Below are 58,426 nucleotides of genomic sequence, written 5' to 3' on the forward strand. Positions count from 1 at the left end.
ACTTATATCAATTGTCTTAGTTCCCTACCTATACACATGATTAGACCAGGCCCAACGTCCTCTTAATAACAATTTATGGATTATTTATCATATTATATTTACTAATGACATGATTAAGCTATAATATTTGTTGTTATATTCATTAATGGTGTTTCCAAACTGAAGGTCTCAAATACTCATATACTACAAAAACAAACAGGCATTTAGGCAATTAATCATGGTTAAAAGATCAATGAACTAAAACAATATCTTTTTTTATATATAAAAGCTTCCATAACAATAACAATCATATATCATTAAAAAAATATTATTAAAAAAATTAAAAAATAAAAATACAAATAAATATGGAAATTAAATCAAAATCTATATATTAATAAAAACGATAATTCGACAATATATATCTATAAATAAATAATTTTAAGAAAAAACTATATAAAAACATATTATACCAGTAAAATTATTTTCTATCAATATATCATAATTTAATAAACTTATCGGCACATATTTAATCTTTTCACGATAATTAACACAACTGTTTCACCAATTAAAAATATCTAAAATATTAATCTTAATAGTAAATGAGCACAAACTGATATTTCTTGTAGTAACAAGAATTTGCTAACATAGAGAATTTGGGGTTTAGATTTAATCAATTATAGGTGTCTACAAATTTCTTCGATATTAGCTTCTGTTAAGCCCCTATACGTAATTGTAGGACTTTATGAAAACCACATATTGACCCAAACTTCTTTCTTTCTGCTTTTGGTGTGAATCAAAGGCCTTATTTTCTGTGGATTTAGAGAAAAGTAGAGGAGGAAATTATCGAGAAAGAACCTGAAAAAGCAGCAATGGAGCCCAGATATCAAATAATTTTGTGATGTGAGTCACGCACGGTTTGCACTTTATATGGCAAAATAAAATAATGCCACCTTCTTTATTTTATTGTTAATTAATTTTGTGCCGTCCAAATTATTCACCATCACATCTCTAACACTGTTGTTATCACTGCAACACTAACAAAAATCCCTTTCTAAAGGACTGAAAATATTAATTATTATATGTTTATAACTTTTCTCTTTCGAGACATGAATGTGTACGTGTGAGTATTAAGATGGACACGTATTTGCATGAATCTGATACATCCCTGTAACAAAAATACACAGTTTTTTTCGTATTATTAAGAAAGTTCTCCAAATCTAATAAAAGTTATTTACTAAATAAAGTTATCAGCAGAAAAGGGAGAAAAAAGACAAGGGTCAAGAAGTCAAAAGCACAACAGTAGTAGAAGAAATTCATGCATGAACCTGTTGAATTGATTTAGATACATCATGTGAACAAAGTTTATATCTTAACAACTCAAAATGGTAACTTCTAAAATAGTTCCTCAAATCACATTATATGTTTCTTTGAAGTATTATTTTATTTTAAATTATTTATTAATTAAACTTTTTTAGCAATGTCTTTATTAAATTTATAACTACATTCTGGTTTTTTTAATAAAAAAAGGGTGTATGGTAAAAAAAATGAGTTATTTGAAAAACAAATAATATGAAATGCAGAGAACAATATTTAGTCAATGAAAGAATGATTCAAATGATATTTTTAAACTGTGTTCATTCTTGATATAAGTAATGATATATTGATCAATTATTTAATTTAAAATATATATGACTTGATGAAAAACACTTGTATTTATTTACTTGTTTTTAAAATAAATTCACTTGTATACATAAGAAAACAGCATATCTAAATCATACACACTTTTCCAAAGTGTATCTATCTGTTCTGACAAGAATTTTAGGTTGTTTTATATAGTTCAGTGTAACTTTGTCTTTTTTTAAAAAGGTATTTTGATGGATTAAAAAAATAGTTATAGATCTCAACTTTTATTATGCCAAAATACATAGCATAAAAAATTTAAGAGATCTCAAATAATTAACAAAGAAAATATGAAGCCAAAAAAAAGGAGCATACGAAAATTTCAATATTTTGAGGATGGATCGTAATTGGTAGTAAGTAGAAAGAAAACGAGTTTGAGATTGGTCGTAGAAAACGCAGCCACGCCATTATTATCATTATTATTATATTTATTTTGTCCTTTTAAAGCTCCAAAAAAGTGCTGTTCCTTCTCCTTCACTTCCTCCATAATAACACACCACAACTGTGTCTGCCTTCAAAAAAGTCAAAATACAGGGTTCAGTGCTTTTGATACTTCTTCTGCTGTCCTTCCAGATCTTGCTCACAGTTCGATTCTCCTGCTTCTTCTTCACTCAGATTTTTGTGGGGTGTTCCTGATATCTGGGAAGGAAGAAGAAAAGGTAAATTTTTTACCTGTTCCATTTTCTTGTTTTATATAATTATCCTGTTGTTATTCTTCCTGGTTCATCTGGGGGTTGGAATATCTATATTTTGGTGACTTTGTTCGGTATCTATGATAACAATTAATTTTGTTTTGGGGGTTTGTGCAGGCATAAGGAGTGAATTTGGTTGGTGAGAACTTGTTGAAGGGGGTGTATTGAAGGATTGTGGAGAAGGAAGTGTTGAGCTTGATTTTGGAGTTGAAGAAGGTTGGAAGTGGTTTTGGTGGTCGTTGTTTGTTGTTTGGGGAAGTGTTTCAATGGCTGTAGAGGAGTCTGAGCCTGTGATTGGGGAGCTAGAAAGAGAGGAGAACTTGATTGCTGCTGTGAGGCACATTGTGAAGGCACTAGGGCCAAATAAGACTCTTACCAATGATGCCAAGAAAATTCTGGCAGATCTTGGGACTAGATTGTCCTCCATGTCCATACCTGGTGAGAAGGAGGAGGGGAAAAGGGGCCAAGGACGGGAGGGCGGTGATGATCATGATGGTGGTGGTGCTGATGATGATGATCATGATGATGATGATGAGGGTCTTAGTGCTATTGAAGAAAGGTTTTCTGTGATTCATGAGAAAATTATGAGATGGGAGGAGGATCAGTCCATGATTTGGGATTTGGGAACTGAAGAAGCATCTGAGTATCTGAATGCCGCTAATGAAGCTCGCAGGTTGATTGAGAAGTTGGAAAGTTTGCATTTGAAGAAAGAGGATCAAGAGTACGAGTTTATGCAGAGGGCCTATAGTGTTCTTCAAACTGCTATGGCACGCCTTGAAGAAGAATTCAGTAACTTGCTTGTCCAGAACAGGCAACCTTTTGAGCCTGAATATGTCTCTTTTCGGTCCTGTGAGGAAGATGCTGTTGATGAGAACTCCATAATCTCCATAGGTGATGAATCAATTGAGGAATCGCTTCAAAGAGACAGTGTGAGCAGAGCGGCTGAGGAACATATCATTGATTTGGTTCATCCAGCCGTGATCCCGGATCTCAGGTGTATTGCAAACTTACTTTTTGCTTCAAATTATTGTCAGGAATGTTCCAATGCTTATATCATTGTCCGGAGGGATGCCCTTGATGAGTGCCTCTTCATTCTTGAAATGGAAAGGCTCAGCATCGAGGACGTCTTGAAAATGGAGTGGGGTATTTTGAATTCCAAAATCAAAAGATGGATTTGGGCTGTGAAAATCTTTGTTAGGGTGTATCTTGCAAGTGAGAAGTGGCTCAGTGACCAGATTTTTGGGGAGGGTGAGCCTGTTAGTCTGGCTTGTTTTGTTGATGCATCTAAGGCTTCGATATTGCAGCTTCTGAATTTCGGTGAAGCCATGTCCATTGGCCCTCACCAACCTGAGAAATTGTTCCGTGTTCTTGACATGTATGAGGTTCTGCAAGACCTTATGCCAGACATTGATGCTTTGTATTCAGATGAGGTTGGTTCCTCGGTTAAAATTGAATGTCATGAAGTTCTGAAGAGATTAGGCGATTGTGTGAGGGCAACATTTTTTGAATTTGAAAATGCCATTGCAACAAATGTCTCATCAACCCCTTTTGTAGGTGGTGGGATACATCCTTTAACCAAATATGTTATGAATTATCTCAGAACCCTTACAGACTACAGTGACATACTCAATCTACTTCTGAAGGACCAGGAAAAAGGGGAATCCATTTCTCTGTCACCTGACATGAGCCCAGAAGATAGCAGAAGCCAGGGATCTCCATGTAGAGTTTCCTCAATGGCCATTCACTTCCAATCAATCGCATCGATCTTGGAAAGCAACCTTGAGGAGAAGTCTAAGTTATACAAAGAAGTCTCCTTGCAGCACTTGTTCTTGATGAACAACCTACATTATATGGCTGAAAAGGTCAAGGGGTCTGAACTCAGGCTCATATTTGAAGATGAATGGATTCGAAAGCGCAATTGGAAGTTTCAGCAGCATGCAATGAAATATGAGAGGGCTAGTTGGAGTTCCATTCTTTTCTTACTCAAGGATGAAGGAATTGTTGTTCCGGGTACAAATTCAGTCTCAAAAAGCCTTCTTAAAGAGAGGCTACGAAGCTTCTACCTTGGCTTTGAGGATGTTTACAGGATCCAAACAGCTTGGCTTATCCCAGATTTTCAGCTTCGCGAAGATTTACGGATATCTATATCTCTCAAAGTAATCCAAGCTTATAGAACTTTTGTTGGAAGGCATAACAGTTACATAAGTGACAAAATCATTAAGTACTCTGCTGATGATTTAGAAAACTACCTTTTGGATTTCTTTGAAGGATCTCAAAAGTGGTTGCAAAATCCTCATAGAAGGTAGTCATAGCTGATAGGCAACAATAATCTGTTCTCTTTACAGGCTTGTATGTGTTCATAAACAGGTTAGGGGGTCCATGTCAAAACCTTATTGTCCCACTTAGTGTGTATTATATTTAATGATTGTAAGAGTTTCAGAGTTATGCTGCCATATTGCAATGTATTATTCTTTTGATCTACTTAAATTTGATTTGATTCCAAAATAGAGTAATACCATATTATGTTTTCTTTATCTTGAAGTTTATGTATGTGTTTAACAGATGCAATAAATCTAAAGGATGGAGTAATAACTGTGCAAATGAACAACATGGTTCTGTAATATTCAAATTCTCTTACAATTCAATTCCCACCACACCTTAGCACGGTTATAACTTGCATAGAATTTTAAGTTATATTTATTGAAGCATACAAGACCATAAACCAAGTCCAATAACTGGTAAGCATTTTGACTCCAGTGAATGGTCATCAAAGAACTCTATTGTGGTCAAAATGTAGAAATAGTATTTGAAATGGCTCTTGAAAGGAAAAAGATATATTATAAATTTGACCTGAAGCTGATGTAATTGCATGTAATTAAGACATTTGAAGTCAACTTGCGATTTTCATGCCAGATGCATTCACCAAACGGCCTGCAAAAATAATAGTTACTAATTGCAGTGCCTTCATTTTCAAGTGTAAGATATTGTGGCTTTCTTCTCGAGGAGATGAAACAGACACAGTTCTATAAAGCAATATTTTTAATGTATTCGAAAGTGAGAAATTTTGCATAAAACTAATTAGATGGACTTTTACTTTTAAGAAGAAAAGTTCAGAGAGTCAAACACTGCTATTTAAGAAATTGGTGAAGAGCATTTGGTCTTTTCCCCTGGAAGTGTAACTCTATTAACTGAAAGAGATACTTACTTGAACAACTTGAAATCTTCAGAGAGTTCTGAATGCAAATGGGCAATAGTCACATCATTGGTCAATATCTTAAATGGAAAATTGAATTTGGACCTAACTCCATTTTTATCATGCCATGTGAATCATGAAGATAATAAGTCCATTGCCCAAAACTTAAAGGGAGTAAATTAATGCAAAGAGAAGAAGCACCCACCAAAGGGTTGCCTCAAGCAACAACTAATCTTTCTTCTCTTGTGGAAAATGTTCAAAGAAAAAGGGGTTTTTTGAATGAGAATGAACAAATGAAAAATGTTGAAGGGTCTCATTTGATGGCCTTATTTTATTGTTTGAAGATTAGATGTAGCTGTTCTTTTGAGTGACGAAATATCCTCGCCCTTTGACCAAAAACTATGCCCTGGAATCCCTTTTTTGAAAAAGTAGACATTGAATATTATTTTTTAAAGCTTCAAGAAATTCTTAATAGTTGCTACAATTCCAACCATGATCCTTCACCCCAAATGAATTATATGTGGCTGAATCTTGATCATTCACAGTCGGCAAATTTATGGCCACCAATTAAGAAAAAAATAACTGTTCTTGTAATTTCTGAGTGCAAAATTCCATTCTTTACAGTTAAATGTTTTTGTAGAGATACACAATTCATCATCTCAACAGACCAAAGATTTTACAGAATTCATCATCTCAACAGAAAATTTAAAAAGAAAAGTACGAAAGCAATGAGCTGAATTGGGACCATAATAAGGATGTGATGAATACAAACAAACAAAATAAAACTTTATAGAGAAAGACCAAAAGAAAAAAGTCTGAGAAATGAAGCACATGGAGCAATTAAGTCATATGGTTGTTCAGAGTAGAGATACACTTGCATTGAATTTTCAACAATTGGTAATGCTTGAAAAAGTAAGCTCACGTGGTATCCTTTTGGATCACTTCATCAAACAGTGCCGTGGGTTGTTGAATTGAAAACCAAACTTCAAATTGAATTAGTTAATTCTATATCAGTAACTACCAACAATGAATACCCTTTCTTCATAGGTCACAAGTTGTCCTAACTCTAGGGATTAGTCTGAATCAACCTCATTGTTATCGACTATTAGTGCCCATGAAACAACCTTGGTAACGATGTTGTTGGCATGGAATGAGTCAAAACAAACTTCAACATCTACAATTTAACACTCTCTACCCTCGTGCAGTGAATTTCACTTAAAAATGATACATCACTGACTTCTAGGAGTTTCTATGTTGGATCAAGTCAAGTTTAAAATAAACTTGATAGACAAGTAAAGTGTATTAACATTTAGTTTTCCCATTTGCTTAAATTTGATCTAATTTGAAATTCAATCTAATAAAATATAATTGAATTGTATTAGTTATTTTTATCGAATCTCAAACTCCAACCAATATAACTTTATTTTAATTGAATTTTATCCTGGTCAAAATCAGACTATTCTATAATTTTTGATATTGGAGGTCGATTAACAAGTTAGTATGAATATATTAAAATAATAAGATATACATGATAAATCAAATGCATTCGCGATTAAAATTCAAAGTTTAAATCTTAGAAATAATAAACCAATTGTATAATACAACTAAAACTTTAAATTTTGGAATCGGATTTGTTTATGTAAATATTATATATCAATTTACATATGGTTGTAGTAAATTAAAAGTATTAAGTAACATATATTTTTATACTGTACATTAATTGTGTTAGTCTAATGTTAACAAGAAATTTCTATAATTTAATAGTTTATTTAAGTTTTTTGTTAACTAATTGAGTTATTGAGTGAAAGATATGTAATATGTCACATATAGTTAGTTTGAATATATATATATATAATTTATTTTTATTTTTTTAGAAAATACATGTATTGTTGGTTGAACAAGCAAATATATTTATTTTGAGATAGTAAAATTTCAAATTGTAATCTTTGAAAATTTCTTTGTAGTTTTTCAAGGGAGATAAACTTGTTTATCGTGAATTTTGTTGTAAATTTATATTAGATTTGGTTAATATTATAATTAAATACATTAAATTACTGTGTGTTATGTTATTTTCTTTGCAGTGTTTTTTAATTGAATTAATTAAGTGAACTTGCATTAAATCCACAAACACCATATGTTTTTCACTTGTATTTTCAAGTACAAAAATAAATAAAAAAAGTGATATGTCTTCATACGACAAATCTAATTTTGTTTGAATTATAACCATACCCATTAATTGTGGCATTTACGTGAAAAGTATTTGTGATATATTAATTTATTATATGTTCTCATATAATAGGTATTGTTTTGTTTCAGAATAGTTACAACGTTTGAATTTTATTTACATTTGTTAACTCGTCATTAAATATTTAGATAGCCATTGTCATCTGCAGATGATTAGTGACACCTTAATTATTTATGTGTATAATCAGTAAAGGAAATATTTTGAATTATTTTTAACTACAATTATTTATTATATTCAATTAATTTTTTATTTACGTGGTATTTCTTAACAGGAGGAACATGGAAGGTGGAAATATGATTTTGTTTTGTCCTATGTGGTCGAGAGGGAAAATAATAATAAAACACTTGTTACTACACTGTGATATTTTGCTTAAAGGGTATGTGAAACCTGTTATTTGCGTATATAAAATTTAATTTAAATACATTAATATATTATATTATATTTAATAGCACCTTCTAAGTCGTTATTAATACACTCTCTGGAAGGAGAAGTTGGGGGAAAGGGTTTTAGAGTCGCCACGTGTCAAGTTGCAGAGCCAAAGCCCTATTTAGGTCTGCGTCGGGATTCCAGGGTTTTAGGTTTTAACAGCATCACACACCTCAGAAGGAGAGAACAACAAAGAACAGAACCACCCCATTGTTTTACAAGGCTGGTAAGATCTAAAGTTCACAACTTTTTTTCGACCCATTTCTCATATGTCTATCAATATTTTACTCTCGTCTTCGATAACTTGTTGGTTTCTTTTTCCCCCCGCATCCCCTTGTTGTTGGATTCGTAGCAGTTTCTTATTTTTCTCCTAAGTTATGCCTTACACTTAGCAAGATTTAATTTTTTACGATCCGCATGTCTTCTTTTTGTTTAGAACACAAGTGGGTATTCTCACTTTTTTTGTTTATTTGTACTCTGGCGCGTGGGCCTTTTTACTCAGAAGTTTGTGATATACCTATTGCACATATGTACTTGTATTCAGCATACATAAGAGTTCTTGCTGATGCAGTTTCTTTCTACTGTGGCAGTTTTTTGGGTGCGAAAGGCTATTATGTGTTTGTAATTTTAACTCAGAATGAATTGCTTCTAAAAATGATACTGAAAACTTTCATTCACGAATCCATAACTACTATGAGATCATCGTTTAGTGGGGATACGCAGTTTTCCCACGTAGGATCCGATCTCAAGTCTGTCTGCTGAGTGGATTGAACAAGGCACGCCACGGACTTGATGCTGTGGAGTGTGGAGTTCAACCACATGTCCACAACCTTTGGTGGTAATTTGTAATTTTTGAGCTGTGGCTAATGAGAAAATACATTGCAATTGCATTGAACATTATTTTTAATATGAAAGAATGTGACCTGGGGTTTGGAACTTTTGTGTGCCGATGAGCATAAGTTACATTGATCAATTAACATACTGTATAAGCATTATTGGCTTGTGATGATTTTGTAGGTTTGAGCAATGGCGTTCTTAAATAAAATTGGAAATCTACTCAAGAGTTCTGCTGTCAAGCACATGAATCAAGATTTTTCTGTATCTAGCCCCTCACTTTTCCAAGCAATTAGATCCATGTCATCTGCAAAGATTTTTGTCGGAGGTACACTTTAGCTTAGCATGATGTATATTTTCAGAATGGAACATAGCTACAGTGTTTCAATTTTCATTGCAGGTATTTCTTACAGCACTGATGATATGAGCCTGCGGGAGGCTTTTGCTCGCTATGGAGAAGTACTTGATGGTATTTTTCTGAAATACACAGTTTACTAGTTTGTCATTATTTCGGGCAGAGGTAATAAATATCATACTCATGAAAAACGAAAAAGTCAGTTGTAAACACTTTTTTCATTGTTCCGAAGAATCCAGTGGCAGACATTATGAGTATACTTTGATATATTGGTTACCTTTTTTGTTTTGATAAAAATTAAGGCTACTCATTGATAGTTGTGGACATACTTTAGTCTGTTCCTCTGTTTTCTTAGAATGAATTTCACAATTGTAGTTGTTAGTGATGGTAGAGTGGTTTGACAGCCACCATCTGTGTTGTGTGGCAAACTGGCGAGTAACAATCAAATGTTTATATGACAAGCATTAAAAAAGTCTTTGTCAAACAAACATGTTTCATAATATGATGCTTATTGATATTAGCCCTGAAACTGTTTGTTTTGGATATTCTTCCAGCCAAGGTTATTATGGATCGTGAAACTGGCAGGTCCAGAGGTTTTGCCTTCATAACCTATGCAACAAGTGAGGATGCAACTGCTGCCGTTCAGGCCTTGGATGGACAGGTATTATCTGTGTTCTGTGCTAACTTATAAAAATCACATTCATGACATTTCACATTGGAAGCGTGTTGTTATATACTTATGTAATTATGTCTGTATATATGAAGAAATTATAAAGTTGTCTTGATATTATTTATGAAGTAGTGAAAAACCTAGTATGCATACCTGGATTAAGCAATTGATTTTGTTGCATATGCAAGTGACGGATTGAGAGTTCAGATTCTCATAGCTTCTCTAGATCATGAAAATGGCTTGATTTTACCTACATGATGGTAGTATTGCTATCAAGAATGCTTTAAACTAAATAATTTCTATTACATGTTTTAAGTATTCCTAGAGTCAGTTTAAAAAGTAAGAATGTTTGAGAAACCAAGCAAATTCTTATAATAATAATATGATGTTAGATTTCAAAACCACGATTGAGAATTTGAAAGATGCATGTTTTAGTAAATTATTTTACCAATTAATCTTGTGTATTATAAAGAAAGAAGGAACAAGGAGAGTTGGATGTAGCATGGAGTAATTGTTACTGTTAGTTTCAGTAGATTAATCATGCTGATGTCTGCCAACATTATAAGATTGGCAATGTTTCTTTGGTATCTCTAATAGTTGTGTTACAGGATCTTCATGGTCGGAGAATTCGGGTGAATTATGCTACAGAAAGGTCGCGCCCAGGGTTTGGTGGTGGTGGTGGCTTTGGTGGTGGTGGTGGCTATGGTGGTGGTGGCTATGGGAGCAGCGGTGGTGATTATGGTAGAGGTGATAGTTATGGAAGTAATAACAGGGGTGGAAGCTATGGAAGTGGTGGTTATGGTGTTACAGGAAGCTATGGCGGTGGCAGTGCTGAAACTAGTAATTACCAATTCGGTGGAAATTCTGGTGGAGATCTTGGTTCAGCTGGTGTTGAATTCGGAAGCAACCAAAATGAAGGAACAGGCGCAGCAGACAATGAGCCATTTGAAGACAATGTGAGGGGGAACAGCGATGAAACTGATGGCTATGCTCAGACCCGCGGGTGAGAATTTTCACCTAACCCGTGCTTGTAGATGAACAAATGTGGTGCCTCCAATTTCTTGTTTCACTGCGTGATTTTCAGCAGTTCATTGTTTGTTTTGAACAAGGTAGTTTATCAGCTCAAGGACTGATGTAAAATAAGATTTTTGTAGGAGTTGGACTTCATTTATAGAATAATTTTATTTTGTCATCTGCATTCAGTATCTGGAATGATAAACGAATATACACAATTATTTAGTTCATAATATCAAATCATATGCTTTAAGCATGGAAACACAGGGATGCAAAATAGTCCTATTTACGTTGTTTCTTTACTTTTCCAAATTGTTCATCCAAACATTCTTAAATTTATTGTTCAATGGGAAATGGTTTCTTAGGTTCATCTGTTGGCATTAATGGAAATTTATTTCAATTCTTATCGCTACCAATTTTTGTACTCCAACTTCTAGTTTCATGGCCTTTAGCTGCCCAGTTACACAGATCTTAAATTAATACAACCAACAAGGAATGACAGCAGGAACTAGGAATTGTGTGCGTTTGATTTTTAAAAGTTGAATTAGATTTCATATACATCTTCATTTAATTAGGCAAAACTAGTTTAGATTTTTTTTGGAAGTGATTTGAAGTTGGTTTCAAAGCAATAATTTTTTTATCAAATCCATTTTTGGTTTTAATTGTAAACCAATCTTAAAATTTGTATCAAACCATAAACGGTTTTAATATTTGAACAAGTTTAAGATATTCTAGTTAAGATTAAAGTGAAGATGTCCTAACTGAAATGGATCAAAAGATTATCCAATTAAATTTTGACTTCAAAGATGTCTCGAGTGAAACGAGCTAAGACAAAAAAATGTCCTAACTAAGATTGAGATAAAGAATTTCCAAACTAAGATATAAGCAAAGCAAAAAATATCCCAACTAAAATTCAGGCAATGTCTCACATTTTCATCATTTTAGACAAAGATACACACTCACTTTGATAAGATATGGTGCAAGAATAACTTGCCTGAGTATTATCCGAATCAACCTGCGTTACACAGGATAACTTTATAGAAAATGAATTTAGACGTGAATTCAATCCATTAAAAATAACTTTATTAGTTTGCATTGGTTTGAAAATGAATAAGTTTTGATTACTTGGATATACACAGGATTTTGTTCAATTTATATATATAGCCAATACAAGTTTGGTTTAAAAATCACTGACCCAAAATAAATAAATAAAACGTTGCATTACAGTAATTACAGTATAAATATAACACATCATAAAGAACAGGACACTGATTTGTATGAAAATGGTAACCCATGGAATAAAGGCCTTTTCAATTGCTTGTTCAATCATGCCTGGTAAGCACAGTTTCATTATCAATCAGGATGAATAATTAAAGGGTTCTAACTAGAAAATTTGGAGTGAGTAAAAACTGTCCCTTATCACTGCATCGTTACTTAAGTGCCCGACCAAACAAGTAAAGACACTACCAGTGTACATGCATACCCGAACAGGGGCAAAAATTACAACATACGATTTGCTCTCACGATGTATGAGAATGAGAGATTACAACCTTTTAAATTCTACTCAACAGCCAACTGTTCCGCTCCAAAAATCACGCTAAGGGCTTCCTTTCCACCCGGAAGAAAACCAGCAAGAACTAGTCCCAATCCAGACAATTCATATTTACACATGTAACACATCTTATGTCCAACATGCACTTTGTAGCTCATAAAGCCCAAAAAGGCTTTTGAACCCCAATTGCTCGGCTGCCATGAGGATATGATTCCTCTCTAGAATCATCTAGATCATCGTCATCCTCCTCTCCGTATTCCATTAGCTTGACCAAAGTATCTGAAATACGTAAATGTTAAATAAAAACAGTCTAGAGATGGCTAACAAAACGATGACATTGTAAAGTAAAATTTCAGGGTCAGACAACAAAAACTTTGTTCCAAAGAGAGAAAAGAATGAAGATTCAATGCAGTAATGACCCAAATATAGTAAAAAGCACGTTTGATTCTAACCAGGAACTGCATCAGATTTTGCCTTAAGCAAATTCTTGGTCCTGTTTTGTACTTTAACTTCAGATGGATCAGAAAATTTAGGTGGAGGTGGTGGGGGCATAGTTCTCGGTAGAGGTACTGGCATTCCGTTGGATGATGGCTGGACCAACTTCTTAGGGGCAGGCATAGTTGATATATTCCTCACAAGGCCATCACATTGTTCATTAGGTTTTAGAGGTTGCAAACCCTGCAATCAAGATAGAGAGTGGAAGAAAACAAAAAACCAAACACAACCTTTGAATCAGGTACTTTACTAATTGTTCCAACACGCCAAACTTCATAGTCAAAAAGTTTAAGACACTGAACTGCAAACGAGAAAAACAAACACAAAAAAGCAAGGTAAAAACACTACATGGTAGGGATAAACAGGTAATGACTTGTTACTCGGGGTGCCGTACCATCCTAAATTGATCTAGTGTGACAAACAGTAACAGGAAGCCAGAAATTACAAAAGCTAGCCAAATTATCTAAATGGTTAAATAATATTAAGACAGGTATATGGTAATTTATTGCCATTCTCCGAATAAAAAATGTTATAACTGTAAATGTGCAGCCCAAATTTTCCCGATAAAAGGGTTTGAGTTCCAATACCAAATGTAGCATTGATGTCAAATATTAAGATGATTGCACAATGAACAGCTTATTTTAGTGAAAACGGCGGCATAAGATGTAAACTGTGACGATAACTAAGGGAAAGAGCTTTTATTTTAATTTACTTTGCCCATAATTTTAATCTACTCTAATATATTCATTTTCTTATTATACCAAGCTATGGTATCTCATTCTCTAGTTTTATATTTTTTCATATCTCAACTTGTCTTCTTCCCTTTAGAAGATTGCATCAATTTGGCGCAGGTATGGTAAACCCTTCCCTTCAGGAAATTGACAGTCCATGTATGCAGTACTAGATGAGGGCATGGCCAAAAAGCCCGCCATATCTTTAGCAGCAGTTTTACCAATGAAGGAAAAAGTCACAATAACATCTTGGATTACAAAAGGACGTATGCTGTGAAGACACAAACACGCTCCTACTCCTCCAAAATAGAAAACCCTGTCAAACATACAAACCAATGGCCCAACAGACAGGTCCAGTGTCAGGCTTTTAGCTTCATAGAAGGTCAGAGAAAATACCTGGAATATTAAGCATTACAGTCAGCACAAAATAACATGTTTAAATCAGAACAGATCTAGAGATGAACAGTATTTGAGAGAAAAGTTCTGCACTAATATTTTTCTGATTTCTTTGCTAATGTAAGAAACAAATAAATAAGTTCTGAAGGGTATGATATCAACAGAAAGCTATGGATGTAGTTCAAAGGGGGAAAAAATACCATAACATAGCTCTTTGTTCCTGATATGCATCCACAAGTAATTTAAATTAGGTTTAATTACTTGTTTGGTCCCTACATTTGCAAAAAATGTCTTTTATGCAGAGTTTGGATGAGAATAAAGATGAGGATTGGGGGACTAAGGAAAGAAAAAGAAAGCATGGTGGTTTGATTGAGTGAGAGGAATGCTCTAAAATCCAAATTGAGTAAAACGGAAACTTTCTGCACAGGAATGAGAAAAGTGCAAAAAAAGTTAAGAGATGCAACATAATCGATTGTTAACAATTATAAAAGGATTGTGTTTAAAAATAAAGACACATAATCAATTATATTATGTTGGAAACATAATAGATTGTGTGCTAATATTTTTTAACACAATCCTTATAATTTTGGCCACAATTAATTGACCAGGTTGTCGAGAATAGAAGGATCATGTTTGAAAATATAGGGACACGCAAGCAAAGATGTTGTAAAAAGTAGAGGGACTGGGCTAAAAAGTAAAAGCACGTGATCAATTATGATGCTTATTTGTTTTTCAATAAAAAAAATCATTTTAATTCTCTTTCTCACCTATTTCTCCAACCAAAAATCACCCTATTTCCACTCACTTCTCACCTCTTTCTCTTCCATTTTTTCCCTTCCACTACCTCTATTTCTTTCCTCTCTACCAAACAGAACATTAAACATCTCATTTTAGAAATACACAAATTCTTTTAATCTCTTTTAGTTCCTGCCTGACATCATTTTTAATCCTTTTAGTGACTAAAAGGGATTAAAAATATTGAGTAGAGGCAAAAGTGGAATTTATTTAAGTACAGGAACTAAAAGATAAAAGTTTCGTAAATTATAACTACAAAGACCGAATAAGTAATTAAATCTTTATTTTATTTCATTTTTTCTTTGTCAAATGGAATAAGTTCATCTAAAAGCACAAGATACAAAACTGTGAACATGCAAAATGTATGCATCATGTACGTGTAAGAATCATTCCCTGTGTAACAACAGTGAAAGGCAAAATCTAGAAAATATTACTTCTATCCGGCAGCATGGGGGATTTATTATCATATCAGTCAATTTGAAGGCATTAACCTTACCACAAACCTGTCTACATATAACTGACCTACCTTTCCAAACCATTTGAAATTCAATATCATTTCAGTTATTGAATTAGAATCTTATAAGTTGGCTTCCACTCATTACGTAAACAAAATTCCATAAGGAATTCTAAAAAATTCAATGAATTTTGTAAAGATTTTCAATAGCATGTAGATACAGAATTTTTAATCAAAGAACCAGCATTTTTGTATGAAATTATGTGAATCCCTTGAGAAAAATGTTAGGAGTTGGTGTAAACTAAACTAAGGGGTTTTGAAAGAAAATGGAGTTCTGCGCTGGTGTTGTCTTGTTTACAAAATATGTTAAATTAAGTGAATTGAGATTCTTAAAATTATTCTACCCATTGAGAATACAAAAGGGTTTTTTTCTTTGCTTCATGGTACTCTTTGTTTACAACTCTGATGGCAGGTAACTCTAGCTCTGATGCTTAAGGTAGAAATAAATCTAAATTTCCATAATTTGCAGGCTTACTAGAAACTATAATTAAATGAAGGCATTTGAATAATTCCCTCAATGCATGCAATGATGTATTTAAAGATTTTATCAATGACAAACCAATAACCTTATTGAGTTTTGCTGTGCCTTTCAAACCGACTGGTAACTCTTGAAACTTTCGTTTCTGGGGTGGCCGCTTCTCCTTTTCAATATCAAAGCATGAGCTTGACTTGGACTCTCCATTTGATGCTAATGTGGTGGGATCAACTGTTGAAGCAACAGGAGGTGAGTGTCTCAAAGCAAGGGCAACTTGTTGCAAAGGGGTAGCTTGAGGATATATTCCACCATATCCAATATAGCTAGTGCCACCTGATACTAAAGGGGGAGGAGTATAACCAATCACGTCTGCTTGATGCCCAGAGCTTAAATGTCCTGTAGGTTGTGGTGTAGTCCCCAAATTGAGGGGAGCTGTGACACCAGTCACTCCAACCAAGGATGCTGGAGGGATTGGTTTCAAGACCACTGCTGTTGACATAATACTACTGGTTAAGCTGGTACCTGCCTCTAGCTCAACTGCAGAGCTCTGAACTCCCGTCAAATTCTGTGGGGGTGGCACAGCACTATAAGCTTGTGGGGGTGAAATGATTGTAGGAATCTGCTTTGACAGTGAAAGGCTATCATAAACCTGCTGAGGTGGTGGAACAGCACTATATACCTGCTGGGGAGGTGGAACAGCAGTGTATACCTGCTGTGGAGGTGGAACAGCACTATAAACCTTACATGATGAAACCCTATGACAGTTAAATCATAAGTTATTCCCAAAAACTTAAATAAAACCAACATAAAGTACTATATCACAGCACTAACAATAAATATAATCAAGTAACATAAGTTCAAAGCATTGAAATAGTAGAAGGCAGAGGAATTTTCTCAACTACCACAATCAGATTTACCAGATCTAGACTTCTCACCCAAACACTTCCCTCTTAAACTCAATCTCAGTTCCACAGAAATTAAAACTATATTTAACTTTGATGCAAACCAAACTAAATTTCATATTTGAACCACCCAGCCATTCGTGAGTCAAAATTGGCAAATTAAAGTCCACAGCCCTTAATAAAGAACTGCACCAGAAACCCAAAAGTACACAATTGTAAATAAAATAATAAACTGTGACAACCGGATAATGATGAAGTTAGTGAACTTGATAGCACCATGAGGGGAAGATACATTCATGAAATAATCTGTCCCAATGACCTTCTGTTATGGAAGTGAATGGAGGGCATAAGCACTTGGTCGTCAACATGAAACATAATTCTTCTAGGGTAACTCTGTTAGTAAGGACTAACACAAAACCTAGAGTATTCATTTCCACTTGTCTCATCCTACTGAATATCTTTTCTTTTTCAAACTACTGAGAGCACCTAGCAGAATATGGATTTCTTGTTGTTTTACTGATAGCGCCTTAAAGCAGGGCCTTTACAGAGGTGAGAACATCTCATCCGGCACCAGGTGCACAGTCAGGCCTCTGATTGATATCCATACGGTACAGCTTTAATGAGAACAGGTCCCTTAAATTAAAAAGTGGATCCATGTTTTTCCAGGATTGATGGATGGAGAGAAATTTACTATTTAGTACATATTCTTTTCCCCAATGGTACTAAAGTGATATACCAAAAGTTCACAGAAAATAATCCATGGTGAAAAAAAGTGTTGTAAACTTGTTATGCTGAAAATCCATAAATTTGAATTATCAAAAGGTATGTGTCATGTATCATGAACTATCACATGTCAGAAATTGGGAATTTCTCAAAAAATTGTGTTTCTTCATACCAAGAACTAAAATATAAAGCAGACACAATTTCAGAAATTTCCACTTGGGAGCAGAAACATCTTGCCCACAGATCCCATACCCTATTACAGTATAAACTAAATACCTTGAAGCACCACACTCAGTACAGATGGTATCCAAAAGATTTTCAGCCAAAAGCTTAGCATCTTCAAGGCTTTTTGCATTGTTGCTGGACAACAACAGATGCAGGGGCTGCTGTCCATCTGCAACCAGAAAAGTAATTAAATGAAAAATATATACAATGAATAAATGAGCTATGATGAAATAGCATGCCCTTCAGAAGTCGAGATCAGAGAAATGAGAAGGCACCTTCTGCATTCAAGCATTCATTGTTTCCTGAACCATGTCCTCTCAGTATAACTGTTGCTCCTGTTTCATTCATAATGTGATTTATATACTGGTCCTGCAAGTTCAATGCAAACCACCACCAACACCAAAACAATTTCTCCCAATCGTATGGAGATGTCAGAGAAAGCTTGAAACATTAGATTATCTCGACTTCATTGTACACAATGTAAAATTCAGAAAATATTGAAGAATTATATCTAGCAAATGGAAATAAAAATACAGTGATGGCATTGGATAAAAAATATTACCCTACGTACACAAGCTAATTATTTCTATAGGTCAAGATTACTTATTAGCATAGGTCCAGATTTGTTTTTGGTAAATATAATTTTACATATTGAAAGTGTGAATACAAAATGTCCAGCTTCTATATTTTATCCTGACAATTTTGTTTCTTACTAGATATTTGGCAAGCACCCGTTGTTGTGAGTGTGTACACAAACTTACATACCAGACAGACTCTTGGACTGAAGTTAAATATTCATTTGAAAAAGGTTCTTCTATAGTGATCAGACCAACCATTTTCATCTTTCTGAACATCACTTTCAGCAACAAACAAGTATTACAGTGACATATGTAACCATAGAATGCAACAACAGTCCATCCACCCTTTTCTTGCCCAATCAACTAATGGAAAATCAGTACTCCTAGTAGTACCTCAGTATTTTTCACACCATCAAATCAGAAGTTGAAAACAAAGACACAGGTACTCCTAGCGAGTGAAAGGCTAGAATATTATGAAAACAAAAACATCAGATGAGTAAGTGGTCACATCACATATCAAATGAGACCAAATAAACTTCTAGGCTTTAGCAAGCATCTAATAAAAATTTTGTAAGGATTATCCAGGTAAGGTCATGCATGAACCTCGACCTCCAAGAGTGACTAGACTAGACAAATCAATTGAGTAGGGAAGGGCTTACATTTGGTCCACGTATCCGAGCAACAATGTTCAATGAAGGATCAGCATCAAAGCCCAAAAACACACACGTAGTCAGCACCTGATTCAGTAAGAAATGTCAGTGTCACACATCATATCAGAACCATGCACACAAGCTAGTAATAAATGAATGTACCTTCAGTCCATTAACCAAAGCTGAAGGTGAGGCAGAAGAAATTGACTGTGAATTTTGCCCTAGCTTGAGCATTTCTTCAATCATTGCAGCAGCACGATCAACAGCTAAAATCCTTTCTGCTGTCTCTTTTATCTGCAATAAAATTTGATGTCACCAAAAGCAAACTAACTTGTGTAATTCACTCCCCTGTAACACTACCATTAGTGAAATAAAAACAAACAAAGTGCAGATACAAGCAAGGCATGCGGTTTCACTTTTTCAAGAATAAGAAAACATTTAAAGTTACAAATACATCAATCCCTTTCATATGACACTTCATTCATTCATTCATTGCTCTGATTAGACATTATTTTTCTTTTGACTTCTCAAATCTTTCCAAATCTAATTCATAAAGTTATAAATGTTGGCTTTCATATCAAAACAAAGAAATACAAAAAAAAAATAATGAAGTAGCAGCTTTTACATGAGCTCCTGCAGAGATGTGAAGATACAGTGGCTTCTCTCCATCAAGTGGTGCATTAGGAGGCCGATACTTTCCCCTGTGGGAAAATTCTAGATATACGTTAGATAAAGCAGCACATAATATAAAACACAAAGGATTTTAGAATGGCTTAAATGACCTACAAACCTAGTTATAACTATGGCACCGGTACACCTCTGGATCTGCAAGAAGAAGAAGATCAATCATTAAAGATTAATTAATAGGAGTTTGGAACTAAAAAATGTAAAATTGATTATATATGTCACCTCCTCTTGTGTCTGGCGTTTTGTCAATTTGTAGCGAACAGAAGACTCTGCATCATTTATGACAATTTCCCGAGCAATTATTAATTCATCTTGGATCTTTTGCTACAGAAACATTCATCTCACAGTTAAGAAAGATAAGAAGCTTGAATATTATTTGAAATATACAAAAAAAAAATCCATAATTAATAAATAAATGAAAAAGTCAGGGGAAAAAAGGCTTCAGAAGCATGCTGCAAAATATCTTATAGATACAAAATTATTAATTAGACAGGTTATACAGCATTTATCTACACTTAAGCAATTATTCTTATTCTGAGGAAACCAGAAGGAAAACAATATATACACAGAACACTAACATCTCAAAACACGGACCATCAGATTACATGAAATGAAATGGTAAAAGTTAATATAAACACAGACACGGTCTATTGATTATATCAAAGACAAAGTATAGTAACTATTTCACTCCATCCCAACCAAAACACATTCTGAAAACCCATTAGCATTGAGTGAGTCAAATTTCATTATAATGTTGAAAGGCTACAAAAATTCCTATGATGTGAAAATATACTTCATCTTAAAACGGTATACAGAGATCAAGAAACAAAATTTATCAAATCATGTTATTGACAAACTGCAAAATCAAATTTCCAGAATTTCTAAAGTTTCGATATCAAGATGTTGTGATGGAGCAAGTTCCCAAAGAGACTAAATCTAGAGAAGATCACTCCAAGTGTAACCACGTAGAAGGTGACCAGAAAATTCAACAAGGGACACATGTTTGTTTCTGCACACTTGAACTTTTCATTATATACTTGAGTGCAGCAATATTACTTCTTATTGAGCCAAGGATTTGGTCCTTCAAATTGAAGAACAGGTGGAGCACAATTCATCCCCTTATCATGTTTATTGCAGCTTCAAAGATCTCCCGATCACTCCCATATTACAAATCATAGGATGAAAATTCATTTAACAACTATAAACTCCCTTCTCCAAAAGCAAAACAGAGAAATGTTGATGCAGCAATTTCATCAAGAAAGGGCACCAGCAAAATGATAAACATCATAAGAGATAGAAATCTACACTCACTTGATTCATTTTTTGGGCGGCAACAGCAGCTGCAGCAGTGTGTTGCTGAACCTGAGCAGAAGCTGCCAGAGGATTTGCCAAAAGGGCACCGGAGATCACCGGAACCATACCAGGAAATGCAATCCCTCCAAGTGAAATAGCATTGCTCAAAGGAAGTGCTCCAGGGACTGCCATACCAACTGGCATCAACGAATCCGCTGGTTGATCCCACTTTCTTTTCTTTCTAAACAAAAAACACAACACTCAAAAATGAAATCCCAAAAGACATACAATAAAATAAAATTTGTTTAGCATTTTCCATCACGTGTCGATGCATCAACAGACTCTTATCCCACTATTGGCTACCTGAGATCACACCACATTCAGCTCGGATGTCGATGAGATCCTAACTCTAAAATTCCAAACACTACGCCACACAATTAATCACAATTGCAATAGCCAAATCAAAACAAAACAGTACGACTAACAAAACGATAGAATCAACACCGCACGAGATCCAAACGAATTTCACATAATTCGAAAAACACGGAAAATAAGGCATTAGCGTTAAGGAGGGTTTACCTCCGCCGCGTTTGCGAAGCATCGTTCGACACGGAGGTTTCGTTGGAAGAAGAAACCCTAGCGCTGCTATCCTCTGTCATTGTTCAAGCAATTCAAGATTGCGAAAAAAGAAGAAGAAGTGCAATTTTGTTGCGTTTGTTTCCCTTTTCGTTTCTTCTTCGTTTCCGATACCAGAAAACGAAAAAGATTCACGCGAGCGTCGGTATTGGGTTGGAACGAAAGCAATTGGTCGGCGAAACGGGGTTTTGTGCCTCTCGCCCAGCGTCGTACAGTTACACCGAGATGGGATTAAACGACACGAAGCAGAAAGTAAACGACACCACCGCAGAGATTAAACGATGACGGGGTTTCACAAGACCAAAGATCGTCGTCTGTTTCGTACGTACTACTACTAGAGTCGTGCGATAAAAATATTTATTTATTTATTTTGGAATTATTTTTTTCTGTAATATTTGTTTCTCATTTTTTTTTCCAATATAATTATTTTTTATGTTTTGAAGGATCAAGAAATAAGGAAGTGGAAACATGATGATAATGATTTTTTTTCACTTTTTTTCTAAAAAAAAAATATTACAATTTGTAATTTTACTTCTATCTTAGTTTCTATTTTTTATTCCATTACATAGTTTGCATGGTCCCTTTCTTTTTATTCTTATCCTTCTTGTACAATCGATAAATATAAAATAGGAATAGCAAATCAATCTCATGTAAATACTCTATACGTGAATATTGTTTGATTAAGTGTAAATAGTCCGTTGAATGGTTATAGGCGTAATTAATATTTTATATTTTAATTTGAATATGAAAAGGTGGAATAAGTGTCCTCTCATGATATTCTTCATAATACATATTTTTGTCTTTATATTTGTCTTGTTTAAAATACTAAAACACAATTAATTAGTAACATAAAAAATAAAAAATGTATATTAACTTTTCTTTAATTCTTCCTTTCGTAACTTATTTTTACATTATATATTTGATTGTTTTTATTATCAGTTGATATTTATTTAATTGTTACTTCATGTTTTTATTTTATATTTATATAATTATAGTTTCTTTTCTGATATTTAACATTAGAAAAAAATGCATTATTTTGATATTTAATACTTAATAATATATATCATATTTTCTTACAAAGTTTGTTTTGTTGATTGAAAAATGAAATTTATTCAAGTGACTTACTATTTAAATTCATTGTGATATGTCCTAAGTCAAGTCTTGGTTTTTACTTGACAAATTATAATCTTACTTGTGATATGCTTGCTTTTTGTCTCTATGCTCAGTGTAAGTTATGGTGTTGAAGTTTCAACTTCTTAAGCTCAAGCCAAATTTTCATTGCTAGTGAATTTTGTTCAACTATCTCTTGTTTTTTTTTATATATAAAACGTAAAATTTAATTCAATATTTTGAAAAATTATCATGTTCTGGATTGTAAATAATTTCAACTTTCTAACATCAGTATTTAATTAAATCCATGCAAGTTGATTAATTAAAACATGTAAATATAACACTTGTCAAAATGTAAAACAAATATTCGTTATGTATTCAATTGATTTGTGAAATTTTAAATGTTATGGGATTAATTTGTATATTTTGTAATTGTTTTGAAAATATATTTTGTTTTAGTGACTGAATGTTATATTGATATCTTGTATAAATTATGTGAAAATATGATTGAGACATAGTACTCTCGTAAAAATAAGTATCGTATTAAGATTATTAAGACACACATTGGTTGAAAATTCACTATGGTCATAGCAAATCGTATGAATTATCCATGTCATACGGGTTTAATGAATGCATATGTTTATATGATTATGTGAAGAGATTCTCAACGAAAGTAGTATGACATGTGCAATTTTTTTATTCTAAATCATTACACGATTCTTTAAAGAGTATAATATATATATATATGTGTGTGCGCGTGTGAATGTTAGTGGATCACGAGTGATGTTGACATGAGATATTTGTAGTATAATTGGTTGTACTGGTGCAACAACAAAAATAACCAATTACTGGAAGTGGTTGAATCAAATCAAGAAAGTTTGTGAGTCCTATTGAAAACAACTTAGCATATTCGACCTTATCAAAATCAACAAAATTTGATGCATCCTCTTTTGACATGTCCATGTTTTTAATTTGTGCATATCTCAAATTGAGACCTCTATGTTCTTGAATTACCTTGTGGATCTCTTACCCACACTTTCATGAATGAAAATATTACCATTAAGTTATAAAAACTTTTAAATTGGAATTACTTGTTGATATTAAGACCAAATGCATACTTATTTTGTATAATAAGTATTTAGTAAACTTTAGTTTTTTACTTAGGGTCAATTCAATTTTTTTATTTATTTTTTTGTTTTTCTATTTCACAATGATACTCCCACTTATGTTTTGTGTCTTGTTAGAGTAGTCAGTGCTCATGTTTACTTAACTCTGCATGAGGATCCATATGTGCTTTTATTTTGTCAGGATCCATATGTGCTTTTATTTTCCATATGTGCTTTTATTTTGTCAGGATCCATATGTGCTTTTATTTTGTCAAAGTTTGACAACAACTTATGTGCATGATATATCCAACTTTTGTTGTGTTTTCTTTAATATTTGAGAAAAATATATTAAAGGTATAAAAGTTAAGTATATATTTGTGACCGATATCAAAGTTAAGTGACACTTTAATTGTAATGATATGTTTGATACACTCTTAAATAGAAAAAGTTACATATTGATTATTAGTTATAACTTTTGACACAATGATCAACTCTCAATCCAATGTCAATCCAACTAGTATTAAAGGTCACAAGTTTAATTTTAACGGAATAATCACTAAAAAAAAGGAGATTGTTGTAGATTTAAGTAAAAACCATATAATCGATACTCTTAAATCAACCTTTATCCATAAAATTTGAAATTCGATATTGCACCATTTTAGAAATTCGAAAATCGATTATGCACCATTTGGAAAAATAAAAAATCGAGCACCATTTACAAAATTACGAAAATGGATCATGCACTTGGAAAATTCGAAAATAAGTAAACAAAACTCTCACAAACCTAATTTTATTTATACACTAACAAAGTTCACGTTTACGGATCTACAATTTTTTTGTCAAAATTATCTTCTACAACTTTTTGGTCAAGATTCTTATACAACTTTTTGGTCAAGATTTTTCTGCACCATTGTTAGCACTATAAAGAAGAAACCCCATTAAAAAAATACATGCAAAACTGTCCATAGTGTTTAATATATTTAACATCGATGGGATGATACAAAAGTAAAATTGCATTTGTGTCTCTTCTGTCAAGTGTAATCAACACAAATCTTCTCACTTTTTTGAGAAGTAAAAAAAGTCATATTCCGCACCAACACCCTTAAACACAGTGAATCAAACAAACACTTCTCTTGCTCTGTCCTCCCTTATCATACTTGGAAATAAAACACAAATGAAACAAAAATTCTTGATTTTTTTTTTCATGATTTTTTTTCTCAAGAATTTGTGATAGTAGATGAACTTGAAATTCTACTTATCAAAAACTTTGTTGGTATCTTCTTCTTTTAAGCTATCGATTAAGATCTTCATAGTAATTATTCATAGTAATTATTTTGATTGATTTTGTGACACACCTACGAACCAATTCGAATGTTTAGAAGAATTTAAATAAAGGATACACAAAATTTGTTCTTTATCAACTATAAATTTTGAGAAAAAACTGGGTTAAGTAAAATCATACATTATTAATGGTTTTTTAAGTTTTGAAAATTTATAAGTTCAAATTCTATAACTGTCTTTATTTTTTATAACTCTTTAATTAGTGTATGTAATTAGTAAAACTGTCATAAATGTATGCTTATTAGTATATTAGTATTATATTAGTATTAGTATTTTCAGATCATGTATCAACGGTTCCTGCAGTACAGTTTCCAAATAAAAGGCTACACTAAACAAAATTTTCTAAATATTTTTAAAATAAATTATAATTAATAACTTACAAATACTAATCAAGAAATTAAAATTTATTTATTAAAACACGTAAAAATGTAATTTATTTCATATTTTTTAATACATTCCATATAATTTCTAACATAAAGAACACCGCGAACTTTGCCTCTCAATATTAAGATATGAGAAAAAAAAACCCATTGGCTACTTTCTATGCCACGGATCGCGATCCTTGTGCCCCTACTTTAAAGCACTCGCAACCGTTGATTTTACTTTCCATCAACGGCTACGCGTTTCCCTTCTCATGTTTCAGAAAAAGCTTTTACAATTCCCGCGCATTCTTTTTCCTCGCCCTTGTGTATATATTCCCCAAATCACGTTTTCTCACTCGCCCACTTCAATTTCCCCTCACTTTCCCGAGAAATTAAAATTCCCAATTTTCCCACGCTTTCTCGTTCGATTTTCTCTTCGACATGGCTCGTACCAAGCAGACCGCTCGCAAGTCCACCGGTGGTAAGGCGCCACGTAAGCAGCTGGCGACGAAGGCTGCCCGGAAGTCCGCTCCGGCGACCGGTGGTGTGAAGAAGCCTCACAGGTTCCGTCCAGGGACTGTGGCATTGAGGGAAATCAGGAAGTACCAGAAAAGCACCGAGCTTCTCATCCGAAAGCTTCCGTTTCAGAGACTCGTGAGGGAAATTGCGCAGGACTTCAAGACTGATTTGAGGTTTCAGAGTAGCGCCGTTTCCGCGCTTCAAGAAGCTGCAGAAGCCTACCTCGTTGGATTGTTCGAGGACACCAACCTCTGCGCGATTCACGCGAAGAGGGTTACCATTATGCCCAAGGATATTCAACTCGCTCGTAGAATTAGAGGCGAGAGGGCTTAGAGAGACTGTTGTAATGTTTAGCGGGTAGGGTTAGGGTTCTCCGTTCCAATGCTGTGGTTGGGGTTTGCCTTTAGCTTGGTTGTAAGAGTGGTGTAATTGTTTCCGTGGAATTTGAATTGTGAATCTATTTTCTTTTAAATGATGAATCTTTATCTTTTTTTCTGGTTAACTAATCTGGTTCTTTATTTTATTGTTTTTAAAATCAAGAACTGTTGTTTTTTGAAGTGGAATCTGCTACTTCCGAGATGTGAAACTTGTGGGACTGTTGAAATCTTGAAATTGTACCTGTGTGTTGATGTTGAACTGTGAAATGTCCCAAGATAGTGAAATATTGTTCAGAACGAGTTCGGAGTTGAATGTTGTATGCTTCTGGATTTGTTGTATGCATTGTTCTCTTAATCTCAATCTGAAGTTTAACAATAATGGTAGTGGGTTGTGTGTAAAAATGAGATTTTTTTTCTGTGTCTCTCTCTCTGGTGTTGATGAAGATAAGGGCTAATCGAAAGTAAAATTCAGATAGATGAATGATTTAATTGTGTATATTTTGAATCTTTACTATTCTTTGAGAATCGAAACACTTGAACCCTATCTCTTGGTTTTCTGATTTGTCTGTCAAAATTTTGGTTTTCTGATTTGTCTGTCGAAATTTTGGTTTTAGTCAAAATTCTGTCGAAGAAAATTGTCTAATGAAGGCAGATTGGAAACTGAATGCAAAACCTTTCGATCTTGGAATTGGGATTGACAACGCGAAGTGTGTTTGTGGAGATGATATTAAGGCAAATGTAACTTGCAGGCACAATTCTTCAAACTTTTGAAGTGGAGAATGCATATATTGCTTCAAATGGGACCTGTTCAAGAATAATGCTGTTTGGGTTTGTGTTCATAATAACACTCGACACAACACCCTTCTAAAGTCACGAGGGTATATATTAAAAGATTGCTTCTTTTACCTAAAAAAATTACTTTTCTTATTTTTAAAATAGGTATTTATTTTCCTGAAAACAGTGGAATCCATGTATACACTGAATGCTTGAATGTTCTGATTGTCTTGTCTCAGAAAACTAGTTTGAATTTGTAGTTAACTTTTGAAGCCTCGTCTTAACTGTTACGCATGCTTATCGTTCAATATTGGCTTTTGAATTTCTCTGTAAAAGCAGTTATAGTCTAATAAAGTTTCTGTCTTTATGGGTAAGCCCTTGTCGTAATCCGTGAGTAGATCTATGAACAGATGCTTCTTGAGTTTGCATAAATATCTTTTTGCATTGGTTGTAATTAAAACTTGGTTTCAGATAAAATATAACTGTTTTAACGTATTTTGGAGGAAAAAAATTACAAATTACCAAGTAACTTAGATATCTCCATATAAAAAATAAGTGAGTAATTTTGTAACTGAAATTCTTTCGTTGAAAAAACCATACTATTAATTTTTCAAGCATTAAAAATAGGATAACTAGTCCCTTAAATATATAAAAATGTTTTAAGTTAGTTTCTGAATATGAATAAAATATAAACTTAGGAATATTAATAGCTATTTGATTTTAGGAACTACTCATATTTTTATAATTTTAAATATTATATAGGAAAAACCATAATACCTAATTAAAGTATTAATTGATGATTTATTTGATAACAAGGGTAGATAACACCAACAACATTGAGTTTCTCTGACAGTGTTTGTCATGAAAATTTTGTTTGAAGAAGTAAAATGATCTGAAGTGATATATCGGTTTAGAAAAAGGAAAGTAGATAATGACAACTTCTACAAATAAGGGCTTTTTTTAAGGCTTTTACTTCTTTCTAAACTTTACAATTAAAGGTTGACTCTGTGAGGTTGTGAGACAACGTGATTCTGAACTTCATTCACTTTCGATATTAAACTTTGTGGCCGTGAAAAGCTCTCGTTGTCCACGCCATTTCTACACTACCCAGGTCCCATCTCTTCCATCTAGTCACATTCCCAACTCGGCATTCATCTCCTCCTACAAATAAATAATTCACTCTTTTCAAGTCACACTAAAAAATTGAAAAAAAAACCAAATTTAGCATTTTTAATATCACTCTTTCCTAACTTCCTGCTCGATTCAGCTGTAATCTTTACTCTCACCGACTAATATCACGTGGGTTATTTTTCTTTTTCCTTTTTGTGTTTTTTGTTTTCAGATAGTTGTTGGTGATGGCTCTAGATGTGAGGTTAAGGAGATAAGAAGAAAAGGAATAGTGGTATGTTGTGTTGTGCTGTTATAGTTAATTTACTGATATGGGTACTTCTGCTGTTCAACTTCAATGATGATAGAAAGTTCAGTGTTAGAATTGATTGTATAACTATTATGCAGAAATAAAATGGGAGCTGCTATGTTGCCTGATGCAGCATTTGGATTATTTCCACGCTGTTCACTTGTTCCCAGGCACCCTTTGATCTGTAGAATAACTTCTGCTAGATTAATTAGAAAGAGGTGGGCTTATATAACTAAATTGTGTTTGCGATGTTTTTCAGTTACTTTCCACTTTATGTTACTGTTAATTTCTTTTTGCAGAAATTATTTCTTTGCTGACCAGAGGATCTCCAAATCAGCACACATTGTTTTTTCACACTCGGTAAGAAGTTGTGCACATAGCTTAGGATGGGTGTACCTGCTTCTATGAAAAAGTTTAGTTTGTGTTTATCAAGGAAGAAGATTAACTAACAAGGTTACAGTACTGTATAAAGATAGGAACTTTAGTAAAGTTTTAGCCTTTTTTTGAGTTGGCTAAATAAAGCCACTGACATTTTTCGCAAAGGTTGGGTTTTGCTTTTCAGCTGTTTACTTGCAAGTTTTAGCAAACCCTTTGAACTTTGAAGTATTAGTTGGTTGAAATAACAGAATTAAATATTTACCATGAAGTAGTGTTACCTTACCTAAGCCAATGCTGATATGTTATAAACATAGCCAATATTTTGAATAGGAATTCACCTTATCATCTTTCCTTGTTGCTTATGAACTTATCATTTGGCCTTTTCTTTTCTCTTCAACATACCTTTTTGCAACTTTTCTTTTGACACTTCAAACCATTTTTCTTGAATCTACAACTTGAACAGCTTTACCCAGTTGATATATTGTCTGGTAAATTACATATAATATAACGTACAAGTTATTCGGCTCAATGGGATGAGGTTTGCACCCACTTATATACTATGAAAGACTCTAATCTCTAGTCGATGTGGGATCTCCAACATCTATACCACTTACTCATGGTTAAAGTATTATTTTTATTGCATGTGATTTTTCTGTTACACTTACGCATTTGAATTATTATACCTAGCGTCAAATAGGAAGAGTTGGTGGTGGAGTGGAGATGGGTAACAGAATAAGGTATTTTAAACTGTTTTGATAGTGGTGGAGTGACTTATATTTATTTATTTCTACCACAGAATGATTCAGATGACACATTAACAGACGTAGTTGTCGATGAAGACGATCTTTCAGGAAGAAGTGATGTTATAGGAATAGAAGATGAAATAGTGATAGCCAAAAAAGCTCTTTCAGAGGCGCAACACAGAGAAGAGGTTTTTGAGAAAGAGAGAGATCAATTACTTGAAGAACTTGCTCGTTCTGAGGCTAAAAATCAGGAATACATCAATACCATTTTACATGACAAGGAAGTAGCTATAGCAGAACTTGAGGCTGCGAAATCTCTTTTCCAGAAAAAGCTGGAGGACTCAGTGGAAGAGAAGTTCAGCTTGGAATCTAAGCTGGTCCTTGCAAAGCAAGATGCTGTTGATCTTGCTGTGCAGGTTGAAAAATTAGCAGAGGTTGCTTTCCAGCAGGCAACTTCTCATATACTAGAAGATGCTCAACTCAGAATTTCGTCTGCTGAAACCACAGCTGCTGAAGCAGCTCATCTGATTGAAAAGCAAATTAAGGATGCAACTGAGGGAACAATATCATCCATTGTGGAAAAATCAAGTCATGCTATAGAGAGGGCTTTGGTTGTGGCAGAGGAAGCAGGTGAACTTGCAAAGAGGTCCGTGGAGACATTTATAGATGGTACATCTGCATTTACTGAAGTTGCTGATGTCCAGGCAGAAAATATCAAGTTACAGGGAATAATTAGTGATATAGAATCTCAGTTGATGGTTGCAAGAAATGAGGCTGATAAACTGAATTTAGAGTTAGAGAACACCAGAGAGCAGTTACTGGCATTCGAACAAAGAGCTAATGATGCAGAGAAAGCTTTGCTTGACTTTCAGGAGTCAAGCAGTAAAAACAGACTCAAGCAGGAGGAGGAGATGAAGTCAATGTTGGACAAAGTGAAGAAAGATGTGGCAGAAAGAGCGAAGGCTATTTCCAAGGCTTTTAAGGCTGACTTGAAGAACATCAAGGCTACTGTTGAAGCTGCCAAAGAAGTGGTTCATAGTAAAGATTATGCCTACCTAAGAAGATGTGAAGCACTGCAGAGATCGTTAAAGGCATCAGAAGATACTTTGAAGACATGGAGACAGAGAGCTGAAATGGCTGAATCATTGCTATTGAAGGGAAGGCTACAAGATGAAGGGGATGAAGATTCTATCTATGTTGTTAATGGGGGACGGATAGATCTTTTGACGGATGTTGATTCTCAAAAATGGAAACTACTGAGTGATGGTCCTCGTAGAGAGATACCTCAGTGGATGGCAAGAAGGATTAACGCTGTCTCTCCCAAATTTCCACCAAAAAAAGTGGATGTTGCTGAAGCATTCACATCAAAATTCAGGTCCTTGGAGTTGCCTACAGCAGATGAAGTATGGTCCATTGCTCGAGAAAAGCCAAAGGACGGGGATGCTCTAGTTGAACATGTTTATGAAAGAGAAACAATTGAGAAGAAGCGGAAGGCATTGGAGCGTGCTCTTCAACGGAAGACTGTACAATGGCAAAGAGCTCCTGAACAAACAACATTAGGTGGTTTTAGTACATTTCTTGAAATTAAATATATAAATTGCTTCCGAAAAGATTTATTTTGTTTATGTGGTCCACTTATAGCATTTAAATTTTAACATAATTTCAATGCAGAGCCAGGAACAGGAACAGGACGTGAGATTGTGGTTAGTGAATTTGCTTACTTAATAATTTCACAGTTTTTTTGCTTAAAGGTGTATTAACCACAAATGCATTTTGATCCAATAACATGTGGTGATTATAATTATAAAATGTGTTTTACCCCCTTGTAGTATATAAAGAGTTTGCTGAGTTGTGTGTTTAGGTACGCATATAATGCATTGTTTATATTCTATTTTTTTTTTCAGCTCATTGTTTATATTCTAATAATGATATAATTAAAGATACAATGAGTGAAATTCTAGCTGTACAATCATTTCATATTTCCCTATTTACATAGAACCAATCATATCTTTAACAGCATGTAATTCTTGTGGTTATTCCATTTTAAGTGGTCTTTCATCTAACTTACTTTTACATGGTACTTTATCTTGTGTAAATTGAAGAAGTGTAGTATTATGCAGTACTACATGTTGAAACACTAAAGCATTTAGTGATTGTGTACTACGTGCTGATGCTCATTGATTTGACCAAATTGCCTTTCATTTTGTTTCATCGCATGCATTGTTTTATTTGTATGTTTCTATCTGCTATTTTTCATCAGCTATTGTTATTTTATGTATTCTTTATGTGCATTTTCTGTTGTATGTATTTACCTATTAAAAGGGGAAGAAGTAAAAGAATTATTTTTGATGAATTTTCTTTTAACAAGTTTCAAGGTTTTAACTGGGAGAGCTGGAGAAGGCGCTGGTATCTGGAATTAGCAGCTAAAACAGCTGATTTATCTCATTGTGGCGTGACAGCAGTGTGGCTGCCACCACCAACACAATCTGTTGCTCCTCAAGGTGTTGCTTGCTTTCTTATGTATTATTTCACCAATATTGATATTTAGAATAGGAAAATTCATATTTCAGTTTATCTTTAAGATTAGTCTATCTTCTTTAATAAAGAAACTAAAAAATAAATGATGATATGATAGTCTCTGCTAAATCTATTATTGGGCCACTTGCATTTTCATGCTCCAGGTCCAGGTCCATAGTCCAGGTAGTGAGATGGTGTGTTGGAACTTAGAAGCCAACTTATTTGTGGTTACCTCTAGGCTTCATTGTCTTGAAAAATGTACATACGAAGGGATTGACCAGAAAAGACTAAGTGCAGCATCATAGTTGGAGCCACCAAAGTGTTGGCTCTTAGCAGATTGACATCTCAAATCAAGTACAAAATAAGACTTAAGTAGTGCTCGGCTTCGAACATAGGCTATGGGTAATCTCATTTTGCAAGTTGGTTTTGTTGGGATCAGTTTGACCCTATGTCCAAATTCCAAGACTCTAAGACTTGAAGGGGCATCCTGTGATCATAGTAGAAGACCATATTTCATTTTTTTCCCTTTTTTATTGGGTTGTATATCTATTTATAGAAGACCAAACAATCTGCATAATATGATTGCATGATCATAAGCATTCAGATTGTGTATTTATTTTATGTCCTGATTCCGATTAATTCATGCTAAGGCTGATGGTGTTCCAGTCATCTGCTGTTACTTTACCTTTAAGTTTGTTTACTTATATCGAGAATAAGACTAGATTTTCTTCCACATTGAATGGTTGTTTTCAACTGAACCAAGTACAACATTTTAACTTAATTGGTATAAAAAATGTTACAACCTTTTCACAAACAAACAAGTAAGGTCTTTCCCGAAAAAATCCGTATTATTTATTTTTAGTGTTATTCTTATCCATATAATGCAATAATATGATAAATCTGTGACAGATGATGCACTCATAAACTGTAGAAACTATATGCAGGTTATATGCCTTCTGATCTTTACAACTTGAATTCTTCCTATGGTTCGGTGGAAGAGCTTAAATACTGTATAGAGGAAATGCATTCTCAAGATTTGCTGGTAAGTTGTGGTGCTAATTTTGAACCATTTTGAATACCTAACATGTATCTAGGCAACTAATCTCTTCAGATATTTATGGGGTTTAGGTGTCCAAAAGTGACTACTTCAAGTCCCCCCTTTAAATTTGAATTAAAATTTACATTTCTTTTGGGGGTTAAATTATTCTGTTTAAATCACAAAAAAGGAAACTAATTGGTTATTGGAATTAATTAATTTTTTTAATTATTAAGTGCATGCTTGGATTAAAGTTGACAAACTTAATTTTGTAGTATTCATATTGCAAAATAAACTTGGTCTTGCTTTTATAAAACTGAGTTTTCATGTAAAATACAAGTGGTTGGACATACTTTTGAGGGTAACCAAGCATGTCAAAAAATTGATTTTGTTCTCCAAACTGAGTTCTCATGTAAAATTAAGTGTTTGGACATACTTTTGAGGGTATCCAAACATGTAAAAAAATTGATTTTGTTCTCCAAACTGACTATAGAGCCATTCTTAACATGAATCCAAACATGCCCTAACTGGTAGTGAGAATGTTAAGTCATTTTATTTAAGATCACAGTTAAATTTTTGGGATAAACTGTATGGGCGTGATAGTAAATCATGGTTGTTTTAAATGGCATACCCTTTTTTTAGGACACTTAAAGGAAACAATTAAGTACCTTTTTATGACAACAAGAGAAATGCAAACATCAATCAGTTATTGCTGAATGCTGTAAGGAAATATTTTGATGATTTTTTTGAGTTTCATTTCAACTTGTGAGGGTTTCACTGTTGCTCAAATGAATTTATATAGTTAAAGTTTTTCTATTGTAGTAATACTTATATTTCATATTTATAATTTTTTAAAGATTTTTCCTTTGTAAATAGGCCTTGGGAGACGTTGTACTTAACCATCGATGTGCACAGCAACAGGTAAATTATTGTTTAGCCTGAGTTGTTTTTATATTTGCTGAGAAAGGTTATCAAGCATTATTTGGGCCACTGATTAAAAGTTTGAAATTAGATATTGGGGTTGTTTAAACTGTTTTAAGAGCACAGTGTCAAGTCTTAAGCATACCTTTATTTTGTTAATTTTGTAATAAAGGTCCTGGTATACTAAAGTAATATTTAGTTATGGTATGAGATAGCTGTGAGATAGCTTTGTCTTCATTCCAAACTGCATGATGAGTGAGATTGAGCCATGAAAGGGTTTCATAATTCCTTTCTTTTATAGCATGGGATTTCAGGTCAGTACTTATTTTGTCATTTTTTGTGATACCATAAGCCCCAGAATATACTGTGATCAACTGATCTGCCCTTGCTTCCTCCATTTTTCGTGGAGAAATTATTTCAGCACAAGTGGGTGTCCATGCTAAGTTCAAGTCACTCCTATGTGAGGCGTGTTAGAAATGTAAAACTATTCTAGTATTCTACCTAATAGCTCAAGCTTTTAGAAAAGTTGGCTTTTGACTATGTGGAATAAGATGCTACTCGATAGTCATCCTATCCATCTAACCCAACTCTATGCATTGACTAAAAATTTCATTCACAATTTCAGTGCTCCAATGTTAACACCTAAGGCAAGAAAATTCTCTGAAAGCACTAGTCTTTGAATTCACTTTGTTCTAAAATGTGCCGAAATTTGTTAATTGTGGATTGTCTTAGTCTGGAGATGCTAGGTTGCCTATGATTGTTTTGATCTTGGACTCGGTATTATTTAAATTTTATATCCAGCACTAGCATATGAAACATGGGGTAATCTTTTCAAAGGCACAGTTCATAATTCAGGCATCAGGTGGCTGTTATATAAATCAACAATTTTTATTTGTTTCAGAGTCCAAATGGTGTTTGGAACATTTTTGGTGGCAAGCTTGCATGGGGACCTGAAGCAATTGTATGTGATGATCCAAATTTTGAGGGGCGTGGAAATCCTTCAAGCGGTATATCTATACATCCTATGCAGATGATGCATTAGTTCAATTTTGTCTTTTGGATATGTAATTTTCAAGAGACTTTTGGAGTTGTTTCTTGTCATTCTAAATAAAACAAAGGTTGACCAAATTTGTGCGAGGAAAAATAGAAGAATCTCATGAAACCATTATTTTGTAATTAATCTGAGTATGTCCCACTTTCAAATCAAGGTTCCTAAAATGAGTACACTGTACTTGTGTCTTATTGAGATGAAAGTCTAAAATATGGCACATTTTCCTCACTAAGACTGCACAACACTTTACCAAACACTTCCACAATATAAGTCAACACAATGCTTTACCAGTTAGTACATTGATGATTAGGAGGTTTTATTTATCTAGACATTTTTAATGCTATTTGTAGGTGATATCTTCCATGCTGCACCCAATATTGATCATTCTCAGGATTTTGTAAGGAAAGATATCAAGGGGTGGTTGAACTGGCTTCGCAATGATATAGGTTTTGATGGATGGCGTCTTGACTTTGTTAGGTATCTTTTTGTCTGCTGAAGCATACTGAGGGTTTATGACAATTTCTTTACTAATTAAGTCTGTATGTTTTACTGAAAAAAATTGTGTTATCCACATTATTGATCTTTATTTATAATCAAGGACAAGGATTAAACAATGTACGTAAGGATACATGGAAATTAAATTAAAAGGGATCCCTAATTTCTAGCTTTACAAGTTTCTATATTTACAGTAATGTAATCATACATTAACAAAGTCCTACTAAATTGCTCTTTTATCAATTGACCAAAAAAATTGGAATAAATTCCTAAGTAAATGCAATCAATCAGTCACTTGGCATAACCTTCACCACTCTTGTGATGTATGACAAGTCCATTTTAGTGTATGTTGCTTGATAAAGTCAGTTTGATTTGTTATATTGCAGTTGATAAGAATCAATTCCTTTGTAGTCACTACAGCAATGTATTGCGAGAGCAAAGAAATAAACCGAGTGGCCTAGAATTCAATCCTTGCCTCTCTTACTAAATTTTCTGTAAATAAAATAAAGTAGCCTCTGGTTTCAGTATATAGGGTCAATCACATTTCAAGCCCAATGGATGATCTATCATGTAAAGTTGGTTTTGATCCTTGCTTAATAGCTTAAGCTTTGAGGTGAAGTGTTTCTTTGACAAAAACTGGCCATTGGAAAATGCTAAAATAGAGCTTGTAATAGTTGTTAAACAGCATTCTTTTCATAGTATAAAAGAATCAGAAGTATTTAAGAACATTGTTATAATTTTAGTTTGCTTACTGAAAATAGTGTAGTCAAAGAATAAAAATTGTCAATAGGAAATTCTTACCTTCATATCTCATATCAATGGTCTTACAAGCGATAAGAAGATACTTATTGAAGTATGCTCAAAGGAGCCTAACATCTGAAATGTTTTAGTAGTCTATCTTTACTATATACTTATACATTTTTAGCTTTTATCACATGGAACTTGAGAAGATAATCTGGTTCTTTTTTGTTTCTTAACTGACTTATTCTCATGTAAAATTTGATAACCCCTCATTTGCTGTCTGCAGAGGCTTCTCTGGCACATACGTAAAAGAATATATTGAAGCATCAAATCCTGTATTTGCCATTGGAGAATACTGGGACAGCTTGGGCTATGAACACGGAAGTTTGTGTTACAACCAAGGTTATAGTGCAATGGTTGCAGACTCATGTTATATTAGATCTAATTAAAGGGACAAAACAGGTTTAAATAAAAAAAGAACCTTTGTTTTTAGCTTAGCTGGAAAATATATGACATCCTTTACTAATTCATTTTTCAAACATTATGTTGGAGATGTGTAATGATTTTGGAAATGTTTGCAATGATTTTAATTTTACATGGAGAAAATGAATAGAAAATGTAGTGGTGCAGGTATCAGGGGAGTCTTAAATATTATTAGCAGTCCTGTAGGTCATCAGAGCATGATCTTTGTTCCAAGAACATGGCAGGTTGTAAACGGAAGTTATGCGAATTGAAACCAATAAATTTTAGTTTTACTACTGGCAACCTTATTTGGCCTTCTATGAGTAAATATATGTTATATCATAGGATGTGACACAATTTGAGCACTCATTTGCAAGAAGAATCAACTTGTAGTCTTTGTACCTTTTAGGAAACTACACTACATATGACAGTTTGTGGAAGCGATAACATGGATTTACAACTATTTATTTGTTATCAACTTACTTCCCAGCTATGAAGACACAATATTTTTTATGTTACTAATATTGCTCGTTGAATATGGTGTTTAACTTGAAGATATTCTGTAGTACCACCATTTGTGTTCATACCAAATATGTGATATTCTATGCTTGTTTATTATCTGTTGGTTGCAATATATGAAACATTTCCAATATAATCAATTTTTATACTATTGTCTTACAAGCTATTCATGGTGCTTATAATGATTAGATCCTCATCGGCAACGGATAATCAATTGGATCAATGCAACTGGTGGTACTTCATCTGCATTTGATATAACGACAAAGGTACCCTATCCACAACAGTTAATGAGGTTTCTTGGTGACCTCATGTCCTTTTAAGTTTTGTTGTCTAAATGAGCAAGACTTCTTTTTCACAAGGAGTTTTCAAACTTTGATATTACAATTATTAGCAGCATGACTGTGATTTGACTGCTGTAGTATTTTTTCGTTTAGAAATTGTCTTAGCCAAGTTTTGATTGTTTTTGTCACCGGAGGAGGCAGGTGAATAATAAAAGCAAAAAATTTTAGGCTATAACTTTGTATTATCTTGCTGCAAAATTGTTATTCTTTCTGTATGTAACCCTTTCTCAGGGGATACTTCATTCTGCTCTGCATAATGAATATTGGAGACTGATTGATCCTCAAGGGAAACCAACAGGAGTGATGGGATGGTGGCCTTCTCGTGCTGTTACATTCTTAGAGAACCATGATACTGGCTCCACACAGGTTTCAACTCTCTCTTTCCTTCTGATGAAACATTTTTTTTTATCAGCAATAAGGATTGAATAACACGAATCACTTAAGAGGTGGTTCAACCCTTATACATACCTATATAATAGGACCCAATTTTTCTGGTCTTCCAAACCATCAAAAAGAGAGAGTAAAAAATAATCTACCACTATAAATCCCGTACAATCTCAAAACAAACCCATTACAATCTCATTGCAACCATAACAAGGGGCAAAATAGAACAACAGACCTTAGCTACCAACCCAATAGCCCACAAAAACGAACAACCATCAAAATAGAGATACCTATCACCCTAAACTGGATCATGCCAATTAAATAAATTTCAAACACGATAAAAGAACAAGAAATGTACAAAACAGTTAGAAAAAAATTTGTTGTTAGTGATTATTGAATTACAAAGGTTTTCTCTTTCTGTATTGTTGCATTTATATTACCACCTTTTAAGCTCATGTTACCACCTAACCATGCTAGATAATGAGAAAAATGGATTTAATATTTCTTTTTACTTTCAGGGTCACTGGCCATTTCCACGGGATAAACTCATGCAAGGATATGCATATATTTTGACTCATCCCGGAACTGTAAGTCCTTAAGAAAACAGCATCCAATACTTTCATTACACATACCTGTCATTGTTGAAGATAGTTCAATAGTATTTTCTTGAAAAAAATGAATGGTATATGTGATCACTTAAATTTAGTTTCTTGTTCTCAAGGACCAAGGAAGGAATTCAGGTAATGTGTTTGCTTGCACAAATATTTGAGTCCCCGTATTGTGTTTTTTTTTGCAGCCTGCAATATTTTATGACCATTTCTATGATTTTGGCATACATGATATGATAACTGAGTTGATTGAGGCTCGGAGGCGAGCCGGGATCCATTGCCGGAGCTCTATAAAGATATTCCATGCAAACAATGAAGGTTATGTTTCTCAGGTTGGTGATGCATTAGTATTGAAGCTAGGGCAGTTTGATTGGAATCCCTCCAAGGAGAACCAGTTGGAAGGGAGTTGGCAGAAGTTTGTTGACAAAGGACCAGACTACCAAGTGTGGTTGAGACAATAGATTAATGCCAATCTGTTTGTTTAAATTTGTCTTTTCTGTAATGGAAATGAAAAATAGATTCAATAAAGAACATATGAATGGAATAAAAAGAACAATCTTTTGTTTGTAATATATAGTCTCCAAACAGGTAAGGTATTTGTTATCTACTTCATACTTCATATCAGCTTGAGTCAAATGCCTTCATATAAGAACAATACTTTTTTATCTGCATATTAAGTTGCATTTGTTTACATATAGCCGTGTGTATTTATTCAACCAAGTGTTCTTACATTGCATCCTTGCAATTTTGTGAGTCCATGCATACTGAGTGTAGTTACAATTTTGTAGGCATAAATACTTGCAAAGACACAATGTGAAGCATGGTTTACTCTAACTATAGGAAATATAAGTATTTTTGATAACTTTTTTACAAAACTTTTCTCAATAGAAAAGCCTTAAAAAACTCTCAAATACACTTAGTTATGTATCTGATATACTCACAACATGATGTGCCATATACATAAGTTTGTGGGTTGGATATGGTAAACCCAAGTTATTTGAACTTAGTCATGGGTCGGTCCTCAACAATATTGGAGTGTTTCTTCTTGCACCCTATATTTTATGACCCCTATATTTTATGAAATATCCAAATTACCTTTGACAGTTTTGAGTGGTTCCAAAATATGAAGTGTTTAGTAAGCTAGAATAGGAGAAGACAAAAACAAGAGAAATTGGTGGGAGATTTGAATTCAAACCTAGGCGTCAAAGCTAGTCACATAACAAGTGTGATGACAATGTGAACAATGTATCTAACCTAGGTGTGCACGGTCTCATGTGCCCGACCTAGGGTTTAAGATGTGTCAAAATTGAGTCCAATTAAACATTAGGTAGGTTTAGAAATCCTAACCCTAACCATAGTCTAGTTGAAGAGAAATACAAGCCTAAAATCTATATTACTTGACCTAATTTTGTAGGTCAAATTATTTTACAAGATAAATGAAATACTAGTCTATAATTTTAATACTAGTCCCTGTTGAATTTCATTTTTCTTTGAGTCTTTTGCTCCTTGTTCTAGTTGTGCAATGTATATGAGGATTGTTGTGCACATCAAAGATGGATATTTGCGGGCATATATTTACTGCATCTTGTGAGATGCACGATTTTTGCTAACAAAGAGTGTCAAATAAGCTGATGTTTGTATTTGGGGTTATTAAGTAATCTTAAGTTGTAAAATGGATATGTTTGGGGAGCAATTACAGTAGCCCAATTATATGAGCAATTTGTAGGTTATATCACATCGTTAGAGTGAATATTTTATCTTTGACATATTTACAAATGTTATCTCATGCAATTATACATGTTATGATACATTGATCTAAAATTGATATTGAATAAACGTGAATATATGAATACTTTCTTGACATAATCAAAATTATATTAATGACTTCTTATACTTATAAACATGTGGTTGGTTGATTATTTTTGTTTGAAAAATCATATGCAAACTAAATCGTTTGTAACCGAATCAAATTTTATTTATAATAGTCAACATATTAATTTTGTGCAATATTTTATTTCAAAAAAAACTTTAATTTTTTGTTTTCATTGTAAATTCATTTTCTAAACCATCATATAATTAGATGATGTAAAATACGTAAAAATATGTTTTTTTAAAAAATAAAGTGGTAACAAATTTAAAATGAAATAATAAATGTGTAAAACTTAAAAGATAGAAGAATAAAATGTATGGAAAATAAGAAATTAAAAAATAAAAAATAAAAGATAGAATAAAAATACTTATCCTCCTCTTATTTAAGGGGCTCAAAATCATTTAATTTATTTTGCTAATAAATAAAATTTAATATATATAGTATTATTACCTTTTTTAATATTTACTCTCTAACAGTATGATCTCTAATGTGAATTAGTTAATTATATATAATTATTAAAGATGATAAATTATAAGTTTATATAAATTAAAATAATATTATGGTATATGTATCTCTCATAAACTATATTATATAAAAAGCTGTTAAAGTTAAGAAGACAATTTTATTTATTTATCTTTTTAATAACACATATCTATATAATTAAATAAATTATAATTATTGTTATCCTTAAATTCTAAAATTTAAACCTAAATTAAAAAATATTGTAATTATCTGAAATGAGAGACTATAAATGGTTCCCACCCTTGTTAAAACATGAATATTGAAAAGGAACTAAAATATTAGTAAAATTATTTATTTTTAAGAGAGGTGATCATTATAATCTAAATTTTGTATAAAAAAAATATTTTTGAATATTTATATAAGTTATTTAGTTTTTCAAGAAATTATATTATAATCAGTTAACACAATGGTTCTCGGAGATAAATTTTATAATTAACAAATATAATAATAGCTTCCTTACTTGCAATAATGAAAACTAACTAGTAATTAATGACTTATAAATATTTACGCCTTTATTTAGTTATAATGAATTATCCTTTACCCTCTTTTAACATTAGTGGCATGTAGTTTTTTCTTAACTTTTTCTATTCGACATCTAATAAAATAAGGTTATTGCACACTAAAAATTAATATTTGAATTATTTATTTTATACATTGATTTATATATTACTGAATTTATTAATTGCACTCTCGATTATCTAAGTTTGTTTTATTTTGTAGTAAAAATATTTTTGAAGTTAATATTATTAATTAATTATAATTTTAGCATAAGACGTGTTTTTCTGAAAAGTTTAGAAGAATATACCTTTCAAATTTATAATGGATAATAGCTAACTCGTGTTCAGAATTTAGGGTTACAAACATCTAATGATATAGAAAAGTCAGGTTCTTAGACACAACTTTGATTTTTTTTTTTCTGTAACATTTCAGTAAAGAAATCACTTTAACTAGAATTTTCAATTTTTATTTAAATTAGGAGAATAAGAGACATTACAAAATAATTCATTAAATAAAAATTAAGTTAGCCAGAAAAATATTCAAGTATTTGATTTAGAAACTATTTTAAAATTTGAGGACTGTTAGTGTTTAAACAATGTTCTATTATCTTTAAATATGTTTCTGAAATAGTTATATTAGATCTATTTTAAAAATTAACAACTAATATTTATTTATTTTTTTAATTTTAATTTAGTCTCTAAACTTAATTGATAAAAAATATACCAAAAAAATTCAACTTCATTCAAATCAATTACATCCTTTACATTCACACAAGAAGCGATAGAAATAATAAATAAGTTTACTAAAGTAATTTGTTATATAATATTATATATATTGTGGGTTTATGACTCACCTTTACCGTTTTCTGGTCATAATTGGGAGATTAATTGTCGCAATCAATTGCAATCAATGGGAGGTTAATTACCATTAATTGTATTTATTATTGTTGTCTCCTATAACCACTATATATAGTGACTTCCTTCAAATAATGTAACACACTACAGACAAGCAACACACACTTGCTTCCTCTCTCTTTTCATATACTCTCTCTCTCTATTTTTGTTCTTGGGTGTAAGTGTTTAACCCATATAGAGAGGATTTGTTTTAGGGCTATTTATCTATTAGTCTGAGAAGAATTCATTGTACTCCCAGTATCATTATAGTGAAAAGTTTTGGCTCTCTCGTCGGTGGTTTTTTACCTCTATTTAAAGGGGTTTTCCACCTAAAAATTCTGGTATCATTCTCACTTTACTTGTTACTTTAATTTCTCATAATCTTTGGTTGAACTTATCACGCTTCCGCACACGATATCCCTACAAATTGGTATCAGAGCTTTTCGATAATTCAACCAGGATCTATTGTTCAATAATGTCAAAATTGGATATTGAGAAATTTGATGGTAAAATCAGCTTTGCTATCTGGCGAGTCCAGATGCTAGCTGTTCTCACCCAGAATGGTTTAAAGAAAGTTCTGGCAGGTAAAATGATGAGACCAACCACTATGACGGAGGAGCAGTGGGATGAGATGGATGAAAAGGCATTGTCTGCAATACAGTTATGCTTGTCCCGTGAGGTGTTGCGTGAGGTCATCAACGAGAAAAGTACAACAGGCATATTGAGTAAATTGGAGTCTTTATACATGACCAAAAGTCTTGCAAACAAACTCCGGTTAAAGGAGCGACTCTTTACACTCCGAATGTCTGAAGGTACTCCCATCCAATCTCACCTTGATGAATTTAATTCCATCATAATTGATTTGAAAAATTTGGATGTTAAAATTGATGATGAGGATAAAGCCGTTCTACTTATTGTTTCTCTACCACCCTCGCATTGACAATTCAAAGAAATTATGTTATACGGTAATTATCTTACCTTAAGCTTTGATGATGTCAAGACTAATTTACTAGCCAAAGAAAAATTTGATACTCAAATTCATTCTGAAAGTTCTGGTGAAGGATTAGTAGTTAGAGGGAGAAACCAAGAGAAAGGTAAGAACAATAAGTATAAATCTAGGTCAAAATCTAGAGGCAAGAACTCCAAATATTGTCGTTATTGCAAGAAAAAGGGACACGAGATCTCTGACGGTTATAAATTGAAAAATAAGCAAGATAGAGAAGATAAAAGAAATGGTAAACAACCAGAAAAATTTGCCGAAGCTAGTATTGTTGAAACTGAATCTGATGGGGATTGTTTTGTAGCTTCCAACACTGAACAAAGGTCTAAAAATGAATGGATTCTTGATTCTGGTTGTACTTTTCACATGTCTCACAATAGAGATTGGTTTACCACATATGAACCAGTTTATAATGGTCTTGTTTTGATGGGAAACGATGCTCAATGCAAAGTTGTTGGTGAAGGAACAATCAAAATCAAGACACATGATGGAATTGTTAGAACTTTAACAGGTGTCAGATATGTCCCTGAGTTGAAACGGAATCTCATTTCCTTAGGCACCCTTGAATCTCATGGGTGTAGATACTCAGCTGAAGGTGGAGTTTTAAAGTGTCTAAAGGAGCTCTTGTGTTACTAAAGGCAATTCGATGTGATAGTTTGTATGTGCTGCAGGGTTCAACTGTTACAGGTTCTGCAGCTGTTGCCTCACCCAACAAAGATAACACCAAGTTGTGGCATATGAGATTAGGCCACATGAGTGAGAAGGGAATTCTAATCCTCAAGAAGAAGGGTCACCTTGGTAACCACTGTACTGGAAAGGTTGATTTCTGTGAACATTGCATTTTTGGTAAGCAGAAAAAGGTTAGTTTTTCTAAAGCCATACACAGAACCAAAGGTACTTTGGATTATATTCATTCGGATCTTTGGGGTCCTTCAAAAGTTCCCTCCAAAGGTAAATGTCGTTATATGATGACAATTATTGATGACTTCTTACGAAAACTGTGGGTGTATTTCCTTAAACATAAGAATGAAGCATTTTCCACTTTTAAAGAGTGGAAATTATTGATTGAGAATCAGACTGGCAAGAAGATAAAGAGGTTAAGGACAGACAATGGCCTTGAGTTCTGTTCGAATGAATTCAATAATTTCTGCAAGAAGGAAGGCATTTCCAGACACTTCACCATCCCAAGTACTCCACAACAGAACGGGGTTGCAGAAAGAATGAATAGAACTATCCTGGAGAGAGTTCGTTGCATGTTCTCCCATTCTGGTTTGAGCAAATCTTTTTGGGCTGAAGCGGCTTCAACAACATGTTATCTGATAAATCGCTCTCCTAACAGATCAATTGATTGCAACATTCCAGAAGAAGTTTGGTCAGGTAACCTTGTTGATTATTCTAATCTTAAAATATTTGGTTGCCCTGCTTATTCTCATGTAGACGAGGGAAAATTAGAACCTCGTGCTAAGAAGTGCATTTTCTTGGGTTATGGCTCAGGGGTTAAAGGCTATCGTTTATATGACCCAGAATCTCATAAAGTAATTCATAGTCGAAATGTGACCTTTAATGAAAATGCTATGCTCTCTTCTGCAAAAGATACTGTCATTTCCTCAATTGATACAGGTGACCAGGAAGATGCTCGAGAGAAGGTGGAGTTTGAGATTAAAACACCCGCTCATGAGGAAGACGTTCCCAATTCCTCCAGTACTCAAGGTGATCAAGTCACTGTTACTGATGGTACAAATGAACATTTGAGTCCACATGAGCAATGTCCACCTAAACGACGAGGATTACCACAGCCATGGTCTATGGCTCAAGAACTTCCACAACAGAGACCAAGAAAACCGACTCAAAGATTAATTGCAGAATCAGCCAACATTGCTTATGCTTTAACTATTGCACAAGAGATGGGTGAAGAAGGTGAACCCAAGAATTACTCTGAAGCTATCTCTGGTGACGACTCAACAAAGTGGATTGCTGCTATGCAAGAAGAAGTTCAGAGTCTTCTCAAAAACGAAACATGGGAATTGGTGAAGTTACCAGAAGGAAAACGAGTCATTAGTTGCAAGTGGATCTTTAAGAGAAAAGAAGGGATCCCTGGTGTTGAGAGTACAAGGAATAAAGCAAGATTTGTTGTAAGAGGTTTTGATCAAGAGAAAGGTATTGACTTTAATGAAGTTTTTTCTCCTGTTGTTCGTCATACTTCAATACGTATATTACTTGCTTTAGTTGCCTTGTATGATTTGGAGTTGGAACAGTTAGATGTGAAAACTGCTTTTCTTCATGGTAATCTTGAGGAAGAGATTTACATCCAGCAGCCTGAGGGCTTCGTTGTTCCTGGAAAGGAGGACCATGTATGTCGTTTGAAGAAATCTCTATACGGCTTGAAGCAATCACCAAGACAATGGTATAAGAGGTTTGATTCTTTCATGATTGGACATGGATACTCCAGAAGTAGCTATGATAACTGTGTTTATTTTCAAAAGACATCTGATGGGTCTTTTGTATACTTGTTGCTATATGTTGATGACATGTTGATTGCTGCAAGAGATAAATTTTTAGTTAACAAGTTAAAGGCTCAGCTTAGCAGTGAATTTGATATGAAGGACTTAGGTCCTGCCAAGAAAATTTTGGGAATGGAGATCAACAGAGATCGTCAAGCTGGAAAACTTTTTCTATCACAAAAGAAGTATGTTCTTAAGATGCTTGACAAATTTGGAATGCGAGATTGCAAAGCTGTTAATACTCCAATTGCCGCCCACTTCAAGTTGTCATCAGATCAGTGTCCAAAATCAGACGAGGACAAAAGACGCATGTCACATGTCCCGTATTCAAATGCAATTGGAAGTCTCATGTATGCAATGGTATGTACTAGACCTGATTTAGCTTATGCGGTTAGCATTGTTAGCAGGTTCATGCATAATCCAGGCAAGGCACACTGGGAAGCCGTTAAATGGATACTTCGTTATCTGAAAGGTTCTCCAGATCTTGGTTTGGTATTTGATCAACATAGAGCCGATCCCGGAGGAGCAGTTGGCTATGTTGATGCTGACTATGGTGGTGATTTAGATTGGAGAAGGTCACTTTCAGCTTACATCTTTACCCTATGTGGGTCTGCTATCAGTTGGTATTCTTCACTTCAAGCCATTGCGGTTTTGTCCACCACTGAAGCAGAATATATCGCTGCTACAGAAGGTATGAAAGAGGCTATATGGCTTCGAGGCTTGGTAAGTGAACTTGGTCTTCAACAAGATGTTCTTGTTATATTTTGTGATAGTCAGAGTGCTGTCCACTTAACCAGGAATAGTAAGTATCACTCAAGGACCAAACACATTGAAATTAAACACCATTTTATCCGAGACATTGTTGATACAGGAGATATAATTGTTGAAAAAATTCATACGACCGAAAATCCTGCAAACATGTTGACCAAGCCACTTCCATCGGCTAAGTTCGATCATTGCCTGAACTTAGCTGGTATTATCCATACTTAATCAAGGCTTCATGGCGAGAGAGTGTTCAAGTCAAAGGCAAGTCAAGGTGGATATTTGTGGGTTTATGACTCACCTTTACCGTTTTCTGGTCATAATTGGGAGATTAATTGTCGCAATCAATTGCAATCAATGGGAGGTTAATTACCATTAATTGTATTTATTATTGTTGTCTCCTAGAACCACTATATATAGTGACTTCCTTCAAGCAATGTAACACACTACAAACATATAAAGAGGATTTGTTTTAGGGCTATTTATCTATTAGTCTGAGAGGAATTCATTGTACTCCCAGTATCATTATAGTGAAAAGTTTTGGCTCTCTCGCCGGTGGTTTTTTACCTCTATTTAAGGGGTTTTCCACCTAAAAATTCTGGTATCATTCTCACTTTACTTGTTACTTTAATTTCTCATAATCTTTGGTTGAACTTATCACGCTTCCGCACACGATATCGCTACATATATATTGTATATGATGTATATAAATTATAAAAATCTATTGTCAAATACAATTAATTTGTATAAAATTTAATATATAAATAAAAGTAGAGGTATTGAAATATACCTCAAAAGTTTTTTTATACGGTTGAAAAAGGTATTTTATTTATTTATAATACTAGTGTTTAGGTATATTACACATTTTAAATTTGGTTAATTTAAAATTTTAAAAATATATTAAACATTTGTTTTTTTATCTGAAACACTGAATAAAATAAATAAAAATAATAATAATTTTTTTTTAATATAGACGTATATATATTGTGTGCACACGCACAGTTATTTAATATGTGAGTGCCGACCGACTTTTGCAATAATGATTTTTTTATTAAATAAATATTTGGTATTATTAAATATATATAGATTGAAAGGAAAGTCACATATTAAATAAAATTTTATTCCTTTTGTTAGTTATATTTACTAAATAAAATATTTAATTGCTATTATATTTAATAAATACAATATAAATAGTATATACATTTATATCTATTGATTTTTTAATAAAAAAAAGTCAAATTCGAATAAAAATATATCCATTGATATTACCAGTAATTAGAACCAATTTACTTTATTTTTTTTTTATCAGCAATGAATAAATAAAATTAAAGGGGATCCCAACCCATATACAGTACCCAGAAGTGAACTTCCTATAATATCCACAAGCGAAACTCTCCTTTATGGTTGGAGCAGAACAACCTTAAAGTGAGAAAACCCTACCCAAAAAAAATAACCAACATCGGCGACCACCGATTACACAATGGTGAACGCCGCTTCATCGATCGGCGATCATGTTGATCTTTGCATACCTACGACGACCACCGACTACGCACATGGAGATCGTCGTTTCATAAACCGGCGATCATATTGACCTATGGAGAATGCCGATTCATACCGGCGATCATGTTGATCTTTGCATACCTACGGCGACCACCGACTACGCACATGGAGATCGCCGTTTCATCAACCGGCGATCATGTTGACCTTGTATAACTTCAGCAACCTCCGACTACACACATATGGAGAACGCCGCTTCGTCGATCGGCGTTCATGTTGACAGAACGCCGCTTCATCAACCGGCGATCATGTTGACCTTTGCATACCTTCGGCGACCACCGCTACGCACGCATGGAGATCGTCGTTTCAATCGACGACCACCGATTACGCACGCATGGAGATCGTCGTTTCATCGACCGGCGGTCATGTTGACCTTTGCAACCCTTCGACGACCACCGACTACGATCGCGTGGAGATCGTCGTTTCATCGACCGGCGATCATGTTAACCTTGTATAACTTCGGCGAACGTGGCGGAATTTTCCTCATACAAACCTTGTTGGATTTGAATCTGCACACATCAGTGAATACCTACAGCATATCATGGCCCCTTCTTGCAGCGTTTCCCCTTCTTGCACGTGTGGATTCCATTGTAATTTAGTGTTTGCTGTCCTCACGGTCTTTGCCCTGCACATCTTCAATATTCTTCTTGACAACCATGACTTAGTAGATAGTCATCTATGGTAGCTGTACTATTGTAAAAAGCCAGATTTTGCACCAGAGGATCGGATGCAGGTTTTAATTTGTAACCCAACCCCTACTCAAATCCCACCCATCCTTTTGTTCATACACGACACAAATCCCATCCATCCTTTATGGCTTCAACTTCATTCACAGCTACTGTTCAGGAAGCATCAAGGTGGCAGAGTTTCACGCTCACACCAGCAACTGAGGCAGGGCAGCCAAGGCCATTTCCGCTATCCTTCTGCTATCTACCATGCCTACGCTCTTCATACTACAGCACCCTCCGCTGGGATTTAAGCACCGTCCACAGACCCCAACATACACTTCTGCGTATATAACATACAACCCTCCCAGGCCATCCCGGCTAGCCTTTAACGTTATCAACAAGTTGACTCCTTCATCCAGTTGCCATCAGTTTTGGCCCTCCTACCTTCTCTCATTACAGCTACTCATACACAACCTTGGATTCATCATCCAGTCCGCAAAACAGCGAGCAACAACCTGTTCTTTATGTTTAAGCCATAGCCAAGATTTGAGCTGTGCCTTGTGGAAGATTTCTTCCGCGTCTGCCACTCCGTTATCAAACACGATCAAGTTCCTTTGTTCCCAAATGCACCGAACTACAGCTGCCCACACTCCTCTCCAAATCAGATTATGTTTGTTGCTGCCTTGAGCCAAGTAGAAGCTTTCAAAGTGAGTCATAATCTCATTATGTTGAACAGATAAAATCCCAATCCATCTGTGGCACAGATTCCACACTCGTATGACATGATCACACTCCATGAATAGATGCTGACATGATTCTTCCATTGTTTGACACAAGGCACATAGAGTGTTCTGCATCACCACCCCTCTCCTACTGAAGCTCACTCTAGTAGGAATTCTACCCAAAAGTACCCTCCAGGCTGTAATTATCACATTGGGAAAAGCCTTAACCTTCCATAGATTCTTAAAAGCTTGACACTGAGGACCCCTATCAGGTTTGTGTATGAGATTTGGATAAAGACATTTGGATAAATTATTAAATTTTCTTAATATATATAATATACATGCCTAAATATAAATTGTCTAATCTTTAAATAAAGTTTCATTTTATCTACTATTTAAAAAATTTTAAGGTCACATATTTTTTTCCAATTATACCTTTAATTTAATTAACATGCGGAGAGAAAATTAGTTATAAAAAAGTATATGATACATACATGTATATTAAAATAAAAATTTGAAATAAATATAATTGATAATTTACGTAAAAATACATTATTTTAAAAAAAATAAAAATTTCTTGGTTTATAAAAAACTTATGGAGTGAGGGAGGAGCGTAAGTGGCATACATTAAAGGCACCACTATTTAGCTTTCTGTCAAATAAACCTCTTAATTTTTTTTTATATAAACTAAATAATAACAATTATATCTTTTATATTCAAAATAATATCATAATCAATTAAATAATATAAGTTATTTTACCAATATAATCTGAATATAACAGTATAAAAATTTAATATTTAATGATATATTTATTCAAAATGTTAATTTTCGATTTTGCATATTTATATATTATTTAGAGAGAAATTCATTGAATGATTTATATATTATATATTATGAATTAGATAAAAAAAATAAAGAGTTTAATTTAAATATCTTGATAGGGTAAAGTTTTTATAAATAAATGGTACTTTTTGGTATAAAAGAATAGATGGTAACCGTGTATGATTGGTGGTTAATGAAAAAGGCAAAAGGTAAGAAATTGAATAGTTATACATGATTTAAGGTTTAAGAGTGAAGGTTGATATAAAAGTATATTACTACATAAATATATAAAATGAGCATAGTATTTTTAAGTTAAATCCTCCTTTTTTTTAGTGTCTTTTTTTATCCTCTAGTTCATCTTATACAAATTATAATAGTAAGTTCGGTTGCTAAAATTATCATAATAATGCATGGACATGTTTTTAGGGTTCTAAAATAATTTGCAGTTTATAAACAACAAAATTAGAAAATAAAAAAAAGGTAAAATGCATAGCAATTTAAGGGAGAGAAGTAAATTTTACACTAGTTTGAACATTATAAACACGTTTATTGTTTGGGAAGAAACAAATCATTAATTTAAAAGATGTTGAAACCTCACACTAAAAATTATAAAAGTTTGAAGAGTCTAAGCCAAACAATAATTAATTGAGTTTCAAAGTTAACGAGCAAGAAAAAAAAGGAAAGTGAAAGAGCAAAAGAGTCCAAACATTTATCAAATAATTAGATGAAAAAAAATACTTAAATGTTACAATTTTAGTATACACAAACCACGTAGTTTTGTAGTACTAGGGTAAGGTTATTTGAACCAGTGAAGTGTATACATAATTTTTGGCTTTCATAAATCTTTGAAATTGGAATGTAAAGATGTTAGACGGAGAGGAGAAACAGACGGCGACTGGAAAAGGAGAGTGGCTGTTGCTCGACGGGAAAGGGGAGATGGAGTTGGTGGAGGCCGGGAGGGACGCCATCATGAGGCGCACCGGCCTCCCCGCCCGTGACCTCCGCAGATTCCTTTCCTACCATTCTATCCTTCTCGGCCGTGAGAGAGCCATCGTCATCAACTTGGAGCACGTCAAGGCTATCATCACTGTCCAAGAGGTCCTCTTCCACAACTCAGGCTACCCTTCCGTCACCCCATTCGTCCACGAGCTCCAAGCCTGGATCCTCCGCCATCATCAGGATTCCTCTTCTTCCAATCCCGACGCAATCAAGATTCTCCCGTTCGAATTCGTAGCCCTTCATGGCTGCCTTGAAGCTGTCTGTAGCGTATTGGAGAACGAGGTCCTTCCTTCCCTCTTCTCTTCTTTTCATTTATTGCCAACAATTTCTTTCTTTCTTAATTTATCCTAAACTTTTCCTTCTATCTGACAATTCACAGGCAAAGACGCTGGAGCAAGAGACTCATTCCGCCTTGGACAAGCTCACGTCCAATACTCTCAATTTGGAACGCATTCGACAAATCATGATCCGATTAGTCCACATCACTGAACGTGTTCAGAAGGTTTAAAATTTTGTTTAGGATTTAGGGTTTTGGTAGATGTGATTAATGCATGCATGACCTTACTGTGGTTTGATTATTTGATCATAGGTGAGAAATAAATTAGAACACTTGCTGGAAGACGATAAAGATATGGCTGAGATGTATCTGACAGAAAAGTTAGTCAACGGTGGTAACACCTACAGTGCCGTCACCAAACAACTTGATGTCGAGGACCTGAAAATGTTTTTTGAGGATTACTTTGTGCAGATGGATGACACCTTGAAGAAGCTCTCGATGGTATGCACTCCCCTTCATCTTGTATGCCTTCTGCATTATCCTTTATAACTCCTGTTTTATTACTTTTCCATTCTCCTCTAAGTGGCTACAAACACCAACGAGTTCCACCGCAAATGTACCAGTTACTTTTCTGATTAAAGTGAAACCTTATTTGAAGTATGCTGGAAGAGTTTTGGTTGCCAATCGTCATTTTTGTCCTTCAAAAACAGGAAGTCAGTTCAGTTGGTCTCCCTAAAAGATGAAAAATTTTCAATTCATGGATCAATCGAGTGGCTTGAGTTAACATTTACAGAAATCTCACATACATGTTAATTGTCATCTACGGATCTTTCATGACAACATTTCTTGTATATGTCAAATTAGTAATCCTTACTTAATACATACTAGGACTAAAATGAGACCAGAGCAGAGAGGAAAGAAACAATGGTTGAGATAATAGTTTTGGTTGATTGAAGCTTGGCCTTATTAGTGAAGAGAGACTTTTGTTCGTTGTAGAGCATGTAACAGATTTGGGGGAGATTTGCATCTTGATCTCTCCAAGCCAACTTAGTCTTATCATTTCTTCACCATCAATAGCATCAAACAACCTGAAACGTACTTGTGCTTGGACCCATGTCAAACCTCCTCAAAAATCAACATTTGCTTCTCCTGTCCAACCTTGATAGTGAAGACTTTTGGAACTAAAGTTAACATGGGGAGTTAGGGACCAATTTGACTGACAAACTAGTCTTTCAAGGCTGTATTTGACAAGTTCCAGCTTTGGGGAATCACCTTGACGGACCAAATATTTTAGGGGTTCAAATGCTCTTACATACGGGATTAAAGATGCATGACAATTTAGGTTATGATCTTTGAACATTTCTGATCCAATATGATTATATTTATATTCTGTAACAATTTGTCATGTTATTATAATTTCTTTCTACCTGAAAAAAAAAAACGTGAAAATTGACTTTTCTGATAGTGTCTCGTTCTTATTTGTACCTTGTCTTCATAAAGCTGAGGAATTATGTTGTCCTCAACGAGGCCCACATCAGAAACGAGCTTACTTACCTACAGAACATTTTCTTCAGGGTGCAAGTCCTATGGTGGGCAGCATCCATGGTATTGGGGGGTTTGTTGATTTGGCATCCCTGGCATTGATGTCGCATTGTGAATAAATCATTACACAAATTTTAATAGCCACACCATTGCATATACTCTTAATATGCTTCACTCTTAATATGCTTCAGCTTCAACGGTGTTATTGTTATTAGCAGCAAAATTTCCGAAATATCAAGTTTTCTTACATTAATTATTTTTTAATTCTTTCCCTTCCATTTTAACATCTGTCCCTAGTCTGTGAAACTTATTTATAAAACAGAATATAAATTAACTCACAAGTTATTTATTATCTTATCAAACACACTTATTATTACACCATAATTAATTAACCTCGTTACTTGCAATACTAACCAACAATTAATGACTTATAAATATTTATACCTTTATTTTGTTACTAATGAGTTGTCCTTTATCTTCTTTTAACATGACACACTATTTAGTCTTTTTTTAGTTTTTTTCTTTCTCTTCGACATCTCATAAAATAAGATTGTTACAAAAAATTAATATTTGAATTCTTTATTATTATTATTATTATATATATTACTGAATTTATTAATTACAATCTCGATTATCTAAGTTTGTTTTATTTTGTGCTAAAAATATTCTTGAAGTTAATATTATTAATTAATTATAATTTAAGCATAAGACGTGTTTTTTTTTTGAAAAGTTTAGAAGAATATACCTTTCAAATTTATTATGAGAAATAACTAACTCGGATTCAGAATTCAGGATTAAAGACATCTAATGAGGTAGAAAAGTCAGGTTCTTAGACACAACTTTAATTTTATTTTTTTTAACATTTTAGTAATCTAGAAACTATTTTAAAATTTGAGGACTGTTAGTTTTAAACAATGTTCTATTATCATTAAATATGTTTCTGAAATATTTATATTAAATCTATTTTAAAAATTAACCACTAATATTTAGTTATTTTTAATTTAAATTTTAATTTAGTCTCTAAACTTAATTGATAAAAAATATACCAAAAAAATTCAACTTCATTCAAATCAATTACATCTTTACACAAGAAGTGATACAAATAATAAATAAATTTACTAAAGTGATTTTCTATATATATATAATATATATATATATATATATATATAAATTATAAAAATGTATTGTCAAATACAATTAATTTGTATAGAATTTAATATATAAATATAAGTAGAGGCATTGAAATATACCTCAAAAGATTTTTATACGGTTGAAAAAGGTGTTTTATTTATTTATAATACTAGTGTTTAAGTATATTACACATTTTAAATTTGGTTAATTTAAAATTTTAAAAATATATTAACATTTGTTTTTTTAAAAAAATTATATATATATATATTATATATATATATATATATTACATTTATTTTATTTTTATCTGAAGCACTGAATAAAATAAATAAAAGTATAATAATATTTTTTTAATATAGACGTATATATATTGTGTACACACGCGTGCCAACTGACTTTTACAATAATGATTTTTTGTTTATTAAATAAAATATTCGGTATTATTAAATATATATAGATTGAAAAGAAAAATGACATGTTAAATGAATTTTTATTCCTTTTGTTAGTTATATTTACTAAATAAAATATTTAATTGCTATTATATTTAATAAATACAATATAAATAGTATATACATTTATATCTATTGATTTTTTAATAAAAAAAAGTCAAATTCGAACCAAAATATATCCACTGATGTTACCAATAATTAGAACAAATTTACTTGATAAAGACATTTGGATAAATTATTAAAGTTTTCTTAATATATATAATATACATGCCTAAATGTAAATTGTCTAATCTTTAAATAAAGTTTCATTTTATTTACTATTTTTAAAATTTTAAGGTCACATATTTTTTTTCTTCCAATTATACTTTTAATTTAATTAACATGCAAAGAGAAAATTAGTTATAAAAAAATATAATAATACATACACGTATATTAAAATAAAAATTTGAAATAAATATAATTGATAATTTACCTAAAAATATATTAAATTTTTAAAAAATAGATGATTTTCTTGGTTTATGTAAAAAAAACTTTGAACAACTATGGTAAAACAATAAAAAAGGAGTAAATAAAAACAAAAAAAAAAGAAAGAAAATGAGTGAATTAATGATCTTTACATCATAAATACATACATTTATGAGTGAGATAACATATTATGAGTGGCCTGATAAACCCAATAAATACTCGTTAGGATAGATTCAAAAATGGCTCTGATATCATATTACAAAGTGAACTTTAAGCCTAACTCAAAAAAGGCCTATGTTATAGTTGCAAAATTGAGAAGTGATCAACAATATGTATAGCTAATAATATTTGCTCCTTTATCTACTTAATTAGTAATGAGTGTCTTTCTTGTTTTTTCTCTTAAACTTGTTGCCTCTTTGTATGTTAGTTTTGACTTTTGGTTTCGTCCCCTTTTCTCCCTATTTTATATTATATTTTGCTTATAAGAAGAAGTGTGTGGTTAGGGTTTAGGTTGTGGTTAGGCGTACAAAATAAAATTATGAAATAAAAACTAATTTTTAGAGAAAAAAAATAATTAGTTGTTAGATGACTAAATTAGAGATCGTTTTAGTTTTAGAGACTAAAAAAAAAATTTGGTTTTTAAATTAATTTCTATTATTATTAAATAGTTTATAGATTGGTGTATAATTAGTAACTAATGTTTTTGTTACCAAATTTAGAATCTAAATAATTGTTAGCAAAAATCTTGATTGTTAATTAGACATCAATTTAAAAATCATTTAACAATAATAGAAACTATTTTAGAAATAAAAAATTGTTTACTCTTTAAAATATCTTAGTCACTATAGCAACTAATTATTTTTTTTCTCTAAAAAATAATTTTTATTTCATGATATGATTTTCTTTGTAATGTTAATAGGGATCACAAATGAAAGATGTACCTGTTTCACTCTCTCTCTCTCTGAGAACACATTCATGCAAACCAAATGCAAATCTGATATTAGTATTAGCTAGTAGGCGTAAAATTCCTCTATCTTTATGCCTAACTTATTGTGAACCTAAGAATATAAAGCAAGTTTTAACTCATTCAAACTGGTAGAAAGAAGACTAAATATACTGTCTACATTCAAAATAATACTTGGACTTTGGTTACTCTTTCTCTATATACAACCACATTTATATATCCTTATTTGGTATTCAACTATTTTTTTTGTTTAGATTAAGATTTTCGAATTTCTCTAATAATTTAACGTCATAAATACCTGATTTGATCAGTTTCGTAACTGCTAAACTTATATATTTCTCTAATAAATCTAACTTCATAAATATCTTTATTTGCTCATCTTCTTAATTATTCTAATAAATCTAACCTCATAAATACCTTATTTGATCAGTTTCGTAACTGCTAAATATATATACCACATGGCACAAAAAACGAGGTTGATATGGTGAAAACAGTAATTAAAGTTTAAAATGTTAGTGTGTTCTTTATTTATCAAGTTTAATGTATTATTTTGACGTACTTTCTCTTGATAATGATAAATTTAAAAGGATAGATAAATAATATAGAATCTATGGTTAAACAATCGGCATATTTGCTAATAATAGAGTTTTTAGAAAGTTTTGTGATGACAAATAAGGTTATGGACCAGATTAGGAGAAAGAAATATAATGGGGAATTGTTGTTGAGGTGTAAATTTCTTTACTAGATATTAAGCTTTTATAAAAAATGGCCCATGCGCATATGGGATGCATGTAGTTAGTGTATGATTGATTTTAATAATGTTATTTCAACTTATTTGATGTTAAAATAATAATAATAATAATAATTATAATAATAATAATAATTATAATAATTATAATAATTATAATAATAGGGGTATCCTGTTCTTGCTACTTGTAGAGGTACTTTTCGAGAGTATGAGAGAATTTATTGGTGTTTTTTCAGCGTTTCTTGAAGTTCAGACTGTTTTGGTTCTTGAGTTTTATGGAGTTATACATGCTATGGAGGAAGCTCAAAAAATGGGACTTACTAATGTATGACTTGAATGTGATTCTGCCTTGGTTTGTGCTGCGTTTACTGCTAGGACTAATGTTCCGTGGATGCTTCAGAATCGATGGAATACTTCTCTTAATTTTTGTGGGACAATCAAGTTTAGGGTTACTCATATTTTTCGTGAAGGGAATGCGTGTGCTGATAAGTTGGCTAATTTAAGATTTATTCATAGAGAATCATTTCATTGGTATAATAGACTCCCAGCTAGTCTGTTCTTAGAATTCTTTATGAATAGGTATAATCTACCTATGTATCGTTTTTGTTAACATATGAGTTTTGGTCTAGTCTCCCATATTTTTGTATTTTTTTTTTTAATAATATTTTTTTTTCATGAGATGACAGATGATTGTTGTTACATGAGGTATCAACCAAGTTGAGATGTCAAGTGTATAGTAATGCCTAACATGAAAACTTTTTAAAAAAATAAAAATAAAAATAAAAATAATAATTATAATGATAATAATAATAAAATAATAATATTATAACAAAATTTATAAATTTTATGTTTATTTATGGAACTGAATTTGATTCACCACGGATTTAAGACATTATATAGGGATGTCTTAGGTATATAAATTTGATATTTTTCGAACTGATAAATAACAGGTTTTTTAATGCTAATGATTTAACATGAAGAACGAGATTTAGGCGACTATTTTTTTTTCTATTTATTAAAAGATGCAGTACTTTGAATATAAAATATTTCCCTTTTGTGTTATAAATGGAGGAAAGTAAATTTGCTACGTACA

The 58,426-nt window shown here is 33.0% G+C and overlaps 7 protein-coding genes across 18 annotated transcripts; 5 read left to right on the forward strand and 2 right to left on the reverse strand.

Moving 5' to 3' along the window:
• The first annotated feature begins 1,983 nt into the window (after nucleotides 1-1,983).
• EXO70E1 (exocyst subunit exo70 family protein E1) lies at nucleotides 1,984-4,885 on the forward strand. The gene is made up of 2 exons (XM_068629609.2): nucleotides 1,984-2,318; nucleotides 2,469-4,885. The coding sequence occupies exon 2, from the start codon at nucleotides 2,618-2,620 to the stop codon at nucleotides 4,655-4,657; it is 2,040 nt and encodes a 679-aa protein (XP_068485710.1). The 5' UTR covers nucleotides 1,984-2,318; nucleotides 2,469-2,617; the 3' UTR covers nucleotides 4,658-4,885.
• Nucleotides 4,886-8,246: 3,361 nt separating this feature from the next.
• LOC137824348 (glycine-rich RNA-binding protein 2, mitochondrial) lies at nucleotides 8,247-11,266 on the forward strand. The gene is made up of 5 exons (XM_068629968.2): nucleotides 8,247-8,441; nucleotides 9,233-9,377; nucleotides 9,450-9,518; nucleotides 9,959-10,065; nucleotides 10,683-11,266. Exons 2-5 carry the CDS (start codon nucleotides 9,242-9,244, stop codon nucleotides 11,079-11,081), a joined length of 711 nt encoding a protein of 236 aa, XP_068486069.2. The 5' UTR covers nucleotides 8,247-8,441; nucleotides 9,233-9,241; the 3' UTR covers nucleotides 11,082-11,266.
• Nucleotides 11,267-12,360: 1,094 nt separating this feature from the next.
• Nucleotides 12,361-22,107, reverse strand: RIK (RS2-interacting KH protein). Of its 7 annotated transcripts, XR_016514734.1 has the most exons (13): nucleotides 21,684-22,073; nucleotides 21,123-21,345; nucleotides 20,034-20,135; nucleotides 19,915-19,949; nucleotides 19,750-19,825; nucleotides 19,287-19,418; nucleotides 19,134-19,211; nucleotides 18,172-18,265; nucleotides 17,948-18,065; nucleotides 16,138-16,801; nucleotides 14,463-14,534; nucleotides 13,093-14,262; nucleotides 12,361-12,919 (listed from the first exon to the last, which is right to left on the reverse strand). XR_016514734.1 is itself a non-coding variant. In XM_068632936.2 (12 exons), exons 1-12 carry the CDS (start codon nucleotides 21,761-21,763, stop codon nucleotides 12,795-12,797), a joined length of 1,953 nt encoding a protein of 650 aa, XP_068489037.2. In that variant the 5' UTR covers nucleotides 21,764-22,107; the 3' UTR covers nucleotides 12,361-12,794. The 7 variants fall into 7 exon arrangements, 1 of the variants encoding a protein (XP_068489037.2); XR_016514737.1 differs by lacking the exon at nucleotides 14,463-14,534 and having other exon boundaries at nucleotides 13,093-13,318; nucleotides 16,138-16,758; XR_016514736.1 differs by lacking the exon at nucleotides 14,463-14,534 and having other exon boundaries at nucleotides 13,093-14,182; nucleotides 16,138-16,758.
• Nucleotides 22,108-25,999: 3,892 nt separating this feature from the next.
• LOC137824204 (histone H3.2) lies at nucleotides 26,000-26,680 on the forward strand. The gene has a single exon (XM_068629726.2). The coding sequence runs from the start codon at nucleotides 26,101-26,103 to the stop codon at nucleotides 26,509-26,511; it is 411 nt and encodes a 136-aa protein (XP_068485827.1). The 5' UTR covers nucleotides 26,000-26,100; the 3' UTR covers nucleotides 26,512-26,680.
• Nucleotides 26,681-28,167: 1,487 nt separating this feature from the next.
• Nucleotides 28,168-39,635, forward strand: LOC137824205 (uncharacterized). 3 transcript variants are annotated; one of them, XM_068629727.2, is made up of 16 exons: nucleotides 28,168-28,440; nucleotides 28,672-28,731; nucleotides 28,845-28,964; nucleotides 29,046-29,106; nucleotides 29,921-31,427; nucleotides 31,539-31,570; nucleotides 32,236-32,368; nucleotides 33,329-33,426; nucleotides 34,297-34,341; nucleotides 35,243-35,348; nucleotides 35,743-35,869; nucleotides 36,915-37,030; nucleotides 37,799-37,875; nucleotides 38,182-38,316; nucleotides 38,853-38,921; nucleotides 39,131-39,635. In XM_068629727.2, the coding sequence occupies exons 3-16, from the start codon at nucleotides 28,852-28,854 to the stop codon at nucleotides 39,401-39,403; spliced, it is 2,892 nt and encodes a 963-aa protein (XP_068485828.1). In that variant the 5' UTR covers nucleotides 28,168-28,440; nucleotides 28,672-28,731; nucleotides 28,845-28,851; the 3' UTR covers nucleotides 39,404-39,635. The 3 variants fall into 3 exon arrangements, 1 of the variants encoding a protein (XP_068485828.1); XR_016514738.1 differs by having other exon boundaries at nucleotides 28,256-28,440; nucleotides 32,243-32,368; XR_016514739.1 differs by lacking the exon at nucleotides 28,168-28,440 and having other exon boundaries at nucleotides 28,460-28,731; nucleotides 32,243-32,368.
• A 10,018-nt stretch (nucleotides 39,636-49,653) lies between these two features.
• LOC137823518 (uncharacterized) lies at nucleotides 49,654-50,037 on the reverse strand. The gene has a single exon (XM_068628693.2). The coding sequence runs from the start codon at nucleotides 50,035-50,037 to the stop codon at nucleotides 49,654-49,656; it is 384 nt and encodes a 127-aa protein (XP_068484794.1).
• Nucleotides 50,038-51,527: 1,490 nt separating this feature from the next.
• Nucleotides 51,528-53,840, forward strand: LOC137827082 (magnesium transporter MRS2-3). 4 transcript variants are annotated; one of them, XM_090293409.1, is made up of 4 exons: nucleotides 51,528-52,039; nucleotides 52,137-52,259; nucleotides 52,347-52,535; nucleotides 52,618-53,840. In XM_090293409.1, the coding sequence occupies exons 1-4, from the start codon at nucleotides 51,623-51,625 to the stop codon at nucleotides 52,768-52,770; spliced, it is 882 nt and encodes a 293-aa protein (XP_090149535.1). In that variant the 5' UTR covers nucleotides 51,528-51,622; the 3' UTR covers nucleotides 52,771-53,840. The 4 variants fall into 4 exon arrangements, with proteins under 4 accessions (XP_090149535.1, XP_068489395.2, XP_068489393.2 ...); XM_068633294.2 differs by having other exon boundaries at nucleotides 51,594-52,039; nucleotides 52,923-53,840; XM_068633292.2 differs by having other exon boundaries at nucleotides 51,598-52,039; nucleotides 53,535-53,840.
• Nucleotides 53,841-58,426: the final 4,586 nt, after the last annotated feature.

This window comes from Phaseolus vulgaris, chromosome 8, assembly GCF_051622355.1.
Source record: "Phaseolus vulgaris cultivar YP4 chromosome 8, ASM5162235v1, whole genome shotgun sequence".
In the NCBI taxonomy this organism is placed as follows: Eukaryota; Viridiplantae; Streptophyta; class Magnoliopsida; order Fabales; family Fabaceae; genus Phaseolus; species Phaseolus vulgaris.

Coding starts and splice junctions, on each gene's coding strand:
- EXO70E1 (XM_068629609.2), top strand. CDS start 2,618: ATGGCTGTAGAGGAGTCTGAGCCTGTGATTGGGGAGCTAGAAAGAGAG.
- LOC137824348 (XM_068629968.2), top strand. CDS start 9,242: ATGGCGTTCTTAAATAAAATTGGAAATCTACTCAAGAGTTCTGCTGTC. Junction 9,519..9,958: donor CTATGGAGAAGTACTTGATG/GTATTTTTCTGA, acceptor ATATTCTTCCAG/CCAAGGTTATTATGGATCGT. Junction 10,066..10,682: donor TTCAGGCCTTGGATGGACAG/GTATTATCTGTG, acceptor GTTGTGTTACAG/GATCTTCATGGTCGGAGAAT.
- RIK (XM_068632936.2), bottom strand. CDS start 21,763: ATGACAGAGGATAGCAGCGCTAGGGTTTCTTCTTCCAACGAAACCTCC. Junction 20,136..21,122: donor CCGCCCAAAAAATGAATCAA/GTGAGTGTAGAT, acceptor ATGTTTCTGTAG/CAAAAGATCCAAGATGAATT. Junction 19,419..19,749: donor ACATCTCTGCAGGAGCTCAT/GTAAAAGCTGCT, acceptor ATTTTATTGCAG/ATAAAAGAGACAGCAGAAAG.
- LOC137824204 (XM_068629726.2), top strand. CDS start 26,101: ATGGCTCGTACCAAGCAGACCGCTCGCAAGTCCACCGGTGGTAAGGCG.
- LOC137824205 (XM_068629727.2), top strand. CDS start 28,852: ATGGGAGCTGCTATGTTGCCTGATGCAGCATTTGGATTATTTCCACGC. Junction 29,107..29,920: donor ACATTGTTTTTTCACACTCG/GTAAGAAGTTGT, acceptor TTTCTACCACAG/AATGATTCAGATGACACATT. Junction 32,369..33,328: donor ACAATCTGTTGCTCCTCAAG/GTGTTGCTTGCT, acceptor AACTATATGCAG/GTTATATGCCTTCTGATCTT.
- LOC137823518 (XM_068628693.2), bottom strand. CDS start 50,037: ATGGAAGAATCATGTCAGCATCTATTCATGGAGTGTGATCATGTCATA.
- LOC137827082 (XM_090293409.1), top strand. CDS start 51,623: ATGTTAGACGGAGAGGAGAAACAGACGGCGACTGGAAAAGGAGAGTGG. Junction 52,040..52,136: donor GTAGCGTATTGGAGAACGAG/GTCCTTCCTTCC, acceptor GACAATTCACAG/GCAAAGACGCTGGAGCAAGA. Junction 52,536..52,617: donor CCTTGAAGAAGCTCTCGATG/GTATGCACTCCC, acceptor TTCTCCTCTAAG/TGGCTACAAACACCAACGAG.